We start from the raw sequence: 72,089 nt of genomic DNA, 5'->3' as shown, positions 1-72,089 counted from the left end.
CATTTCAAGCAAAGGGCTGGTGCCTTGTCAAACTAACTGTACAACTGATTCAATCATGGTCTTATCAATACTAAACTATTAAGATCATATTTATCGGTCGACAGTTCAATAATTCATGGAACGTGCAGTTTTGCTTTAGGCCACATTATCCTTCAATCACGCAGACAGTGATGATACAGTATATTCATCATAAGAACATATTCTGTTCATAAACTACAACACAGTGCTTTATTATTATTGGCTAGCACAAGTCAGGCATTCATAGAGCAACGTATGTTCCAAGTAGGATATAAGATAGTTTTGTGTCTGGCATTCGAGACATAACTGCTGCCCGTGTCCTGCTGACACCAGGCTGGCCAGTCTGGTGTCAGCAGGACACCAGACTGGCCAGCCTGGTGTCCTGACGACACCAGACTGGCCAGTCTGGTAAATGTCTGAATTTGTCTTTGAAGAGTCTAATGATAATGAGGAGCAGGGAGGGACACAAGGAGGTGTCCTCAGCTCCTTATCAGCCAGCCGCAGAGACACTGTCCCATTGAAATACCCCTGAAACTAGACAGCTGACCTATGGGGGGGAAATGTCTATATTATGCTGAACTTTTGAAATCAGACACTTTCAGATCAAGAAGACACCTTTCCAAATGGATAATTTTAGTTTGTATAATTAAGAGGGATGAAGCTCCCTGTGAAAAGTCAAAGAATTTCATAAAATGCGTGATAGGCAGAGCCTGGCCATACCATCTGATAGGCCGAGCCTGGCCGTACCATCTGATAGGCCGAGCCTGGCCGTACCATCTGATAGGCCGAGCCTCAGCCTGGCCGTACCATCTGACAGGCCGAGCCTCAGCCTGGCTGTACCATCTGCTGCAGGGAAGCATCAATTATGTAGTGGGTTTACTGAAATAACAAAAATTAAAGGATCCTATTACGATCTCTTATTTGACAATGTGGGGCTGCGGTGAATTACTGTGATGTATGGATGCAGTTTGTTATTCTTCAACTTATAGATTGGGGAAGTGGAGTTGTTGACATAATACAATCATTCACATTGCAGTCGAATGACGATAGTACAGATAGGCGTGTTCTAGGTGTCCGTCTGAATCACTGTTATGTTTCAAAAAAGGCAAAAACCTATTTCTAAACCAGACCTGAGCATTATGATGGTTCTGCCTGGCCCGGGAGGTCTAACACAGGCCACGCCCCTCATGATGGTTCTGCTGGCTCAGGAGGTCTAACACAAGCCACGCCCCTCATGATGGTTCTGCCTGGCCCGAGAGGTCTAACACAAGCCACGCCCCTCATGATGGTTCTGCCTGGCCCGGGAGGTCTGACACAAGCCACGCCCCTCATGATGGAAGGTCTAACACAAGCCACGCCCCTCATGATGGTTCTGCCTGGCCCGAGAGGTCTAACACAAGCCACGCCCCTCATGATGGTTCTGCCTGGCCCGAGAGGTCTAACACAAGCCACGCCCCTCATGATGGTTCTGCCTGGCCCGGGAGGTCTGACACAAGCCACGCCCCTCATGATGGAAGGTCTAACACAAGCCACGCCCCTCATGATGGTTCTGCCTGGCCCGAGAGGTCTAACACAAGCCACGCCCCTCATGATGGTTCTGCCTGGCCCGAGAGGTCTAACACAAGCCACGCCCCTCATGATGGTTCTGCCTGGCCCGGGAGGTCTAACACAAGCCACGCCCCTCATGATGGTTCTGCCTGGCCCGAGAGGTCTAACACAAGCCACGCCCCTCATGATGGTTCTGCCCGGCCCGAGAGGTCTAACACAAGCCACGCCCCTCATGATGGGAGGTCTAACACAAGCCACACCCCTCATGATGGTTCTGCCTGGCCCGGGAGGTCTAACACAAGCCACACCCCTCATGATGGGAGGTCTAACACAAGCCACACCCCTCATGATGGGAGGTCTAACACAAGCCACGCCCATCATGATGGGAGGTCTAACACAAGCCACGCCCCTCATGATGGTTCTGCCTGGCCCGAGAGGTCTAACACAAGCCACGCCCCTCATGATGGTTCTGCCTGGCTCGAGAGGTCTAACACAAGCCACGCCCCTCATGATGGTTCTGCTGGCTCAGGAGATCTAACACAAGCCACGCCCCTCATGATGGTTCTGCCTGGCCCGGGAGGTCTAACACAAGCCACGCCCCTCATGATGGGAGGTCTAACACAAGCCACACCCCTCATGATGGTTCTGCCTGGCCCGAGAGGTCTAACACAAGCCACACCCCTCATGATAGGAGGTCTAACACAAGCCACATCCCTCATGATGGGAGGTCTAACACAAGCCACGCCCCTCATGATGGTTCTGCCTGGCCTGGGAGGTCTAACACAAGCCACACCCCTCATGATAGGAGGTCTAACACAAGCCACGCCCCTCATGATGGTTCTGCCTGGCCCGGGAGGTCTAACACAAGCCACACCCCTCAGGATGGGAGGTCTAACACAAGCCACACCCCTCATGATAGGAGGTCTAACACAAGCCACACCCCTCATGATGGGAGGTCCAACACAAGCCACACCCCTCATGATGGGAGGTCTAACACAAGCCACACCCCTCATGATGGGAGGTCCAACACAAGCCACACCCCTCATGATGGGAGGTCTAACACAAGCCACACCCCTCATGATGGGAGGTCTAACACAAGCCACACCCCTCATGATGGGAGGTCTAACACAAGCCACACCCCTCATGATGGGAGGTCCAACACAAGCCACACCCCTCATGATGGAGGTCTAACACAAGCCACACCCCTCATGATGGGAGGTCTAACACAAGCCACACCCCTCATGATGGGAGGTCTAACACAAGCCACGCTATATTACTTGAAGCAAAAGTAGAAGCATTTTAATAGATGAGCTAAATTGGCTGTTTGGAGTGATTTTCAATATACTAAGTGCTGAAGAAGAAGTGCACAGTAGTATGTTTTATATAATTTCATCTAGTAATAAAAAGATTAGAGGGCACAGCATGAGAATACCCCAACCCCCCGGCAACAACCTGGGTTTCTCACGTGGCCCCCCAGGAAAAATAACTGCCCACCCCTGTTCTAAACTATGATTCTGACCACCAACAGACGATGGATACAGTTCTATAGATCTGAAAGAGAACATCAAGTATCTTACCTGCAGCAATGGTTCCCTCCACCTGACCACTACCACTGCTCACTGTCCTCTTCCGTTTCTGCACCAACAGCCTATAAAACAAATCAAGAGAAGACTAATTCATTCATTTAGGCCTTTATAATTTTGTCACAATAGGTGTCTCTTCATTCATAAAATCAAGTAAAGTGCTACTGGAAATTCATTCCATATTGTTTTACACAAGACATAGCTGTAAGTCTAGGTGACTGAAGGTGTGACGGCCATCTTACTCCAGAATGACTGGCAGGGTTGACAGAGCTCTCCCAGATAAACGCTGGTGCTTCTGATCACCTTTTTCTCTAGACAGGCCAGAAAAGGGGGGGGGGGGGGCTTGGAGAGAAAGGGGACGGCTCGGAGAGAAAGGGGAGGGCTCGGAGAGAAAGGGGAGGGCTCAGAGAGAAAGGGGAGGGCTCGGAGAGGACTCAGCAGCACATGACACTGGAACACAAACAAGGGCAAAGATCAGTTTCTGCCTTGTTATCCATTTGGAAAAAGCATAGCAGCAATTGATGGGACATGAGAGTAGAAAGTCAGATTCCTTGGAAATTGCAGTTCGCAGCAGATTACAAGTCTTTTCTTCTCTTCCAAACTTACAGAAAAACACAGCTATGCTGCAGCGTGGCTTAAAGGATCTTCTCTCTACAGTAGTCTCAGAACGTCTGCCCCTCATGGTAATTAGCAGTGACGTGTAACAATTATCAATAACCCGACCCCACTACATCCCCGGAACATATGTTCCGCCCTGGAAAATACTAGACAGGTCGTTTGTATTGATTTTAATGGACAAAATTATACTTTAATTGAAACGTAAATTATTCTTGTTTTTAACCCAACTTTATATATGAATTAAATTATTTATTTATTTAACTTAAACTATATGATTGTCAGCTTGCCTCTGATGGCAGCTACACACATACTCCATTGTATATATAGATAGATAGATGAAACTAGAAGACCTAAATTGTCAATAAAATAATATAATTTAATGTAATTTACATAACATCATTTATTTTTGGCCCACGGCCATCCATCCAGATTAATTGTGGCCCTTCATAGGAAAGAATTTGGCCACCTCTGATTTAGACTCATTAAAAAAAGATATACTAAAGTTCTCCCATGTGACTATTTTATTATGTGGATATTTTCTGGTTTCTTTAGTCTTCTTTCTTTGACAGTAAACGGATTATCTTCGGCTTGTGGACTGTTAGTCAGGACAATAGAAGACATTTGAGGACGTCATCTTGGGCTTTGGGAGGAAAGTGAACAATCAATAAATGTTATCCCACTGATCACCGAGCACGCACAGAGCACTGTATGCGAAAACCACCAGTAGGGCTGCTCGATTATGACAAAATCATAATCAAGGTTATTTTGACTGATATTGAGATCACGATTATTCAACGCAATTCATTGACTTTGGCAAAATCGTGCATTTATTGAACTTGAAAAAACTTGTCTTTTTAATACCGAATTTCTTTTAAATTTAAATACAATTTAACTGAAAAACAAATAAAAAAGATAAATAGCCTTAATAAAATAAATAATATAGGACGAATCAGCGTGATGTCACAATGACCCAGAAATGCGGAACCCCGCGGCAATTAACTAGTATGAGTTGTGCCAAACAAACGTTATTATCTCAAAAACTATATAATACATCACATCGCTTATATTTTGACATTCTGAGTGAGAGCAGAATTAGCTCAAGAGTTTGATGTATAATATAGCCTATGCATGTCGTTGTTAAAGTTGTGTGAACTGTTGCACTTTTTAAATTGTAAACAGGGTCAGCCGGCTAGAGTCAGACACTCAAGCTCATGCTCCATAGGGTCCCATTGCCATTTCCACCCAGTGATGCGGTTTGTTTACCAAAATGCTGCTCGGCTGATCCCTCGTATATAAAACATAATAATTGTTTTATCTCAATTATGATGTTTTCATAATTGTGGGAAGCCAAAATTGGATTAATTGCACAGCACTAGCCACCAGATATAAAAACAGTTTGTACCCACAGGCCCTCTGATAAACACTTAAACCAGCTACTTGAACACAGTTTATGCTTCAACCTACTGTGGAATAACTGTGGAATTAGCATGTAGCCACATGTAGACGCATGTACACACACACACACACACACACACACACACACACACACACACACACACACACACACACACACACACACACACACACACACACACGATTTGGGAAACTGCTGCACAATACCTAACCCAAAGCCTTGATTACATTGAACAGCATATAATTATATACTTTTTCACCATGCAATATCTGGAGACATATCTGTATAAGCCATTGTTTACAATCCTGTGTGGCTTATTTATACATTTACTGTAAGCTACATGTACATTATTTCATATTGAAAACAGACATTTATTGTAGGCTAGTTAGTGCTACATTTTGCTCATGTCTAAATGGACCCTTTTGCCCTGCCTGTTTTTAACTTGTGCATACCTTTCTTTCTTTCGTTTATTATGTGAGTAGGCTACTATGAGAGCAAAGCAAACCGAATGTCTTGTATGTGTACATAGGCTACATAGGCTATACTTGGCCAATAAAGCTGATTTCTGATCCTAAGTGCTGATTGATTGATTGATGACATTTATTGACTCATTTACACAGTACAAGTACAGGTAGGCTACATTAGTACAAGATTCAGTAATAGAATCAAAAGGATAAAAACACAAAAAAGCCCGAGGGCTTTATATTTCCAGCTCTTATTTCCATTGTGATCCTAAGTGCTGCATTGTGTATTGGATGTATGCCGATCTGAAGAGTGGCTCCTATGATTGGTAAAAACGCCTTGAATCATGTTCTAACTGCAATGTTCCTTGTGCTATAAGATCGGCAGCATTAAACTGACAGATTTTTGAATGGCATAGGCTACTTGTCTCGCCATACGGCTAATCGTAGTAGGCGACGTTATATTCCATAATACTCTCTCTTTCACGCCCTTGTAGCTGTAGCGGGGCGAAACTAGGCTAAAGCTGTGATGATATAATGTGTGAAGTGCATGTTGTTGACAAAGCGCACAGCAAACACTGGCCCAGTCCACAATATCAGCATCAGCATCACTGAGTCTGACCCCCAGCAGATCGATGTAACAGATGGATTACTAACGGGATGACAACACTACATGGTGCACTTTGAATAGTCGCTAATAACAGCATTATGCTGAAGGGAGAGAGATCTCAAAAATAGAGCAAGAAGCGAGCCTACCTTTAATCCGTGTAGGCTACTTTGGATTTCCCTTGTTGTTGATGAAAACAGCTGTTATTTTGCTCTCGCCTCCATCGCGGAAGTGACGTCGCTTTGCTTGCTATAAAACGGGATTTTCTACTTTTAACATCTGGATTCGCGCGAGACCGTCAGGGAGCGTTATTTCGAAACTAACCTCGCGTCACCAGGCTCTTTCAGAGCCTGGCCTCCGTTCACAAGTGATTAGTCACCCTGCCTGTTTCCGGCCTAGACCCCGCCCTAGACAGGAAACAACAGCGGAAATAGCTCGTTAACTTGACAATTAGACACAACGAATCAGAAAATAAAACGGCAAACAACAAAACAAAAGATGGACATACCGAACGAAGTTTTTGAAGTTCTTGTAGAAACATTGCGGATTCACAATCTCACATATTTTAAGCCAATACAGAAGCTTTACTTTTCAAACAAATGGCCAGTTGATGGAGTAGTTATAACGCTAGTTGTCTGTCCGCTGTTATTGATAATGGAGGATCAAGTACAACAGTTGAAGCATCTCTGCTGCCTGTGCTGGGAAAGACATGGACATTGATCATAAGATTTCACATGGCGAGTAGCCTACTCCATTGTATTTGGCTCTCCAGAAACCAACCTTCCTCGGCAGTTAGAATACTAGAAATGTGCTAACGCTACTTAGCTTGACGCGGCGAGTAACGTAACCTCGCCGCGTCAACTAACGGCAACAAAGACGTTTTTTGGCGCACTTATTTCCGGTGTTGTTTCCTGTTTCCTTGGTTTACGCCCCCATGACAAAAGCGGAGGACAAAAAGCGGTGGAAGGTGCCCAGACTATTTCGAAACCGACATAAATTAAGCCAAAACCACGCCCTGTGCCCGCCTACGCAGCACTCAAGCGCCGGGATTGGCCAGGAGCAAGTCTTTTGTCTTCTTTTGACACCTCGAAATCTCCCACACCACAAACACTGCACAGCACGCAGCCCAGCGATTTCATGAACCAACTGAATTGCTCTTGAGAGCGGACATTGAAATAAATTATGGTCACATACCTTCCTTAGTGTAATTGACGCTAATGAAAACGTAATACAAACTTTTAACACATTTCCCACACCACAAACACTGCGCCCAGCCCAGCGATTTTATGTTCTGGAGTCGGCCGCTAGACGGCGCTGCGGAGATAGCAGGAGAGTTGGAGAGTAGTGTTGTGAGGAGAGAAGAAGAAGGAGGGCGAGGTGATGGCAAAGAGCGTGGAAGGAAAGAGAGACACTCCGGCCATTTTTGGAAACAGAATGCGCCTCGCAGTGGTCAGCTGCGGTAGCGCTGGCCCCTATAATCAGCCTCTCTAAACAGTAACTCAACGGGAGTTGAACCTCGGGTCCTTTTCATTAGGTATTTATCTTGAAAAAACTAAACAAAGAAAACGAAAAATTTTGCTTAGTTTCCACAATATTGTAACGTATCGCTCATACGCCAAGGAACGGAGAGTTGTAGTTGGTACAGGGTCTTTATTCACAGGCTCCTTTAGCTCCTAGCAGCTAGCTTCACACCGCTAGCTCTACACACAACAACCGTCTCAGCTCGCTCCATAGCTAGACTGACATCCAGCCCCCGGCCGCTGGTCCTATATACCCCCTTCCCCCTAGGAACACACCCACACACATTAGTTCCTAGGTGCAATCTAGACACTTGTATTGCACATCACATTACAGGTAATACCTGGATTACCTGAAACGCTACATACTCCTCACCCAACATTAGTCAACGCCCACGTTGACACCCACAACCCACACATATCCCCCTGTACCAAAACACAACACCCCACAACATTTTCCATTACCGCATCAATTTCCCCACATAGTCTCTTATCTTTTTAGCACACTTCTCAATTTCCGTTCCACCACCACCATTTGCATTTCTTTTCATTTCTTCCCTCTTTTCCCATTCCTTTAAATTCAACCCACATTTCAATTATCTTTTTACACACATTTCAATTTAACTCAAACCCATTTACGTTTTCCCCTTCTTTTCTTTACACTCATTTTCAATTCAACCCACATATCATTTCAGTTCGACAATAACCCCAACATTTACCTTATTTCTCTTTTCTTCTTTACACATTCATTTAAACCACCATCATTTCCATCCCCCCTTTCAAAGCTTCTGTCCCACCTGAAGCACGCTAGTCCCGCTCAACCCCCAGTGGGGTTAGTCCTCTGCAGTGTAACTCTTTTCTGCCCCCCCTCTGTGCCCCACAGACCTCACACTCCCTGCAGTATCTCCGCACGTCCTCCTTTTTTTTGCCCCAGTAGAAATGTCCACGGATGAGGCTGAGTGTCTCTTCGGGCCCACGATCACCGTATGGGCCCTCGTGCATCCACTTCAGTGCCAATTCTCGCAGGCAACCGGGTACAACCCACTGGGTCCCGCTTTTCCCGTGCCCCTTTCTCTCCAAAACCCCATCTCCACCCAGTTGCAGGTCCGAAAACATGTTCCACAGTCCCTTCGTGGCACCGGAACACAGGTGAATCTCCTCCACAGGGGGCCGGCGTCCGGCCGCCACCCACGCATACACCGGACCGATATCCGCATCCTCCCTCTGTCTGCGTCTCCGCTCATGCCCGTCGACCTCCCAGATGGCCCTGTCCTCGTCTCTCGGCTCCACCTCTTGCACTCGCTCGTCCTCCCGTCCCGCTCCCCCAGGGGGCGGCGTGTTGAGGACAGCAGGGCGAACACCATCGGCGTCGATCTCCACCTCGGCTTTCTGCAGTGCAGCCGTGGGGGCTGTGTAGCGGCTTGGTTGGGCCGTCTCCTCCGGCCTTGACCCCTCTCGCTCCCCCGGGGACACGAGTGCCGCTCCCCCGACTGTAACAGCTCTGCAGATGATGTCGCTCACTTCCCTCTGGCTGTTCCAAACGATCCCCGCTCTCCTGATGGTCTCGTCGCTGATGATGATGTCCCCCTCTACCGGCTGGTATGCAGAGCAGCTAGCCTGGGCCGGCTCAACAGTCACTCTCCTGCCCAGAACAATCGGCTCTGTACTGCCCCGTTGCTCCGCTGCTTGTAGCTCAGGCTGCTCCACTGCTCCGCTACTCCGCTGCTCCTCTGCCTGTTGCTCCGGCTGCTCCCCCGGCTGTGTGTCTCTTCCAGCGTTCACACTCTTAGTGCAGTCTCTGGCTAAATGCTGAGGCGAACTGCACGTCCAACAAAGTCTCACCTGTCCACCGCCTGCACGTCTCTCCTCTCCCGCTGTTCTCCAGTCCCCGACAGCTTCTTGACACTCTCTGGCTATGTGTCCCGATCCACCGCATGCCCAGCAGGCTCCCTGCTGTCCCCAGTACCTTTGCTCCGCATGCCCGGTCCTTCTCCCCGAACCGTCTCGGCACCACCTCGCCACGTGGCCCGGTTCTCCACAGGTCCAACACAGTCTTTGCGGCTCCTCCGTCCGCTTCTCTCCGTGCTGCGCGACCTCTCGTAGCAGCTCCATAAGCCCCTCTGCCCAGGCTGGTGTCGCCTCCAACAGCCGTCTGATCTCCTGCATCAAGCAGGCTTCCATGCCCGCCAGCACCGAGCTGATCCCCGTCGTCAGCTCTTCTTTTCTCCCGTTCGCCAACAGGCATTCTTCTAAGCGCACCATCACACGTGGCGCTCGTAGCAGCTAGCTCACACAGCTAGCTTGCTACCGCTAGGTCGCTCGAGCCTTTGATCTCCAACTTTTCCTCCGCCGTTCCTCCTCACTCTCTCCCCTCTCGACCGAATCAGAGGCGCTACCGCTTCACTTGCTGACACCAATGTAACGTATCGCTCATACGCCAAGGAACGGAGAGTTGTAGTTGGTACAGGGTCTTTATTCACAGGCTCTTTTAGCTCCTAGCAGCTAGCTTCACACCGCTAGCTCTACACACAACAACCGTCTCAGTTCGCTCCATAGCTAGACTGACATCCAGCCCCCGGCCGCTGGTCCTATATACCCCCTTCCCACTAGGAACACACCCACACACATTAGTTCCTAGGTGCAATCTAGACACTTCTATTGCACATCACATTACAGGTAATACCTGGATTACCTGAAACGCTACAATATGGTTGTTGTTGTACATCCCTGCACTACACCACTTCAATCAAGATTTGCAGTACGCCCGGAAAAGATGTGAATCCCCAAAGTTTAGAGTGTTCTCCCGTTAAGTTACTGTTTAGAGAGGCTGATTATAGGGGCCAGCGCTACCGCAGCTGACCACTGCGAGCCTGTGCGAGGTTCTTTTGGCGCTGTCACGCTTCCAAAAATAAAAAATGGCGGAGGCTGCTGGTCGCTGATGTTGCAATGCGGCAATATGGAGCTGTCATTTCTTTCCATAAAAGTTCTTTGGTGATGGTGAAAAAGATAACCTCTTGGACTGTTTAATTGACACAGACACCTCGCTGACTGAGTAGCCTATTTCGTCGTCTTCATCAAATTAGTAGCTATAATTGAGTAATTGGGAGTGATGAGGTGCGGCTACTCCTGGAATTACACGGTAACAATCTGGCCCTCTGGTAAAAAAAATTTTTGGTGACCCTCCCTGACTGTCATACATAATCTCAATTGCTGTCTGATACGGTCTGCGATAAGTATTTATTTATTGTCAACGGTTAAATTTTATTACTGAACAAATGACAGTTGATGATATCTATACAGGCAATGCTGCAAAGTGTATGCACAAGCAAATACCCTGTTAGCAAAGTTGAGCATGTAGGCTATACGGATGGAGAGTGAAGGTGTAGGCCCTACTCTAGAGCATACTGCACAGTGTGCACTGCAGGTGCAGTATGCAAGTGGGCAGTATACCACTCTATAGCCTACTGCCCACTATGTGGTCAGATTACAGGAGGGCGAGCATGCATAGACTTCAGTTGGCATAATGATGCCATGAGGATATTGTTCAGGAGTCCTAGATGGAGCTCTGCAAGCGAGATTGACAAACATCTCACTTGCAGAGCTCCATCTAGAGCAGGTGTTACAGTTTTTCACAATTGTTATTACACGTTTCTCAAAACAATAATGGCTTTCTCAAAACTGCACACACAAAACTGAAAACCTCACACACAAAATGCTAAACCTGACACTCACTTTGCAAGATGACTCTTTGCCATCAAATCTCTTACAGTTTTTCCACGATTGTTAACACACAAAAAGCGAAAATTCTGCACAATTTGCACAGCCTTCACTTCATGTACCAATCGCTCAACCCAATTTGGCACTACTTCACACTCCCTTATCTGCAGACTTTCCTTCTTTACACTCTGATGTCAAATCACCTTGGCTTGTTGTCAAAACACTACACACAATGTTCAGTTGTTGCACACACTTCTCAAGTAAAATCTCAAAGCATCAACCTACAACACACAAATATTCAAATCTCTAAACATTCAGATCTGTTGAGCAATTTGCAATCAGGACTGCAGCATAAAAGTGCCTTGAGCCTCTGTTTTGTTTGGTGTTTGGTGTTTGGTGGTCTGTGTGTACCGAAATAAAACTTTTTTTGCTGCATATTTGTGTGCTGTTTTATGTTTGACTATGAAAAAGGTAGGCCTACATGAGACATTTTACAAAAGGAGAAATGGCTCATTCTCCAGAGTCATTGTCATTCATATGGTGTGTTCCTTTTCTATGATTGTGTTTTCAATTTTGCACTTCAGTGTGCTGTAAATGCTTGGTAGTGTGCAGCAAATGCTTAGTTGTGTGTACTCAATGAATGGTATGTGTGTGTCATTTGAAAATATGGCTGTGTGTACCAAATGAAAACACAAGTTCCATTTTGTGAACAGTTACTGCAACACCTTCCAGGCACTGTTGAGGAACCTGATGTATACATTTATCTGTCGACTACAGTTTTTCCTGGTTGTTTAAACAGATTTTTGGGAACATCAGACACAATGTGCACAATCTCTAACTCATTTACCAACTGCTAAACCAATTCTGCTAAACTCCAAGCACATTTTCCTGCTTTAGACTCATCTTCCCATTCCATACCACACATTTTCCTGCTTTAGACACATCTTCCCATTCCATACCACACATCTTTCAGCTCACTAAACACAATTCTCCATATCTTGCACACTCTTCCTGATTTTCCACTCCTGATGTTCACTCAGAACACACTGCCAATCACATTCCTAAACTCCAAAGGCTGTTGTGCAATTTGCAATCAGCAATACAACAATATATGTCGATATTTCAAGTCAAGTCAAGTCAAGTTTATTTATATAGCCCTAATTCACAAGCATGTCTCAGAGGGCTTCACAGAAAGTATGTCTAGCTGATTCTAGCTAACACACAATAACAAGAATATACAGAATAAAGATAACATTTGAACATTTGAAGAAAACAGGAGAGTGGAGGAGGGAGGGAGAGGGAGGAGGGAGGAGAGGGGGGAGGTGAGGAGAAAATAGGAAATGTGGGGAGGTGGGAGGGCGCAGGGGAAGGAGAGCAGTGGGAATGTGAGAGAGGGGAGAGGACAGAGAGGAGGAGAGAACAGAGAAGGAGAGGTGGAAGGGTACAGGGGAGGTAGAGTAGAGGTAGGGTCTAGGGTGGAGGGAGGGAGGGAGGAGAGGGGGGAGGTGGGGAGAAAATAGGAAATGTGGAGGAGGAGAGAACAGGGGAGGAGAGATGAGGGTGCAGGGGAGGGAGAGCCAGGGTAGGGATAGGGTCTAGGGTTGAGGGAGGGGAGGGAGTAGGATACGGGCCCGGATTAGGGCGAGGGTGGGGAGAAATGGGAAATGTGGAGGAGGAGAGAACAGAGAAGGAGAGGGTGCAGGGGAGGGAGAGCAGGGGGAATGTGAGAGGGAGGAGAGGGCAGAGAGGAGGAGAGAACAGAGAAGGAGAGGTGGGAGGGCGCAGGGGAAGGAGAGCAGTGGGAATGTGAGGGTACAGGGGAGGTAGAGTAGAGGTAGGGTCTAGGGTGGAGGGAGGGAGTAGGATACGGGCCCGGATTAGGGCGAGGGTGGGGAGAAAATGGGAAATGTGGAGGAGAAAAGAACAGAGAAGGAGAGGTGGGAGGGTGCAGGGGAAGGAGAGCAGGGGGAATGTGAGAGAGGGGGGAGGACAGAGAGTAGAGGTGCAGGGGAAGGAGAGCAGGGGAAGAAGAGCAGGGGGAATGTGAGAGAGGGGGGAGGACAGAGAGTAGAGGTAGGGTCTAGGGTGGAGGGAGGGAGTAGGATACGGGCCCGGATTAGGGCGAGGGTGGGGGGAAAATGGGAAATGTGGAGGAGGAGAGGACAGAGAAGGAGAGGTGGGAGGGTGCAGGGGAAGGAGAGCAGGGGGAATGTGAGAGAGGGGGGAGGACAGAGAGGCAGAGAAGGAGAGGTGGGAGGGTGCAGGGGAAGGAGAGCAGGGGGAATGTGAGAGGAGGGAGAGCAGGAAGTGGCAGGGATTCAGGAAAATAGGGGAGAAGAGGAGGAAGAGGAAGGAGCAGAGGGGGGGAGAATGAGGAGAGAGCAGGAGAAGGGAGGGGGGGGCGGTGGGATGTGGGGGAGGAAAGAGCATGGAAAGAGAGGAGAACAAGAAGGGGGAAGAAGGGAAGAAGCGGGGAAAGGGGGAAAGAGAGGGGGGGGGAGAAGATCAGACAACTGACTACTCTAAGCATTAACCAGAGCTAACTGGGACATAGTATCTAGCTAACCTATTTCACATCCAACAGGTGAAACACTGAACATGCAAAGTCCTGATTCCACTGCTAAGGCATTCCTACAGTGTTTTCCATTCATATATAGTGTTTTCCATTTTGCACATCAGTGTTCAATGATGTCTGTTTCCCCAAAATTCTAAGCACAAAACACTTGTGTTTTGTGTTTTAGCAATTGGGGAAGAATGTATTTGTATTGCATTCCATTCAGTTTGCTGTTGGGTCTGAGATACAGTATAATATTTTCTTTTTTACTACATTTCTGTAGCTTTATATTTGGGTATTTTACGAAAGGAGAAAATGCTAGCCTACAACATGAACATGCAAAGGTATCATTCTCCTGATCATTCATAAAGTGTTTTCCATTCATACTATAGTGTTTTCCATTTTGCACATCAGTGTTCAATGAGTGCTTGGAATGTCTACTCGTATGATGTATGTGTTTGAGTTTTGAGAGCAAAGTGTGCTTGTGCAAAGGAAGTGTAGGATTTAGCATTTTGTGCTTGAGTTTTAAGGGCAAAGTGTGCTTGTGCAAAGGAAGTGTAGGATTTAGCATTTTGTGCTTGAGTCCTGAGATTTGTGTTTAGGATTTTGAGGGAGTGAGGTAGTGAATCAGGGAATATGTTTAAACAACCAGGAAAAACTGTAATGTATCACAGAATGCCATTGTCATGCTGCTGGCTAATCCCTGCTGTAGTGATATCAGATAGGCTATCCTATCAGTCACCTGACCTCTGTGGAAGCACTGGTAGAAGAAGTATGAATTGTTGAGCTCATCCAGACAGAAACAGAGGAACTGCTATCCAGCAGCTGGTGGATGCTGCCCTCTGGCGGCCACATTGGAGGTCATCAGCTCATGGCAACAATGCTGAGAACAGCTGATTCGGCATGCAGACAATGTTCTCTGTTCTGTTTCAGTTTTTGCGATGTTGTGACATCATCAGTGATGTCATTCATCAGTGATGTCTTAAGGGCAAGTGAGCCCGTACAGCGGTCGAGCTCCAGGGCGGGTGAAGCCGCGCAGGGGCTGAGCTGCGTATGCAAGCTGCAGGGCCAGCTCGACGAGCTGCAGGGCAGGCGAGGCCGCGCAGTGGCTGAGCTAGGAATAGAAGGCGCGTATCGCGCGGGATGCCTAGTACATGTCAGCAGTGATGTCACTTAAGCCAATTGTGATGTCATCAGCGATTTATGACAGACGCTGATAGGCTGATGATGTCAGCACCGCTGACTTCTCACCTGCGTGTGATTTTTAGTTACTAGAAGTATTGCACGCTTTGCATGCTCATTTCTAGGGTGGAGACTCTGGAGACGATGCGCCGTGGGCGCAATTTCATCTGGTGTGTCCAAACTCATGCCAACTCATGAGCTTAGCGCGCCGTGCGCAGTCCCGGTTTAATGCACGGGCTTACCGGGGCTAAGCTCCGGGGCCCGTCGTCTAGGGGGGCCCGAGGCTCAGAGGTATAAAAATATATATATTATTATTATTTTTTTAGAGTGCACCTGAACACAACATGCAAAATACCCACTGAATAAGTGTGCAAATGTTCATGTCATTCTGGCCAATACTCCACTTCTGTTATAACATTTCAAATATAACAAATGTAAATGAGCATTAGCGCTTACAAATAGCGCTCACATCACCCCACGAGTGAAGTGAAGTTGACATGGCCTGTATCTAGTAGCCTGTATGTTTTCCCAACCTTTTCTGGCTCATGACTACTTTGACGTTGCAAACGTCTAGGGACCCGAGACATTCAAATTCCGGTACACCATCGATAATATCATCAGTGACATCATCAGTGATGTCACATGGTATGCTTCTTTTTCCCTGCAGAATTCTGACTTTAATCTGAGAATTCTAACTTTAATCTCAAAACTCTAACTTTTTCTCAAAAGTCTGACAGTAATTTGGAATTCTGACTTTAATCTCATAATTCTGATTTTATTCTCAGAATCCTGATTTAAAGTTATAATCTCAAAGATTTTCATGTAAATAAAAAAAATCAAATTAAGAGTCACAATGTTGATTGAGGCTATGGTCCATTGATGGAACCCTTTGCAGTATGTGACATTGCTTGGATGTCACCTGTAATTACCACTCATCACCATAGGTGTCCCCCAAGAGAACAAAGATGAAATCTAGAGATTATCTCAGAACAAAAAAAGATAAAAAAAAAAAGATTGCAAGTGACCCTAATCATCTCCGGTAGTATTAAAGTGTGTGGTGTAAAAAAAAGAAAAAAGAATCAAATTAATTTCAGGCGACCCCACTTAGGGTGGCGGCTCTAAGTTTGGGAACCACTGATCTAACGTTAGGTTAATGTTATATCTAATTTATCTGACGTTCGTGTTCTCGAATTAATGTAATGTTATTCATCTTACTTGGGGTAGAAAATAACCTGAATTGTGGGAACTTTAGCATTATTGATTGTATTGATTTGACCGTTTATTTATTTATTTTTTAATGTTTTATTTTCTATTTTTATAGAACAATATACAAACAAGATAAACAGGCTCAGACACAGGAAAAGAAAGGAAATAAAAGGGAAAAAAACATACATCAACCTTCGACATTGCAACGTGGTGCTATCAGCCACATAAGGTGCTATGTATTTGTAAAAGACAATATGCATGGGATCCCACGCAAGGGGTCCATGAGATACCATTATTTTTTTTATTTTTTTTATCTTTTGGTCCTATCGAGGACCATTGACTCTTTTTGTCATTGCAATGTCCATTGCTTTTTTCTTTGAAGTAAAAAAAACAAAACAATTGATAACAAATTGGATTCTCATCTAAAATCATCAGTTAGTGGACTGCTAGAATGAGAACCTGTCACTCGAGGTACTATATCACAGCATCAGCAATACATGTTTGAGGACCTTCACCTCAGCACAGCAGCTTTACTTAGAATAGCCCTGGTTGTCCTATTGACCCAGGGCTCCAACAGTAGCCTCAGCATTGAGCTGTTTGTCCACACTGATTAAACACACAACAGAGGCTAACAGGGGCGGACTGGGATCATAATTCAGGCCGGGCATTAGATACCAAGCAGGCCAGGCTGATACGGGCCGACACGCGTGCCAGCGTCCGAAGGCGAAAAATTTCGGCCGTTTGAAGCCCAATTTGGGCCGTTTGAAGCCCAATTTGGGCCGAGTCCAATTTCACAATGAGTTGCACCCACTTTAACCCTGAATAAAGTAATAAAACCACTAGTAAACCAGTAGGCGGCGCCTGGCCTGCTGTTCAGTGAGTGGCCTGACTGCAGGCCAGGCCAGGCCAGGCCACCGGGCATTTGCCCGACGTGCCCGATTATGCAGTCTGCGCCTGGAGGCTAAAGACCAGACTGCTGTAGGTTTACCAGTAGCCTGATTGTGTAATCTAATGTATGTACAATTCAATCACCACTGGCCTGTGTAGTTCAGCAAGGCAGCATTTAAAGGCACAGCTTGACCCAAACACATCCAGCTCAGGCACCGCTTGACCCATACACAAAAAGCCTCCATGTCCACATCTGAATCCCAGGAAGAGCCATGACTGACTGGGGTGTACTTCTGGGTTGGTCTAGGCTCTGCTACAGCCCTACACCCATGCAAAGCCCACCTCCACCCACCCAAAAGCCCACCTCCACCCACCCACCCACTCATCATGTAACTACTCCCCAACACCACAGATATAACAGCCTCGGTTCCAGAACAAAGTTACTCAGGGTGCATCTGACTGCACTATAGCAACAGTGCAGGCTGGCAACAACAATGAAAGATACTGTCAATTGCAACTGAGGGTGCAACGTTACTGCTAACTTAACAGTAATGTTATAGCTACAAAAACAAATCAGATAGCTTATGATGCAGGCATGCAGCTGCACTATTTGACAATAGAGAGGCAAAGTGAACGTCACTTCCTGCTTCAGCACTGTACCAGAGATTTTTCTTCCGCAAATTATTTTCCCATAGACATTTCGTAAAATGCTTATAAAAATAGTTTCACTTCCTCAAACCAAATGGTTCAGCTATATTTAGAATCGGGAGAACATTTCACACGGACCAAAACTTAGCGCCAAAACTCAGACTCAAATAAAGCTTCCTATATAGACTCATGCAGTATTACATACAGAGGATGATCTATTGACTGTTCCAACTAAGACAAGGCTTTACAACAAGCATTTTGCAACCAGGGTCCCTAAACTTTGGAACATGCCTTTGATGTAGAAACTACTCACTATCTACTATTGCGTTACATGATGAGTGGGTGGATGGAGGTGGGGTTTGCATGGGTGTAGGGCTTACTGTAACAGAGCCTATTTAACAGAGACCGACCCAGAGGTACACCCCAGTCAGTCATGGCTCTTCCTGGGATTCAGATGTGGACATGGAGGCTTTTTGCGTGCCTGAGCTGGATGTGTTTGGGTCAAGGCCAGGACAGGCCAGGACCGTAAGTCTACCAGTAATTCTTCAATAACCCAGGAATAGCATGTGGTGTGTTGTGAAGTTTAGTTGTGAGCTTTACAGAGGATAGGTGTACAAGTTTGGATGATGTTTTGCTGATGGATTCTCGCCTATGACACAGCATCTTGTGTATGTTTCTGTGTTTGTAGACAATACATGGTAGCCATTCCTGCAGTTCTTGAAGCTGGAGCTGAGACCCAATTCTGCGTCAATCTCCTGCAGCCCAATGAGACTCTGGTTCTGACCATGACTCTGATCTCCCCTGTGAAAAACACAGTCCTCGCACAGGAGACGTCCAACACAGAGTTGCACAGCTGCATTAAATTCAAGGTCCTCTCCAGATAGCCTCTGTTTTGTTTGATTGAGTGGAAATCAACAGTGTATCTATGGTTTTTACAGTAGGGAATGGTTGTATCTTGATTGTAGGGCTGGGTGATATGGACCAAAAGGCATAATCTCAATATGTTAAGGCTGAATGGCGATATACAATATCTCTGTATCTTCTATGAAGTGGGCTAAATATTCACTTGTAACTTGGTGCTTTCACAAAATATTTACTCAGTGATATTTTTGATAAATAATGATCAGTAATGGAGATATAATGACTAAGTGGGTAAAGGGAATAATAAGACAGAACAGTCTTTACTGTAATGCAGCCTTTTAAACCAGGAAGACAACACTTATGCAAAATCACAATATTACCGAGAATAATAATAATAACAATAACAATAATAATAATAATAATAATAATAATAATAATAATAATAATAATAATAATAATAATAATAAAGGTAATAATAATAATAATAATAATAATAATATAGATAATAATAATATTGGTATATTGCCCAGCCCTACTTCATTGTTGTCTGTAATAATATTTCCTTCACAGGCTCCTATAGTGCAGGATCAGGGGGTTCTGAATTTCGAGGTGGACGTTAAAGGCGACACATTTCATTCAAAAGAGATCAGGAAAGTCATGATCAAAGCCTATCAACCAATGACATTCGTCCAGACAGATAAACCAATCTACCTCCCAGGACAAACAGGTAATTGAGTGGATGACTTCAGTCTCTGCTATAATGTCTGTTGAATATTATAGTACCATATATGGTATAGTCGCTTCCTGTCCAGTGCATGCTGGCCTGGGATACAGTAGGTTCCAGCCCCCCTGTGACTCTCAACTGGAGAAAGTAAAGAAAATTAATAAATTAAATGAATGGATGCATGAGAACATCATTATATGTTGGCATCTTATCTTTGATTGACTATGTATTCATCTCAGATAAAAAGAGATCACCAGAGTAGATCATGAAGGATCATTTAGTATAGTTTCATCAGCCCTTTTTCATTATTTCCATTATATTATTATTTTTCATTATTGTGGAGTCGTTGTAAAAGCCATTATAATTTCTTTGCAGTGCATTTCAGAGTAATTACACTGGACACCAAGTTCAGACCCGTCAATGAGTTGGTGAGTGTTGGAACCATTGACAGTACAACAGTCCTCTCTCTCTCTCTCTCTCTCTCTCCCCCTCTCTCTCTCTCTCTCTCTCCCCCCCCCCCTCTCTCTCTCTCTCTCTTTCAGACCTTATTTAGAGACCATGTTAGAGACCTTATTTAGACACTGCATGATAATGGTGCACATTTTAAATGCTGCCTTGCTGAACTACACAGGCCAGTCGTGAAGTGTACATACATTACACAATCAGGCTACTGGTAAACCTACAGCGGTCTGGTCTTTAGCCTCTGTTGTGTGTTTAATCAGTGTGGACAAACAGCTCAATGCTGAGGCTACTGTTGGAGCCCTGGGTCAATAGGACAACCAGGGCTACTCTTAAGTAAACCTGCTGTGCTGAGGTGAAGGTCCTCAAACATGTATTGCTGATGCTGTGATTCCTCGAGTGACACTAGGTTCTCATTCTAGCAGTCCACTAACTCATGATTTAGCTGAGAATCCAATTTGAAGGAAAATGCCTAGGCTGTGACTGCAATACTTAAAACTTCTTATTTTACGGAAGAATCCTCTTCCGCACAGGAAGTGATGCATTTGAAAGTTTCCATGATAAATATGAGAAGGTAGTGGAAATAGAAGACGTTGCAGTCTACAGTGAGTGTCTTCATGTTGGACATGTACAGTAACTACAGTGAGTGTCTTCATGTTGGACATGTACAGTAACTACAGTGAGTGTCTTCATGTTGGACATGTACAGTAACTACAGTGAGTGTCTTCATGTTGGACATGTACAGTAACTACAGTGAGTGTCTTCATGTTGGACATGTACAGTAACTACAGTGAGTGTCTTCATGTTGGACATGTACAGTAACTACAGTGAGTGTCTTCATGTTGGACATGTACAGTAACTACAGTGAGTGTCTTCATGTTGGACATGTACAGTAACTACAGTGAGTGTCTTCATGTTGGACATGTACAGTAACTACAGTGAGTGTCTTCATGTTGGACATGTACAGTAACTACAGTGAGTGTCTTCATGTTGGACATGTACAGTAACTACATTGAGTGCAAAACTCCAAAGGAATGCTGTTATTATGGAATCTGTTATTATGAGAAATCACACCCAGTATAAGCGGTGCAAGTCCCCCCCACCCCCCTCTCTCTGTCACGTGTTTTCAAGGCGCTGTCTCCATAGGGTGCCAAAGCATGAGGAAGTGAATTCTCCATACATTTGCAGACGTTTCTTAAACTGCTTACATATGTGCGCACGCGTGTATGTGTGCATTTGTGCCTGCGTGTTTCACTGGCTTTGAACTATCAACCTCAAGCCTGTGTCTCTGTGCCAACTGGGAGCTGGGGGAGGGGCTTATAGGCTGCAGATCTCATGCGCATATCGACATCCCGTGCTACATCCCGTGTGAGGGACGGACACACGTGTCACTTAAAGAAGCTGCTGCACTGCTTAAATACTGCATCCTTCAAGGTTACTTATTGAAAAGCCAAAGGAACTCATGTAACCCGCGCTGTGTCGTCCCCCGCAGCTGGGAATCGAACATGGAACCTCCAGCATGCGAGGCGGACGTTCTAGCAACGAGGCTAAAAAGAATGGACTCTAATGTCTATCACTCAAGCATCACTTGCTGTGAAAGCAGCATGCTTAAAGTTTAGAACACCCCTTAGCTGTTGTAAAATCACTCTAAACCACGGCTTCTTGTGCTTATTGCTTAATTACATGCTGTTATGTAGGTTTGTATGCACAGAACCATACTAATATTAATGCAAATTATTAATATTAATATTAACTCATTGAGTGCCAGCCACTTTTGGAGAACGGACGCTCCCAGTGCCAGAGTTTTCAGAGCGTTTTCAGTGATTTCTCGAGGCCCACAGAATATTGTGTGATATTACTATGTAAACACCGAACACGCAAAAAGAACAAGGAGACTCTATTGTATCATCAGCAAAAAAAAGTTTATTGATACCATTTTCCGTTCTTTAGTTATGAGCCGGAGAAGATAGGTTGTTTTCAGCGTTTTCAGGCATTTCAAATTATAAGCTGAGATATTCAGCCTTTTGTGAAATGCAGCATTTCAAGCACATTCACTGACTCTAGATACGGTAATATTTTCTGATGTAGTGATGTGGTGTAGTTGTGTCCTGCCCTGCGTGCCCCACCCCCCCCCCCCCCCCCCCCCCCCCCCCCCAGCTGAAAACTCCTCCCCACACTAGTAACACACAGCCTCGCACCAAGCGTCTCTAGGAAGCCTGGGAAGCGCCGCCTCCCAGGCAGCGCAACATGGAGAAGCCACACGCGGACTGCAGTGAAAGGTTTGGCTTTTCAGTGTCGCGCTGCTGCTTTTCTAGCGGCTAATCATGTGGAGAAACTATGCTGACAGACAGACAGAGGCAGAAGGACTCAGTTGTGTGCGCGGATTGACTGTGTTCGCACGCACCGTCAGTTGCAGCCAGAACAATCTACATGGCTCTGGATTGCAGCATGAGCGGGTTCTCTTTCATCAAGGCTAATTCAGGCTGTGTATTCCTGACATTTCTGTAATCTGGAGAGCACTGTCGCCACCTAAGGCTTCTGTAAAATAGGTTATAGACCTCCAATAGCTACTATAGTTGTACAGGAGCTGCGGAAGGCTTTGATCGACGTCCCACCGTCAAAAAACGCATTGGACGTCGAAGGACGTCCGTGGCATTCTACGTCACTATTTAATTGGACGTCGAAGGACGTCCATGGCATTCAATGAGTTAATATTAATATTAATATTAATATTGACATTAATATTAATATTAATGTCAATATTAATATTAATGTCAATATTAATATTAATATACAGAACCATACTAATATTATTTAAGACCAGGATGGACTGATGATATAAACAACTTCTCTTTTTTTATATGACTTTTTTGTTTTTGTTCTTGCAGTACAACATCATGGAAATTGAGGTATGAATCCTGTGGTAAATATGAAAATGTCCTCAGCACAATGACACTGCAGTGACAGTTGTTAGGTTCCATTTACATCAGAATAGTTTTAAAACAATCTTGGATGAGTCATAATCTGAAAAAGATGTAGTATTACAAGCATTCTTGACTGTTTTAAAACAAAAAATAAAATCGTTTCACATTCAGGGTTCATCAGTAGATTTGTAGATGATGTGAATGTTACATTACTCTTTTAACCAGCCGAGACCAAATCTCTATGTTACAATCGCTGTACTCTGCGATGTTGCTATAGACATCTTTTGTTGGTTGTTTGCCAAAGATTCCCGTCTTCAACATCACTGCATGTTCTGCCCATCTATTTCTAACAGGATACTAACAACAACCGGATTGGACAGTGGCTGAACACCACAGCCGATGGTAAAATAGTGCAGCAGTCTTACGATTTGAACTCCGAGGCCCCCGAGGGAACCTACCAAGTCATCGTGGAGATTGGGGAAAAGAAAATATATCACAGCTTCAAGGTGGAGAAATATGGTAAGTTATGTTGCTTTGTTTACTTTCCATGACATGTAATGAATATATTCAAGAATGCTACCAATTATGTTTTGTCCACAGTTTTGCCCAAATTTGAAGTAAAGGTAAAAGCACTTGATGAAATAAGCATTGAGCAGGAAGAAATCGGAGCTGAAGTATGTGCAAAGTAAGTCATGGGACTTCTCATATTCAGACATATATAAAAAATATATATAATAATTTGGAGAGTAGAGACGCCCTTTACAAAATTATATTGATTTGTATTTATTTATTTTCTTTTAAACAGGTATACATTTGGACAGCCTGTGTCAGCCAATGTTCATATTGAGGTGTGCAGACCTCTTCGGCGTGGTTATCTGGTTGGCTTGGTTGGCACCCCTGAACATCCAGAGGGCGTCCCTGAGTTTACTGCCCCTTGTTACACAGAGACAAAACAGGTACTGTAGCCTAGTGGACAAAACAGGTACTGTAGCCTAGTGGTCTTCTCTCTGTGGCCTGATCTGTAAGCACATATCTAATGTATACATACTGTTTCACTTTAAAACACCACTGTGGAGACAGGTTACACAATAGAACACAGCAGGAATGAGTCCGGAAGTAGCATGTTGTATCCTCAGGGGGAAAGTGAAGTAGCAGGTTGTATCCTCAGGGGGAAAGTGAAGTAGCAGGTTGTATCCTCAGGGGGAAAGTGAAGTAGCATGTTGTATCCTCAGGGGGAAAGTGAAGTAGCAGGTTGTATCCTCAGGGGGAAAGTGAAGTAGCATGTTGTATCCTCAGGGGGAAAGTGAAGTAGCATGTTGTATCCTCATGGGGAAAGTGAAGTAGCAGGTTGTATCCTCAGGGGGAAAGTGAAGTAGCATGTTGTATCCTCAGGGGGAAAGTGAAGTAGCAGGTTGTATCCTCAGGGTAAAAGTGAAGTAGCAGGTTGTATCCTCAGGGGGAAAGTGAAGTAGCATGTTGTATCCTCAGGGGGAAAGTGAAGTAGCAGGTTGTATCCTCAGGGGGAAAGTGAAGTAGCAGGTTGTATCCTCAGGGGGAAAGTGAAGTAGCATGTTGTATCCTCAGGGGGAAAGTGAAGTAGCATGTTGTATCCTCAGGGGGAAAGTGAAGTAGCAGGTTGTATCCGCAGGGGGAAAGTGAAGTAGCAGGTTGTATCCTCAGGGGGAAAGTGAAGTAGCAGGTTGTATCCGCAGGGGGAAAGTGAAGTAGCAGGTTGTGTCCTCAGGGGGAAAGTGAAGTAGCAGGTTATGTCCTCAGGGGGAAAGTGAAGTAGCAGGTTGTATCCTCAGGGGGAAAGTGAAGTAGCAGGTTGTATCCGCAGGGGGAAAGTGAAGTAGCAGGTTGTATCCGCAGGGGGAAAGTGAAGTAGCAGGTTGTATCCTCAGGGGGAAAGTGAAGTAGCAGGTTGTATCCGCAGGGGGAAAGTGAAGTAGCATGTTGTATCCTCAGGGGGGAAGTGTCCTCAGGGGGAAAGTGAAGTAGCAGGTTGTGTCCTCAGGGGGAAAGTGAAGTAGCAGGTTGTATCCTCAGGGGCAAAGTGAAGTAGCAGGTTGTATCCTCAGGGGGAAAGTGAAGTAGCAGGTTGTGTCCTCAGGGGGAAAGTGAAGTAGCAGGTTGTATCCTCAGGGGGAAAGTGAAGTAGCATGTTGTATCCTCAGGGGGGAAGTGAAGTAGCAGGTTGTATCCTCAGGGGGAAAGTGAATGGACTTTTAGAATGGGGATTTCACTTAAATACATGAAATAAGGTTTGTGGTTAACAAAAATTAGCAGCTGCAGGGCCAGCTCGGCAAGCTGCAGGACGGAATCACTAAGAATCAAGTGATGCTTAGTTTTCAGGAAAGGCTTCAAAACACGTTCATACACGTATACATTGTATGTCAACCATTGATTTGATTTGATTGATTTATTTTACTTTTTAGACAGACAAGAATGGCTGTGCCACTTTTACCTTCGGCATCTCAACTTTCACAAAAGTCGCCCAAAAGATGCTGACAGATAAACTGTATCTCAGTGCCAAAGTGGAAGAGGAGGGGACAGGCAAGTCTTGACATGCATCATATTTTCAAAAAGACAACTGACTTGAACGATATGAGTCATGACCCATTCACTGTTGTCAATGATTGATCTTCTCACAGGCATCATACATCCACAAGGGAAAACCATATCGCTTTCTTATGTTGTTGGAAAACTATCTTTTGTTGATACCCCCAAGGTGTATGAACATGGATCAGTTGTGGAAGGAAAAGTAAGTGTAAAATACCTTCACTCTGCATGTCTATACTAGATCCAAATGTCACTGATATAGTCATCTTGATTTTCTGTGATACAACTCTCTGTTTCCATCAGGTTAAAGCAGTTTACTTCAATGACACACCAATTCCCAACAAGTTGGTGCACCTGTTTCTGGGAGCAAGGTGGTCAGGACATCTCATACAGAACCTCACAACTGACAGTGATGGTCTCGCCACTTTCTCATTGAACACAGCTGACCTCCATGGAGACATCAATCTCAGAGTAAGTAGACATGGGATCAAAAGCAGCTGTGCCCATACGGAAGAGGCATATATACACATATATGGACATACATCCGACACAAGGTCCACATATATGTCACATACATGTACATGTATGCACTTTGCATACAAACCCACCTGAGATATATGCATATATATGTGAGGATCATATATGTGATCCAAATATAAATTGACATATATGATCATATAGGCAATTAACATATATGAGTACTCCCATACATGTGATCATATATGCTCATGTAAGTAATGGACATATAGGATTATTCTAGCATATGTTTAGATATATGTACATATAAGCAATTAACATATAAGAATATTTCTACATATTTCCGCATATATGCAAATACAAGCAACACACATATATGTTATTCTCTTGCATATCAATATATGTGTGCATATGAGCATTAAACATATATGATTATTATTACGTATGTCAACATATATGCTCATATAATCAATTAACATATGCGGATGTTCGCATACATGTAATCATATATGTTTGTGTAAGCATTGAACATATAGGGTTAAACTTACATATGTCTACACATATGTGCATATCAGCAATTAACATATAAGAATGTACTTACATATGTAAGCATGTATGCTCATATAAGCAATTAACATATATGAGTATTCTCATACATGTGATCATATATGTTAATGCAAGTAATGGACATACAGGGTTATTCTTGCATATGTTTAGATATATGTACATATAAGCAATTAACATATAAGAATATTTCTACATATTTCCGCATATATGCAAATGCAAGCAACACACATATATGTTATTCTCTTGCATATCAAAATATGTGTGCATATGAGCATTAAACATATATGATTATTATTACGTATGTCAACATATATGCTCATATAATCAATTCACATATGCGGATGTTCGCATACATGTAATCATATATGTTTGTGTAAGCATTGAACATATAGGGTTAAACTTACATATGCCTACATATATGTGCATATCAGCAATTACCATATAAGAATTTACTTACATATGTAAGCATGTATGCTCATATAAGCAATTAACATATATGAGTACTCCCATACATGTGATCATATATGCTCATGTAAGTAATGGACATATAGGGTTATTCTTGCATATGTTTAGATATATGTACATATAAGCAATTAACATATAAGAATATTTCTACATATTTCCGCATATATGCAAATACAAGCAAAACACATATATGTTATTCTCTTGCATATCAAAATATGTGTGCATATAAGCATTACACATATATGATTATTATTACATATGTCAACATATATGCTCATATAATCAATTAACATATGCGGATGTTCGCATACATGTAATCATATATGTTTGTGTAAGCATTGAACATATAGGGTTAAACTTACATATGTCTACACATATGTGCATATCAGCAATTAACATATAAGAATGTACTTACATATGTAAGCATGTATGCTCATATAAGCAATTAACATATATGAGTATTCTCATACATGTGATCATATATGCGCATGCAAGTAATGGGCATACAGGGTTATTCTTGCATATGTTTAGATATATGTACATATAAGCAATTAACATATACGAATATTTCTACATATTTCCACATATATGCAAATACAAGCAACACACATATATGTTATTCTCTTGCATATCAACATATGTGTGCATATAAGCATTAAACATATATGATTATTATTACGTATGTCAACATATATGCTCATATAATCAATTAACATATGCGGATGTTCGCATACATGTAATCATATATGTTTGTGTAAGCATTGAACATATAGGGTTAAACTTACATATGTCTACACATATGTGCATATCAGCAATTAACATATAAGAATTTACTTACATATGTAAGCATGCATGCTCATATAAGCAATTAACATATATGAGTATTGTCATACATGTGATCATATATGTTCATGCAAGTAATGGACATACAGGGTTATTCTATTATGTTTAGATATATGTACATATAAGCAATTAACATATTAAGAATGTTTCTACATATTTCTGCGTATATGCAAATACAAGCAACACACATATATGTTATTCTCTTGCATATCAAAATATGTGTGCATTTAAGCATTAAACATATATGATTATTATTACGTATGTCAACATATATGCTCATATAATCAATTAACATATGCGGATGTTCGCATACATGTAATCATATATGTTTGTGTAAGCATTGAACATATAGGGTTAAACTTACATATGTCTACACATATGTGCATATCAGCAATTAACATATAAGAATTTACTTACATATGTAAGCATGTATGCTCATATAAGCAATTAACATATATGAGTATTCTCATACATGTGATCATATATGTGCATGCAAGTAATGGACATACAGGGTTATTATTGCATATGTTTAGATATATGTACATATAAGCAATTAACATATAATATTTCTACATATTTCTGCATATATGCAAATGCAAGCAACACACATATATGTTATTCTCTTGCATATCAAAATATGTGTGCATATAAGCATTAAACATATATGATTATTATTATGTATGTCAACATATATGCTCATATAATCAATTAACATATGCGGATGTTCGCATACATGTAATCATATATGTTTGTGTAAGCATTGAACATATAGGGTTAAACTTACATATGTCTACATATATGTGCATATCAGCAATTACCATATAAGAATTTACTTACATATGTAAGCATGTATGCTCATATAAGCAATTAACATATATGAGTATTGTCATACTTGTGATCATATATGTTCATGCAAGTAATGGACATACAAGGTTATTCTATTATGTTTAGATATATGTACATATAAGCAATTAACATATAAGAATGTTTCTACATATGTCTGCGTATATGCAAATACAAGCAACACACATATATGTTATTCTCTTGCATATCAAAATATGTGTGCATTTAAGCATTAAACATATATGATTATTATTACGTATGTCAACATATATGCTCATATAATCAATTAACATATGCGGATGTTCGCATACATGTAATCATATATGTTTGTGTAAGCATTGAACATATAGGGTTAAACTTACATATGTCTACATATATGTGCATATCAGCAATTAACATATAAGAATTTACTTACATATGCAAGCATGTTTGCTCATATAAGCAATTAACATATGAGTATTCTCATACATGTGATCATATATGTTCATACAAGTAATGGACATACAGGGTTATTCTCGCATATGTTTAGATATATGTACATATAAGCAATTAACATATAATAATATTTCTACATATTTCCGCATATATGCAAATACAAGCAACACACATATATGTTATTCTCTTCCATATCAAAATATGTGTTCGTATAAGCATTAAACATATATGATTACTATTATGTATGTCAACATATATGCTCATATAATCAGTTAACATATGCGGATATTCTCATACATGTAATCATATATGTTTGTGTACGCATTGAACATATAGGGTTAAACTTACATATGTCTACATATATGTGTATATCAGCAATTAACATAGAAGACTTTACTTACATATGTCTACATATATGTGTATATCAGCAATTAACATGACTTTACTGACATATGTCAGCAGGTATGCTCATATAAGCAATTAACATATATGAGTATTCTCATACATGTGATCATCTATGTTCATGTAAGTAATCCAGGGTGCAGCAGAGAGACTGGTTGGAGGGGGCGTGAACATTTCTCCAGAATTTGCATGGAAGTCCCATGATGCATTTGGGGCAGAGATTAGGGATCTAATATGGTTAATAACTCCACAGGATTTAATTTATGAAGCTTTTAAATTATATATTTGGAATCAGCTTTACGATGAGCTTCTAAATCATATATAATATATAATGTTTACACTAAAACCATAATATAGACTGTGGGGCATTTTAATGACTCCACTGTCAAAAAACCCTTATTTTTAAATCTCATGCACACTGGACAAACCTTGAAAATATCCAGTAGTGCTGGAAGTCTTGCACAAAACTAACCATTTTCATGGTGGGTTTCACTTCTGAGATGTTGTTCAATCAAAAATAATTTGGAAAATTACATCTCTTTTAATTAAGAGATATGTGTTTTGATTCCATACATGTTCATATATTGTGATATCTATGCACATATATCCTGGATATATAGGTGGATATATGTCGAATAGAGATAAATACATACAGTTATACACAGGTAATAGTCATATATGTTCATATAAAATAAAACATATATGTATGTATAGTTATTATTCATATATAGTTTTATATGTATTAACCATATATGCCCGTATAGTGTCAATACATACAAATGTACATATAATTAATTGCCATATGTGTCCATATACAATCTATACATGTATGCACATATATAATTATACAGGACAAACATATATGGACCATATATGAAACGTTCCAATTCCATACATGTTCATATATTGTGATATATATGCACATATATGCACATCTATCCTGGATATATAGGTGGATATATGTCGAATACAGATAAATACATACAGTTATACACAGGTAATAGTATTATATGTTCATATAAAATAAAACATATGTATGTATAGTTATTATTCATATATAGTTATATATGTATTAACCATATATGCCCGTATACTGTCAATGCATACAAATGTACATATAATTAATTGCCATATGTGTCCATATACAATCTATACATGTATGCACATATATAATTATAAAGGACAAACATATATGGACCATATATGAAACGTTCCAATTCCATACATGTTCATCTATTGTGATATATATGCACATATATGCACGCATATCCTGGATATATAGGTGGATATATGTCGAATACAGGTAAATACATACAGTTATACACAGGTAATAGTCATATATGTTCATATAAAATAAAACATATATGTATGTATAGTTATTATTCATATATAGTTTTATATGTATTAAGCATATATGTCCGTATAGTGTCAATGCATACAAATGTACATATAATTAATTACCATATGTGTCCATATACAATCTATACATGTATGCACATATATAATTATATAGGACTAACATATATGGACCATATATGAAACGTTCCAATTCCATACATGTTCATATATTGTGATACATATGCACATATATGCACATATATCCTGGATATATATGTGGATATATGTCGAATACTTATATGAACATATACTACATGTATGTTTACTACATATATGTGTATATATGCCTCTTCCGTATGGGTGACCTGACCTCTGACCTGTCACCACTCTCAAAGCAGGGTTTCTAAACACACTGTTGGAAGCGTGCCGACGTAAGAGGTTGGGTCTGACCACGTGAGACCAGGAAGTGGCTGGTTAACATGAACATTGGTTGCTTTGCTGAATGAATCTGCTGATAGTTATGACTTCAGACAAAGCTCTGTTGACTCTGTCCTAAGGTCTAGATGATCTGAAATCCTCCATTGATATAATAGCTGATTGTTCAGAGTTTTGTACCTTTTAAGAGTAGTGCTATTTTTTATTTGTATTCCCATCAAGACTGATCAGACCTTTTGCCTTTTTCTCTCGTCTTTGTTCTGCCATCCAGGTTAGCGTCACACCAAAGCGTGAGTACCATGGTTACAGGACTCCATACTATGAGACTGGGGAACACTCCCTGTCTTTGGTGGAACTCTCTACACCCGACACTAAATCAGTCAGCTCCCTGGAGGTGAAGACACAGGGGGAAACATTTCCCTGTGGTGGACAGCAGAAGATCTCCATTCAGTACACTATAGTTGGAGAGAGGCAGGGCTCTGTGGATGTGATGTATCTGGTGAGTGGTGTGATGTATCTATCTATCTATCTATCTATCTATCTATCTATCTATCTATCTATCTATCTATCTATCTATCTATCTATCTATAGTATCTATCTATCTATCTATCTATCTATAGTATCTATCTATCTATCTATCTATAGTATCTATCTATCTATCTATCTATCTATCTATAGTATCTATCTATCTATCATCTATCTATCTATAGTATCTATCTATCTATCTATCTATAGTATCTATATATCTATCTATCTATCTACAGTATCTATCTATCTATCTATCTATCTATCTATCTATAGTATATATCTATCTATCTATCTATCTACAGTATCTATCTATCTATCTATCTATTTTTATATCTATAAAAGGGAGCAAGTGGGCAATCTCTGTCTGTCTGTTCTGTTTCAATGTTTGTCCTATTGATGATGTCATAGGCATTGTGACATTACTGATAATGTCATAGGCATTGTGACATCATCAGTGATCATAGACATTGTGACATCATTATGATGTCATCAGTGAGTGATGTCATCAGTGATGCAAAGTTGGGCAAATGTGCGCTGCGCATGCCAATAGAGCAGGCGAGGTCACGCAGCAGCATGCCTTGTGGTCAGAAAATTTCACTTGTTTTAAGGAGTAACTAGCCCACAAACCCAAATCTTGACACTGAACAGGTCATCTGCTACTGGCTGGCCTTTGTGCTAGGTGATGTCACCCTCTATAGTCTATAGTACAACAGCGTTCCATTGCTCACTGTAAATGAGCAATTTACAGTGAGCGCCATGACTTTACTGCTCAAAAGTAACGACACCACGCAGGGCGGCTGGAAGTCACTTTAAGCAGGGGGTGCTGGGAGGAAGGGACTCTCGGTGGGGCCCGCAAGGGCCAAATAGCATGTCAAGTTCACATTTCTTTATTGCCAGATAAAACAATTCGTATTGGTTGTTGGTTGGTTCAACACAACATGTGCGTGCATGCGTGCTTCTTCTTCTTCTCTACCCTACAAGCAACTTCCTTGATTGTTATTGTTGATAATTCTATTTAAATATGCTACATTTTCAGTATATCAATAATGCAATAATTTCCCGAAACATTCCAAAACAAGAAAGAAACATAGTGCACTGCAAAATATTTTTAATTACATTTGTAAAAGAAAAATGGGAAAAAATCTCGCCACTAGGGGGTGCTGCAGCACCTGCAGCTCCCGTACTTCCCGCGGCCCTGACACCACAAGGAACAATGGTAATGTTATGACTCTGAATGCATTTGGTTATAAGACTCATTCTTTCATTTATTCATTTGTCGCTCCAGATCTTATCCAGAGGAGCCATCGTCAAGCAAGGATTGATGCAGGCTGAAGTGACAGGTGGTCCAGGTAAAGAGCATGATTTTGACAGGTGGTCCAGGTAAAGAGCATGGTTTTGACAGGTGGTCCAGGTAAAGAGCGTGGTTTTGACAGGTGGTCCAGGTAAAGAGCGTTGTTTTGATGATCAGTTCAGGGATCAACTTATTTCCATAAAGGCCCACTGTTAGCTTGGAGCGTGCTTTGACTCATCACATTTAATTATTTTGTTTTATTTGAGTCACAGTAGAGAGTGTATTGAGATGGTATTAAAGTATTGAGATGGTATTAAAGTATTGAGATGGTATTAAAGTATTGAGATGGTATTAAAGTATTATTATAGCTGCTACTTCTACCAGAACTTCCTACTCCATTAGATTACTCTTAACTACCACACCGCTTGGACTGTAAATTCCTATTTAATGCCTATTCAACTTGTACTGTAAATTCATATTTAATGCCTATTTAACACTCCTATTCGTGTACATATTGTATATACAGCATTGGACTGCACTTGCAATGTTGTGATTTTGTCTTTTAGATATTTTTCCTTTTATCTCTGAATATTGATATGAGCGCTATACGCTGCATAGCCTCCTTACACTAGAACAAATCTAATCTTGCATATTGTGGCAATCAAAGTGATTGTGATTCTGAGAGAGACAGGAAAGAGACGCCCCAGCCCAGAAATATTTCACTTTCAAATGATGCTCTGAGCTTTTGATTCAGTAACTGACAGTTTGTGACAGCTAGACATGGATTTACATGTACTTTGGGTCTGTAAAAAAGTTAGTGTATATTGGTAATATTTGTACAAATCAGAGTAGATCTACATACAGTAAGTGTACCTGGAATACTTTATGAAAGTTCCACAAATCTTGGTTTCCATTTACAGGTCAAACTCAATGTGAATCTACAGCTATAATTTATATTATAATTGATCATGTGAATAAGGATTAGTATCAGATCAGAATTGATGACACGGGTTGGTTTGCTGTTTCAGTGACTGAGGGAGAGGTGTCCTTCATGTTGGAAGTGTCTCCAGAGATGGCTCCCCTGGTCCAGGTTCTGGCTTACACAATCCTCCCCAGTGAGACTGTGATCGCCCACAGCGCTGACTTCTCCACCGAGAAATGCTTCAGTCACAAGGTCAGTGTGGGAAGAGACAAGTCTGACCTCGCTAGATTTAGGCTTAGCCGGATAAGTCGTTTGCTAATCAGGTGGCGAGCATCTGATTGGCTGGGCTGTAATGGAAGTCCATCAGTCCATCAGTGCATTGGTGCACTGTTCAAAATGTACTGCCTCACGAGTTGCCTCACGCAACTTGGTCAATTCATGTTTGTCACGCATTTTGTTTTGGCCTTACGGGGCAGAAGAGTTGTGCCCCAGGCTACTACGACACTAAGGTCAAGGTGGTGTGTGTGTGTGTGTGTGTGTGTGTGTGTGTGTGTGTGTGTGTGTGTGTGTGTGTGTGTGTGTGTGTGTGTGTGTGTGTGTGTGTGTTGTGTGTGTGTGTGTGTGTGTGTGTGTGTGTGTGTGTGTGTGTGTGTGTGTGTGTGTGTGTGTGTGTGTGTGTGTGTGTGTGTGTGTGTGTGTGTGTGTGTTTCAGGTGTCACTGGAGTTTTCTCCATCCTCAGCCGTCCCAGGAGAGGAGAACACCCTGCACCTGTCGGCCCAGCCAGGCTCCCTGTGTGGCCTCAGCGCTGTTGACCAGAGTGTCCTCATCAAGGAGCCAGACAGCAAGCTGGATGCAGACAAGGTGACGGCTGGAATCAACCACAAGACTTTCTATACATCATTTACTTTGTTTTACTCTCATCATCGACATCCTCTGCATTACATCAGTCGCCTAGAGCAGTGTTTCTGCCCATGACCCGTGTGTAGGCTGTGAGGTGTGTAGGCTGCGAGGTGTGTAGGCTGCGAGGTGTGTAGGCTGCAGGGTGGGTGGTGGGGGGGTTCACTCCCTGCTCTCATTGGCTAGCTCGCTGCACGCTCTTAGGGAGTGACAGGATCAGAGTCTAGACGCCTACTGATAGAGAATAAAATCTATTCTTTCCGCTAAAATGTATATGTAAATGTATATCACAGCTTATCTAATACCAAATGAATTGAGCCTTGAGTCCAGGAAGATTTACCATAAAAGTATATTTAATAGCTTACATTCTCTGCAATACATGTATATTGACAGAGGGCTGAACCTCAATGTACACATTCTGATATGTCATACAGAGTCAATTGTTCAGCAATATGGCCGACAGTGTAACATAGATTTATAGGCAGAGGAGGAAAAGGCAGAGAGGGGGGGTGTGTGCCGTGCAGGCTCCTGTCTGTATCAATTGTTATGGTACACGATGCACTGGACAAGGTCTCAGCAAGCAAAAGGAGAAGTCCTCTCTATGGGGCTGGGGGAGAAGTCAGTGTGCTATGGGTCAGAGCAGTCATGTCATAATGTGTATGCAATTATAGCTTATAGCTTATTGATTAGGAAATATTGATTAGGAAATGGCATGGAACTTATATTTTTCTCCAACAATCCACCCAATTGTTATGTTCATCAACTATAACAATAAATAACAAAATTTAAGTTCACTATTCAATATAATGCTTGTATCTGTACTTAATTGTGGGCCAGGGCTGGGCAGGGGGGGTTTTGAAAACATAGGAAACATTAAACACTTGAAAGAACACAGAATTTTTGATCAATATGCAGTCCAGCGCAGTCTCAGTTCATATCACAGCATCTCCATTATCTATTGGAAAGAGAAAGCAGATTTTAGTGATATAATGACAAAATTACATCACCACTGCGGCTATAATATATATAGGAGTGGGCCTACTAATCTTAACTCTATATGGTTCAATGCAAATAGTCTAATATCATTATAATGCATTGAACTTAATATTCAGTGTGTTCCAAATCACACTTAAATCTTTTCCAGCTTCACTTTATTCAACGCTCGAGTCCTTCGGACCTTCCTCTAAAAGGAATCATGTTAAGTATTCACAACAGGAACAATATTTTCAAAGTAATCACAACAACAACAATATTTCTCATCTTATGTGATGACTCTAGTTCATTCATTTATTTGTTTGTTCCTGGTGCTGTTGTTGTAATTGTTGTTATTAAAAACTATTTAATAGCCCAACTCCATGCAGTGGTTTAATTTCTTTTTAGAACTATTTTATTCTATTTCTAGTTTTAATATTGGTTTGTTTTGGAATAGGAACTGAAACTTTCTAAAATGCAAAACATTCATAACATTGATTAATCATATTCATTAAAACATAATCACAGTATCATATAACTGATTATTCTTAAAATGATACTTTAAAACACTTAATTTTATTTAATATTGAAAATAGAAAGAATTTTCTTTACTCTAGTGAGCACAGTTAAACGTACTCTCTCTAGTAGTTTACTAGGGAGCACAGTACTCAAAGTACAGACTTTAGTGCTGGTGTGAAGGTTTTCTGTGACGTACAACCTGTAACTATAAACATTAGATTTCACAATGTGCCTGTATTTTAGACAAAATAACTTCATTACAAGTTATTAGTACAACAAGTACGTACATACGGCAGATAATGTTTTGAGATACTCTGTGAGTACATATTCAATTGTTTATTTTATAATTTGTTTGCAATGAACCTCATAAACAAGATGGCTCCTTGAGTCTGCCTTTCAAGTTTACAGATTTCGTGGACTTGTCTTGAGTGGGCTGGATGAATTCCCAAAAAAAACTGCTTTAAGAGCTAGCTTATTGGGGTGGGTCAGTCCCCAGACTGAGGCAAAACAACAATACTCTAAACGCAAACTCAAGTGTAATCTCGTCCTCAGAGGCCATTGGCTTATCTATAGATACTTTTGAAAACATCTCACCGTATTTAAGTGTAAATTTTGCTTATGTGTATATCAAACCAAAAGTTAAATGTTGGTTTGCCCACTTAATTTGATTTCTCATCCACCCAATTGGTGGTTGATAAATGTGCATTTTTCTGTTTAAGAAAATACTTCAGATTCAGATTATCGTACACAGGAAGTCTTCAAACTTCACACACAATCTATTATGATTTATTTTCAAAATAATAATAATCAACAGTCTATATATTACTAATTGGTTGATTCAAATTTGCTTACTGCACTTTAAATAATGCAGAGCTTACTCCACTCTATTGATTCATAACAAACAAACATTTCATTCAATCACATACTGTGGGGTTTGAACCTGGGGCTTGTTTCGACATTCAATTTCATAATGTGTAATACTGTGGGGTTTGAACCTGTGACAGGGCTTATCTCTCCGACCTAGAAAGGCGGTGGCTGGCTCACTGTTTGCTCAAAGGTTTTGGGGATCCAATTGTTTCTGGCTAAGTTTAACCTTGTTGGAAGACTGACTGTTCCAAGGAAACATAAACAAATTATTTCAGCCTGCTATGTTCCATCACATTGGGCCAGCTATAGGGGAAGATTGACCATCGCTACTTGGGCCAATTGAATCAACAAGATGGCTGTTTGTCCACTCGCTGCTCCCGTTTTTTATATCGGCATTTGTTCGCGTAATGTCCTCTTTTTCTGCAGTAGTTGCATTTATCGTAGCCTTTATAACGAGTGTGGTTTCGAGGCACATGCATGGTGTACTTGTATGGGGAACTTCCTGAATTGTCAATGCGTACTGGCATGTGGTCAGCTGATATAGAATGCTGAACCATCTGATCTGGCAAATGATTTGGGTCTGTTTGTATGTTCACAGGTATCTGCTTGGCCATATTTAAAACACTTTGTTCGCCTTTTGTGTCAAATATCCCGTCCCTACATAAGTCCGACAGAGCTGCTATAGTCTGATCAAAATCTGCTGTGTGCCAATCTTTTTCAGATATCTTGTAGGCAGTTGCAATCTCGGGACGTAAACAATTCATGAGTATTTGTACAGCTAACAAATTTTGCTGATCCACTCCAACAGAATTGTCCCACGTCATTTGAAACCGCTGTATGAAATGAAAAGTGTCTTCCTTCAGACCTTGTGTACAGGAAATGACTTTACTATAATCTACTGAGTCTCTGGCTGACCTTTTGATCGATTCCAGACATATTTCTCTTATCCAATCTTCCCTGGAATAATTTCCTCCTGTTGTTGCTGCTATCCAATTTTCATTCCCATCTCCCACTGGAAACGAGAAATTTTTGTGTACACTTTTCCACTCCAGATTGTAAGCCAGTGACAACAATTGTCTCACATCCGGAATCAAGCAGTCATACAAACTTATCATTTGAGCTAGCCAGCTATGGAAAGCAATGGGTCTTTTTAAAGGATCTGGACTGTCCTTAAGCATGCTTCGTGCTTCCTGGGGGGTCCATGGTTTGAGAATGGCTGTATTATCACACATTATCTTGGGGGCAATTAGATGAGGATGGTCAGGTTTATCAGTGAGTGACTCTGTGCTGCTAGTGTGAATTTGTTCTTCATCAAGGTTAGACTGTATCGCATGTTTAGGGTCAATTTGGTCTGAATCCCTTTTCTCTGAGTCAGTTTTTTTCATATCTGGCATGGGAGCCTTATTTTTGTCCATGTCAGAGCAAGGCACTCTCGTTGCGTTGCCTTGGGAAAGCTGATGATGCCTATCAGCAACATGCTTCCAACCTCTTATGCATTCTGTCACATAAGACTCTGACCATTGGAGATTGGGTGATTGTCTGGCTGCAATTTGCATGTATCCAATCTTATCTTTATCAAAAGATCCTCCTACAGGCCAGAGGCCTCTGGTACCTGTATTAAGATCATACATGAAAGGTATAACATAATTTTCTCCTAATTTTAAACGTACTATGTCAGCACATGAGCCAGGTGGTATGGGGGGCATGTTTTTCTTTTCATGCTGTCTAAGAATGTCTCTCGCCCGCAGACGTTCCGCTTTTCGTAGTTTCCAAGGTTCTGGCTGCCCACTCTCCGACCTATTATCACTCATTTTTTACAGGTCTCAGAGAGGGAATCAAACCATTTTTACAGTATGAGACAGGAAAAGAGGGAGAGAGCTGCTTATCTCAATTGTCTTTTTGGGGCTGTGCTCTATGAAAATTGTCAACACTGCTGGTGTACGCATTTGTCTCTCTCTCTCGTAAAACACTCCACTTTGTTGCTTAAGCAAAGCACTGATTTAACTAGTTTACTGTGAATGTCCCATTTTATATAAATGTCTCATTTATTCACATTCAAAACACTTTATATTTCAGTCTTGCATTACGCACCAAGGGTATTAAAATAGCTTACTTCATTGAGAGAGAGAGAGACAGCTACTGTTTTTGTTTATCACTTACTTGTGATCTTGAGGTGTCCGTGTGTGTGTAAAGTAATTTACAACACCTTACCTTTTAGTCGATGTGGGGTGGTGACAGAGGGACGGTTGTTCTCCTGTTGACCAGTTCCGTCCGTGTGTGGGGTATCTGGAATTTACAAATTTGGTGACAGATCAATTTGTTCGATGGACAATTGATTCTGTATTTTGGGATTGGCTAAAATACACTTTTTGCAAACTTCCTTCAATTTTTGCTCCTTTAAAATAGGCTTCTTAAGAAATTGTGTTGTTTTACAATGAAACAGCTGCTTATTTTTGGTTGTTTGTTTGTTACATGCTTGTTACACATTGTGGGAATCTCAAAAAACTTATCAACCATATTGCTATACAACTATGATTGATTACAAAAGCATCAACTTGGTCCTGCGTTTGGACCTGTTGCTGGACTTGTTATGTCCTCTTAATAGCCTCAACTAAGTCCTGCTATCGGACCTGTTGCTGGACCTGTTTCACAAAAGCCTCAACTAGGTCCTGTTTGCTTGGACCTGTTGCTGGACCTCATTTAAAAGGAGATCCATAATGAAAAGACCCATTTGTTCAAAAGCATCAACTTGGTCCTGCTTCCTTGGACCTGTTGCTGGACCTACAGTATTTATAGATCCATATCACAAAAGCCTTTTGATAAACCCACAACATGCAAATATTTCAGATTCTTTTAAATATCAGATGACAGCTCAGTAATGAATTATGAAATTAATTCAGACTTACCCGCTCTGTCATAGATATCCTGTTCGTGACACGCCAATTGATAGAGAATAAAATCTATTCTTTCCGCTAAAATGTATATGTAAATGTATATCACAGCTTATCTAATACCAAATGAATTGAGCCTTGAGTCCAGGAAGATTTACCATAAAAGTATATTTAATAGCTTACATTCTCTGCAATACATGTATATTGACAGAGGGCTGAACCTCAATGTACACATTCTGATATGTCATACAGAGTCAATTGTTCAGCAATATGGCCGACAGTGTAACATAGATTTATAGGCAGAGGAGGAAAAGGCAGAGAGGGGGGGTGTGTGCCGTGCAGGCTCCTGTCTGTATCAATTGTTATGGTACACGATGCACTGGACAAGGTCTCAGCAAGCAAAAGGAGAAGTCCTCTCTATGGGGCTGGGGGAGAAGTCAGTGTGCTATGGGTCAGAGCAGTCATGTCATAATGTGTATGCAATTATAGCTTATAGCTTATTGATTAGGAAATATTGATTAGGAAATGGCATGGAACTTATATTTTTCTCCAACACCTACTAAAAAGTAATAATCTGGTTATGTGAGTTGGCAGACTGAAATATATATTTTATCATGTTAATCCATAATGATGCCATTTTTCACACAAGTCAGGAATTTCAGTTTATTTCAAGTGAAAGTATTTCAGAATGTAAGAAAGATGAATCCCAGAGGGACTGTTTGCATTTTGATCGCTATACGATCATCCTCATCTCATGATATAAGAGGAGCCCATAGCTCAAGTGAAAACGTCACCATTTATATATTTGTCTCTTTTCAGATATTTGAGTTGTTGCCTGTGAAGCAAACATCCTTTATTCCATATGAGGTGGAAGATGCTCAATCATGTTTGCACGTGAGACCAAAAAGATATGTTTTACCTGGAGGTGGTGAGAGAGACGATGCTTATACAGTTTTCCAGGTACTTTTTATGCCACATTTTCCAGTTGAAAGTATAATTTCTAAAGAGAACTATCAAAATGACTAACTTTATGGACACAACTTGGCAGTGACATCTCAAATGTTCTTGGTTTATCTAGAATTTGGGACTGAAGATGGTGACAAATTTGTTCATCAGAATACCTTCGTGTCTCAAGTTTAAGGGAAGAGAATACCATTATGGACAAGGTTTCTATCTCTTGTTCTGTCCTGTGAAGTGTGGTGAATCTTATCCAGCACAAATCTGTTCACTGTATTATTGTTGCCTTGTTCTCATTGAATACTGTCTTCTGTTTCTTTTTCAGTTAATTATAGAAATCCCATATACTTTGACGCCCCAATAGCAGTTGAGATGCAAAGAATGGGTGTGGGTGGGGCCGGTCCCATGGGGGAAGCTGGACCTGAAGCTTCTCCACCGATAGAGACAGTGCGCACTTTCTTCCCTGAGACTTGGATATGGGACCTTGTGGAAGTCGGGTGAGCTCCTGTCACAAGCCTCACTACATGATGTGATTTGTACCATGAAGAACCCTTTCAGAAATGTTCATGATAACATGCTGATGATTCTGTATAGACCCGTACATAAAGATTAGAACATGCTCGATGATGATGAAATAAGAGAGAGAGTCAAATGTGCACACAGAAGAGTCTAGTGTCAACTAGTGGATTGCTTAAAGCAGGGATACTCAACTTGCTTTGCCCGGGGGCCACTTTCGTGAAATGATAGAAGGCCAGGGGCCAGTTAATAAACAATCAATATACATTTTTCTGTAGCAGATTGTAGGTTTTTGGGGTGTCAGCCGAAGTTTAGTCTGACAATGTTGTGCACACCGGATAGTTAGTTAGGTTAAGTACATACATAAGTGCCTGGGGTAGCGAGCAGACGGTGGTATTTGACAATTTAGCAGCTAAATCATAGATTATTGAAAGATATTCCATATTCCAGACTGAAATGCTATAACAGAAGTGGAGTATTGGCCAGAATGACATGAACATTTGGACACTTATTCAGCGGGTATCTTGCATGTTGCGTTCATGTGCACTGTAAAACATTTTTTTTTTTTTTTTTTTTTTTTTTGCAATTCCATCGCGGGCCACACAGGGAGCGCCTGCGGGCCGCATGTGGCCCGCGGGCCACATGCGGCTGTTGAGTATCACTGGCTTAAAGGGACACCTCACCCTAAAATCCAAAATACATACTTTTCCTCTCTCCTGTTGTGCTATTTATCCATCTAGATTTGTGTTAGTTGCCTGAGTTTTGGAGATATCGGGCATAGAGATGTCTGCCTTCTCTCCAATACAGTTTAATGTAGGAACTATTTTCTTTCGAGCGAACTACATTACACCCTCTAGCTGCTAGCTAGTTCCTACATGAAACTTCAGCTAGCAGCTAGTGGGAGTAGTTTGGTCAAAAAAGAAAATAGTTCCTAGATTATCCTGCTCACAACAAGGTATGTGTATTATCTTGAGTAACCAGGTCATGATTTCTGGAAAGCGACATTGCTGTTGATTTTTTTAAATGTATTTTTTTGGTGCTTTGACCACCACACGCCGAGTGCCATCCAGTTCCATTGTATTGGAGAGAAGGCAGAAATGGGTACAGCCGATATCTCCAAAACTCAGCAACTCACACCAAAACCATCTAGAGGATAAATAGCACTACAGGTGAGAGGAAAAATATGTATTTTAGATTTTAGGGTGAGCTGTCCCTTTAACATGATACCAACTGAAAGACGCATGGAAGTATGTGGTCAGTGACCGTTACATTGTTTGAAACAGACTTTTTTTTCATACGAAAATGGAACATAGATGAGCCATACAGACGGAATTAATGGATAAACACGTTAAGAAATAATGTACTGACTGTTACAAAGCTTTCATAATGTACTGACTGTTACAAAGCTTTCATAATGTACTGACTGTTACAAGGCCCGGCCCCCGGTGCAGATTCTGCCCTTCTGAGTCCAGCTCCCTCGAAACTACCCCTGGATGACACATCATGTGATGACATCATCACTGTGAAGATTACATCACAATGCAATCAATGACATCAGACATCATGTGACGTCCCGTCTAATGATGTCATAGTCAGCTGAACAAATGCTAGACTGTGGATAAGTATGACATCATCATCGACAGCATCGCAATTGGATCTATGACATCAGACATCACTGATGATATCATAACTTAATGAGTATAAGAACCACGGTGCCATAACATGAACCAGTCCAATGTTCTTATTCCATAGGATCTTATTCCATATGCCATGAGTACCAACTCCCACGGACTCCCACGGACTGCCACGGATGTCGAGGAATACGATGGCCTTCGGGTGCATCCCTCTGCTTTAGGACCAGACCGTTTGGTTCGAGAGCGAGTGAACCCTGACTACATCCTGACAGACGTACCTGAGACAGTGCAAACTATAGACATGATGAGCCAGCCTCATTTCAATCATATCCACGAAGGGGAGATGGGCACCACTATGGACTCTGTGAGTCTGATCGGACCTCTCCAACGTTGTTGGCTCCCCTGGAACCCATGGCATCCGCCATTCCTCAGGGGAAACCGCGAGCACGGCGAGCGAATCTCTAGGATAAATGCGCATCAAACACTTGAGAGAGGCTGCGAGCTGCAGCCAACCCTAACGAGCTGCAGCCAACCCTAACAGGGTCTAACGAATGAGGACTTTTGGTGGGACGCGATTATCCCTAGTTGCCTTACAACTAACCAGGTCCTGCCGAACCTCTACTATACTGACAGTCTATGATCTGATTATAGATTACTCTAAGATTGTGTAATTGTGCAATTAATCAAAGGAGGAAGTGCTTTTCGTTCATCTACCTGCACTGTTTTTCTCTGACAAATTGCATAACGAATGCAAATATGCATATCAACAGCCCAGTTAACCTACATCTGTGTGTCTCTCTGTACCTGTGAATCCAGAGATTCTGGATTGAAGGATGTGGCCCTTACTGTCCCAGACACCATCACCACCTGGGAGACGGAGGCTTTCTGCTTGTCTTCTCAGGGTTTTGGTCTGGCTCCTCGTAAAGAGCTCACTGTCTTCCAGCCCTTCTTCCTGGAGCTCAGCCTGCCCTACTCCATCATCCGGGGGGAGGAGTTTGAGCTGAAGGCAACCGTCTTCAACTACCTGCCCAGATGCATCATGGTAATGAATCTGATGGTTTTACACTTACAGTACAACTTAGAGTTAAGTCAATCTTCCATGACAGGTTGACCACAGTTTACCTCCAGTATGCAGGGCCGCTGGAAGTCAGGGGTGCTGCAGCATCTGCAGCACCCCTACTTCCCGCGGCACTGCCAGTATGTCAACATTTTTCTTAAGCATAGACATTTTCAGATATCACCCAGTCAGTGTACACAACACATCTGATATGATGCACTTTGTTTTGATTGATTACATAATAATAACTGATCAATACTATTACTGTTTGCCAGCAGTGTTGGGAGTAACTGGAATTACTTTTTGCAGTAACTAGTAATCTAACTAATTACTTTTTCACATTTTAGTGACTCAATTACAATTACTGAAATGTAAATGGACTAGTTAGTGACTTTATGTGGACATGAAAATAGCAGACAACTTCAAAGGATTATCAGATTTATGATCATCAGACCGTCTGGGGAGAGACCTAACCTGACAATGGCAGATGGTTTGTTTTCACATAACCATCTGGGAACGAGTCGCTCAGGAACCCATTTCAACGGGCAGGCAGGCACAGGCAGTTACGGATGGGCTTTGGTGTGACGCCAGCGAGAGCAAGCCCATGATAGATGTGATACGACCATCTATCATAGTGATAGACAGATGGTTCATCCAATCATCTGCCAGCTTTTTGTTTTTTAAAGCGCCCGCCCTTTGAAACGGGTTTCCGAGCAACTTGTTCCCAGATGGTTATGTGAAAACAAACCATCTGGCTCCGTCAGGGTTTTTATGGAGAGTTCCAGAGTCCCATGTGCTAAATCAGGGGTGTCAAAAATGTGGCCCAGGGACCAGATCTGGCCCCCCAAAGGGTCCAATCCGGCGCACAGGATGACTTTGCAAAGTGTAAAAATTGCACTGAGGAGTCCTTCAGTCCAATGTGATGCACTTGCGAAAGCATTCTTAAAATGTAATTATTTACACTAAAAGAAATGGGAAAATATTTGTTTTGTAATTTATAGGTTATTATTATAATCTTCCAAAAATAATAAGTGAAGCAAGCAATTTAACTAAATGGTACTCAGTACAAAGTGTGCCTCCACCACCGCTATGTCAATATATTCCAGTTCCACATGTAACATTTTATCCTAAAGTTAATCATTTCTACCATGCCACGTTGCCAACTTGTCACACATCAGGAGATGCACACATTTTCATGACGACCTCAAATGAGACATGAGGTTATTGGTTGTTTCATAGTTTTCCAGTTTCACGTTAACTGGTGTCTCCCTTGGACAGATCACTTTAAAGTTAACTACATGTATGTCTCTCCTGGACAGATCACTTTAAAGTTAACTATGTCTCTCTTGGACAGATCACTTTAAAGTTAACTATGTCTCTCTTGGACAGATCACTTTAAAGTTAACTGGTGTCTCCCTTACCAAAAAGAAGTATACTTCAAGTTTATTTTATTAAGTAAACTTAAGTAAAGACCAAGTGTACTTTTATGCAAGTATACTTATATACTCAAGTATACTTTATGCACCAAGTATACTAACATCAATATACTAGTAGTATACTCCAAGTGTACTTGCCTAATACTTCTTGACACTAAATTGACGCAATTCAGTATACTAGTAGTATACTAAGTAAGTATACTACTAGTATACTTTATAGTTTAAGGAAAAAGTATGACCACGTGAGATTCGAACTCAGGGCCCCTTCCTTTCAGCACAATGTCCTGTGTCTTATCCACTCGGCTATCCGTTCAGCTGAGTGAAGTAGTGAATGTTGACCATACCACTATATGTGCATCTGTCTCTATTCTAACACTATAGGTCGGATTGGGCTGAGAATTTGCATGGAGGTGGGTTATGATCTGGGGAAGGTCATGAGCAGATTGGAAAGTCCTGGAATCACCTGGAAAGTCCTGGGAAATCCTGGAAACGACCTGGAAAACACCTCATGCCCACAGCCCAGTTCGGATTGGGCTGAAATTTTGCATGGAGGGGGGTAGTGATCTGGGGAAGGTCATGGGCATGTCATCAAGTACTGGGACCACCTGGAAAGACCTGGAAAATCCTGGAAAACACCTGGAAAACACCTTACGCCCACACCCCAGGATGGATTGGGCTGAAATTTTGCATGGCGGGGTGTTAGGATCTGGGGAAGGTCATGGGTCCATCACCAAGTCCTTGAACCACCTGGAAAGTCATGGAAAATCCTGGAAACCACCTGGAAAATACTTCACATCCACACCCCAGGTCAGATTGGGCTGAAATCTTGCATGGCAGGGGGTTATGATCCGGAGAAGGTCATGGGCACTTCATCAAGTCCTGGAACCACTTGGAAAGTCCTAGAAAACACCTGACACCCACACCCCAGGTGGCATTGTACTGAATACTTGCATAGCGGTGGGTTGTGATCAGGGGATGGTCATAGGCAGGTTGTGTACTTCTGGAAACCATGTCTGGACACCACCATAATTTCCAGCGAAGCAAAAGTCACAGTTGTATTGCTTTAATTGTGCCTATAAAAGGGAGCATGGGCTCTGTTTGTCTGTTTGTTTCTCTGTTTCAATTGTCCCTCTGATGATTTCATTCATGAATTAATGTCGATGACATCATCACTGATGATGTCACAATTTCTATGACATCATCACATCTATGACATCATCAGTGGTGGTCATCAGTGAGTGATGTCATCAGTGATGTGAAGTTGAGCAATTGTGTGCTGAGTGACATCACTCAAGCACTCCATATATTCTGGTAGCCTTAGCAGCCAGTATACATCAAGTCTGCTACTCTCATATATGGAAGAATTGTCAATAAAATCAGCCAAATGTGTATGGTGTATACTACCTCAAAGAAACCGATATGTCTGAAAAAGTATTTAATCGGCTATAATCTATCGACTATAAGGGACCACATGGAAATAAGCCTCTGGGATTTATTGTGATATCCTGATTTTTCCATTTTATATGCAGAACTGCTGTAGCCTACTTCAAATAAAACAAATCAACTACAAGCCAAGTATACTTATACTTTCTGTATAAGGCAAGAATACTTATTTATACTTTTCTTGTGTGTATCTCAATCACAAGTTTAAGTACAAGTACAAGCCAAGTATACTTAGACTTTTCTGTATACTGTGTAAGTACACTTAAGTATAAGTATACTTAAGTGTAAGTATACTGTAAACTGTGTAAGTACACTTAAGTATAAGTATACTTAAGTGTAAGTATACTGTATACTGTGTAAGTACACTTAAGTATAAGTATACTTAAGTGCAAGTATACTTAAGTAGAAGTATACTTAAATGTAAGTATACTGGATACTGTGTAAGTACACTTAAGTATAAGTATACTCAAGTGTAAGTATACTTAAGTAACATTTTTATAAGTATATATTTGATAAGTATATAAAAAGTAAACTGAAAGTATACTCTCTCATTTTAAGTTTAAAAGAAGTATACTAAAGTATACTAATTGTACACTTGTATAAACTTCTTTTTGCTATTGGGCTCTCTTGGACAGATCACTTTAAAGTTAACTGGTGTCTCTCTTGGACAGATCACTTTAAAGTTAACTGGTGTCTCTCCTGGACAGATCACTTTAAAGTTAACTGGTGTCTCTCTTGGACAGATCAGTTTAAAGTTAACTAGTGTCTCTCCTGGACAGATCACTTTAAAGTTAACTATGTCTCTCCTGGACAGATCACTTTAAAGTTAATTATGTCTCTCCTGGACAGATCACTTTAAAGTTAATTATGTCTCTCCTGGACAGATCACTTTAAAGTTAACTATGTCTCTCCTGGACAGATCACTTTAAAGTTAACTATGTCTCTCCTGGACAGATCACTTTAAAGTTAATTATGTCTCTCCTGGACAGATCACTTTAAAGTTAATTATGTCTCTCCTGGACAGATCACTTTAAAGTTAACTATGTCTCTCCTGGACAGATCAGTTTAAAGTTAACTAGTGTCTCTCCTGGACAGATCACTTTAAAGTTAACTGGTGTCTCTCCTGTACAGATCACTTTAAGGTTAACTGGTGTCTCTCCTGGACAGATCACTTCAAAGTTAACTGGTGTCTCTCTTGGACAGATCATTGTGACCCCAGCCGCATGCACGGATTACACCCTCACACCCCTCTCTGGTGACCAGTACACATCCTGTCTGTGTGCCAATGAACGCAAGACCCTCAGCTGGACGATGGCCCCCTCCACCTTAGGTGAGGGCCAAACCTTCATCTACTCAAATTCAGTTAATTTATGCATTTAGCTAACACTTCCTGTGTGCATCTACCTAACACTTCCTGTGTGCATCTACCTAACACTTCCTGTGTGCATCTACCTAACACTTCCTGTGTGCATCTACCTAACACTTCCTGTGTGCATTTAGCTAATACTTCCTGTGTGCATTTAGCTAACACTTCCTGTGTGCATCTACCTAACACTTCCTGTGTGCATTTAGCTAACACTTCCTGTGTGCATCTACCTAACACTTCCTGTGTGCATCTACCTAACACTTCCTGTGTGCATCTACCTAACACTTCCTGTGTGCATTTAGCTAATACTTCCTGTGTGCATTTAGCTAACACTTCCTGTGTGCATCTACCTAACACTTCCTGTGTGCATCTACCTAACACTTCCTGTGTGCATTTAGCTAACACTTCCTGTGTGCATTTAGCTAACACTTCCTGTGTGCATTTAGCTAACACTTCCTGTGTGCATCTACCTAACACTTCCTGTGTGCATTTAGCTAACACTTCCTGTGTGCATTTAGCTAACACTTCCTGTGTGCATTTAGCTAACACTTCCTGTGTGCATCTACCTAACACTTCCTGTGTGCATTTAGCTAACACTTCCTGTGTGCATTTAGCTAACACTTCCTGTGTGCATCTACCTAACACTTCCTGTGTGCATTTAGCTAACACTTCCTGTGTGCATTTAGCTAACACTTCCTGTGTGCATTTAGCTAACACTTCCTGTGTGCATCTACCTAACACTTCCTGTGCGCATTTAGCTAACACTTCCTGTGTGCATTTAGCTAACACTTCCTGTGTGCATCTACCTAACACTTCCTGTGTGCATCTACCTAACACTTCCTGTGTGCATCTACCTAACACTTCCTGTGTGCATTTAGCTAACACTTCCTGTGTAAAGAGACAGCAAGTGAGGCGAAGTTGGGCTTTGTTCCAGGTTTGAACACTTGATAACTTGACACATCAGCCAGCTGGGGTCCAGCTATTATGATTTGTATTTGTGGTTCCGTTTACATCTTTTTATAGTCCAGCCAGTCACATTGGTGAGGAGCTGGATTCACCTTATACAACACATTAGCTATACTGTGTTTGTAACATAGACTTCACCTTATACAACACATTAGCTATTCTGTGTTTGGAACATAGACTGTTATTGGAACGTGCTCGGTAAGTACGTCATGATACGGAAGTTAGATACTCTCGCAATGCTGGACTTTCACCATGGAAGTGAAGAGAATGTATAACAACGGGCCAACTATTCCCCCGCATCTCCATTGCATCCAACAACAGCGTGGAAGCCACACCGTTATTAGACTCTCTGTCTTGTTTGCATCTTTGTACAATCCAGCACGGACGTAATTTTGGAGTTAACTAGACACACACACACACACACACACACACACACACACACACACACACACACACACACACACACACACACACACACACACACACACACACACACACACACACACACTTTTTAAGAAGGCAGTATTGGACCCCTGCACTTTTTGAAGTCCAAAAACTAAAGTTATACATTTATTTTAAAAAAAAAACAGATATGGCAGGCACTAGGACCAAGCTTCCAGCGACCGGCCCAGCAGCTGGGAAAGTATAGAGAGCCAAAGTGAAACGTCACTTCCTGCTTTCTCTCTGTACCAGCGCTGTGAAAAATATGAATGGCGGTGGACAGAGAATAAAGTTACTTTTTTGATCCCGTTTGAATTGGGCCACGGGGTGCCAACGCCAATTATGTCAATTTAAAACATAACTTTGCATGTAAAGAAAGTCGCAGTTTGTCGTCAAACTGAAACGTAGGGGTTAGTTTCGTATAAAAACTACATAGCTCGTGGAAGCTCGTGGCATCTCGCCGGTCTTCAGCTTTGCCGGTAGAGAAAGTGACGTCACTTAGGCGACAGTGTATGTAGTCTTTCTGATTTATAACTTCTAGTGCAACAGTTTGCATGCTTTAAAATCATCACACGTGATGTTACTCAGCCAATCAAATAGCGATAGCGATTCAATGTTGTGTCTGCCGCTGCCACCGGCAGACACAACACACGGAGCGGAGGAGAGAGGTGAAGAGACTCCAGTCCAGTAGCGGCTGCTGCATTTTTGTCCAGGGAGGGCTATACCAAATATAGGCCTGGACAATGGGGTTGAAATCAATATGATAATCATAAGGATTATTCTCAATATCAATATCATATGTTTCACGTATGCAAAATCAGTGTTCATCTCATTGAACTGAATGGTGATGTCAAACAAACCTTATATTTTCAAATAATATTCCTGCCATAACTCATTTGATCAGTTTTTAAGTAACATTTGCTTGTCATCATCAATTTAGACAGCAGAAATGTCACTATTAAAATAAATTCATATCATCACGATGATTCTACTGAAAGACAACAAACAATAATAGGCTATTGAATTATCATCCACTCCAGCCCTATATCAAGCAAGTAGTAACGGACGTTAGCCTACTAGTAGCCTACCTTCTGAATCATATGGGCAACAGATTAGTAGGCATATCAATCACGGAGCAGATTACAGAAATAGACAGTAACCTGGTCAGCAGCAGCCCTCTGATCTCTACATCAAACTTCCCTTTAGCATCCATATTTACTTGAAAAGCACATGGCATAGGCTAAACACTTTGGAAGAAGGACTTGCCACAGCATGTGAATGAGTTACATTACATTACCTATGAGGAAAGCACGTTCGTGCATGCAAATAGAGAGTCCGTCAAGAATGCATTGCCGTCGCTCTACCTGGCCCCACCTCCACCTGGTCGCTAGATACCAGCGCCCCGAATCCCTTTGTTTTGAGAGTGAACAGCGCATGTGCAATTTACACAGATCCTGGCTTAGCACTGGTGGAAGCCGGAAGTCCCCGGATGGCGTCCGTGGCAGAAAGTAGTTGACCCAAAACAGTAGGCTACATATGTAGATCATTATGAATCTACATATTTATTGCAGATTATATAGGCTACTCACTATCTAATATTCACCTCGCTCATAAAAAAAAAATATATATATATACACGTTTTATTTCCCCCTTCTTCATGTGCGTAAGTGGGGCGGCGCCCTGGCGCCCTCTAGTGGCCGGCCGCCAATGTTCCAGCCAAGTCGGAGGAATGAGAAGTCATTTCACATGGCGTGCTCTAAAAAGAGGAAAATAGACAGTGAAAACAACACTTTTAACCCACTGATACATCATTTGTGTGTGTATCCCTTTAAGACCGTGAACTGCGTTAACGAGAAGTCTTAAAGGGATACACACACAAATGAGGGATATACACGCAAATGCTGCATCAGGTATCAATGGGTTAATCCAGAGTGGACAGACTGTTAGATGTTGATTGTTAGAGTATCCAGAATCTGTGAGCTAGACTAATTATCAGAAGGAAATTATTAAACATCGTATTTTCTCTGTTGATCTTTCACAGGAGCTGTGGATGTGTCAGTTAGTGCTGAGGCGACCACATCATCCGTCACTTTATGTGACAATGAGGTTGTGAAAGTACCAGACAGAGGTCGCATCGACAGGGTCACACGCTCTCTCATTGTAAAGGTAGGTGCCTTGAAAACAAGATGATAAGAAACATATTCAATGGATGTACTGCAGAGTTATATTATATTAGTCTTGTTTCCATTTGAGATCAAATTAAAAGGATTTTCGACTGACACTGCAGATTTGGCAATGAAAGGATTGTCCACCTCGTTTTCAGGCTGAAGGAACTGAGATGACGCAGACCTACAGCTGGTTGCTCTGTCCAAAAGGTCAGTATAGTTTAGACGAGAGAGACGGCCAACACTTTACACTTGGAGGGTCAAGGGCTAAAATGTAAGATGGGTGGTAGATTGCAGGCCAAAACTGTAATTTAGACATTCACTATAGTTTGAAAACAAAGCTGTAGGAATTAGCTTCCAGGTTTTCATGGATGCTATCATGTCAAGTTAAAGTACTGTAACGGATCGGGTATTCGTTACAAGGAACCGGAGACTTGAAGTTGGTACAGGCTTTTATTCTTTGGCTTCACAACAGCTCCTAGCTGCTAGCTTCGCTGCTAGCTCTTCATGCAACCACTCCAACCCCCTCTCATGGTTAGACTGCCTTCCGCCCCGGCCGCTGGTCACATATATCCACTTCCCCCTAGGAACACACCCACACATATCAGTTCCTAGCTACACACGGAAACCCCACAATACACGTCAAACCCCGAATCGCTACATTTCCCCCACTCAACTTTAATGTCGCTTCCACACGACATGCACAACCCACACACATATCCCCCTGTACCAAAACACACCCAACACAACATTTTTCCCATCACCACATCAAATTCTCCAACAACAGTCCCTTCTTATTCCACCCCCCATAATGTCTAGTTTGCATCAGGTACTCTGTAATGTCTAGTTTTCCATTAGGTACCCCCATAATGTCTAGTTTCCCATTAGTTACTCCATAATGTCTAGTTTTGCATTATTTCCTTTCTTTTTCACACATTTAAATTCAACCCACATTTCCCATTCAACAATAACCCCCACATTTCAATTAAACACAAGCCCCCACATTTTCCTTAACTTTTCTTTTCCCAGCAACTTCTTAATTTTTCATTTAAACCCCATTTCCATCCCCCCTTTTACAGCTTCTGTCCCACCTGAAGCACGCTAGTCCCGCTCAACCCCCAGTGGGGTTAGTCTTCTGCAGTGTAACTCAGCACGGTCCACAGCCCTCACACTCCCTGCAGTATCGCCGCACGTCCTCCTTTTGTTTTCCCCAGTAGTAAACTCTACGGATGCGGCTTATTGTCTCTTCAGGCCCAAAATGACTGGATTCAGGGCCCACATGCACCGCCCTCAGTGCCAATTTTCGCAGGCAACTAGGTACAAGCCACTGGAACCCTGCGCTTCCGTGCCCCTTTCTCTTCAAAATCCCCTCATCTAGACGCAGGTCCGAAAACATGTTCCACAGTCCCTTCGTGGCACCGGAACACTTGTGGATCTCCTCCACAGGGGGCCGGCGTCCGTTCGCCACCCACGTGAGCACCGGACCGATGTCAGCGTCCTCCGCCTGCTTGCGTTTCCACTCATACACGTCGACATCCCAGATGACCCTGTCGTCGTCCAGCTCTTGCACTCGCTCGTCCTCCCTCCCGCTCCCCCAGGGGGCGGCGTGTTGAGGACAGCAGGGCGAACACCATCGGCGTCGATCTCCACCTCGGCTCTCTGCAGTGCAACCGTGGGGGGTATGTAGCGGTTAGGCTGGGCCGGTTCCCCCGGCGGTAACCCCCCAGGCTCACCTGGAGACTCGAGTGTTGCTTCCCCGACTGCCACAGCATTGCAGGTGATGTCTCTCGCTTCCCTCTGGCTGTTCAAAACAATCCCCATTATCCTGATTGTCTCGTCACTGATGGTGATCTCCGCCACTACTGGCTGGTATGCAGAGCAGCTAGCCTGGGCCGGCTCAAACGTCACTCTCCTGCCCAGAACAACCGGCTCTGCACTGCCCCGTTGCTCCGCTGCTTGTAGCTCAGGCTGCTCCACTGCTCCGCTACTCCGCTGCTCCTCTGCCTGTTGCTCCGGCTGCTCCCCCGGCTGTGTGTCTCTTCCAGCGTCCGCACTCTTAGTGCAGTCTCTAGCTAAATGTTCAGGCGACTGGCAAGTCCAACAAAGCCTCACCTGTCCGCCGCCTGCACGTCTCTCCTCTCTCGCTGTCTTCCAGTCCCCGACAGCTTCTTGACATTCTCTAGCCAGATGTCCGATTGCGCCGCATGCCCAGCAGGCTCCCTGCTGTCCATGTCGTTGTCCCGCATACCCGGTCCGTCTCCCGGGGCCGCTTCGGCACCACCTCGCCACGTGGCCCGGCTCTCCGCAGGTCCAACACAGTCTCTTCCGTGGCTCCTCCGGCCGCTCTCCCCGCTGCATTACCTCCGTGCTCATCAAATCCACCCGCTGCATGGCTTCCCGCAGCGCCCGCATCACCTCTACTGCCCAGGCAGGAGTCTCTTCCACCAGCCGTCTGACTTCTTTCAACACACGGGCTTCCATGCCCGCCAGCATCGAGCTGATCCCCGTCGTCAGCTCCTCTTTTCTCCCGTTCACCGATGGCCATTCTTCCTCGCGCACCATCACACGTGGTCTTAGCAGCTAGCAGTTAGCAGTTAGCACCCCTGGTAGCTAACTTACTAGCGCTAGGTCTTGAGCCCAAAAGCCGCACCGCACACAGTCTCTTTTGCCGTTCCTCCTCTCACCCTCTCCCTTCTCGGCCGTCGCAGAGGGTTATCGATCCCACTCCTAGACACCAATGTAACGGATCGGGTATTCGTTACAAGGGAGACTTGAAGTTGGTACAGGCTTTTATTCGTTGGCTTCACAACAGCTCCTAGCTGCTAGCTTCGCTACTAGCTTTTCATACAACCACTCCAACCCCCTCTCATGGTTAGACTGCCTTCCGCCCCGGCCGCTGGTCACATACTGTATATCCCCTTCCCCCTAGGAACACACCCACACATATCAGTTCCTAGCTACACACGGAAACCCCACAATACACGTCAAACCCCGAATCGCTACAGTACGTTATCTCAAAACCACAAAATTGTATTTGACAAATATAAGAAATGATTACTTTCCAGAACATTTTTGGAAGTCATCAACAACTTCATGGCAGGCTGAATATGGGTCATGGACCTATTTTGGATCATGCCAATGAATCTTCAATGCACACATGAATCTAAATGACATTGTGCAGTACTGACCTCCACTTGAATTCCTCTCTAGAAGGTTACTGTTGTATCTCCCTGTGGTCATGTTCATGTTTCCTCTCTAGAAGGTTACTGTTGTATCTCCCTGTGGTCACGTTTTTGTTTCTGTACATAGGAGCGGCTTTGACAGAGGAAATAGAGCTCCAACTCCCTGCGGACATGATTGATGGATCTGCCCGTGCTTCACTATCAGTCCTGGGTAAACTGATGACTTGATCCATTTAGTGTTGCTGTGATGAAGCTAAATACTGGCAGGTTAACATGCTCACTTCATATGCACCACATAGGGCTGGGTGATATGTTTGAAATCAATATCACAATAACCACAAAGTCCCCCCCCCGATATATGTCACAATATGCCTCACGAAAGCAAAATCTCCTTAAATCCATTTGAACCGAATGGTAATGTTAGGTGTGATGTCAAACAAAATGAACTATTATTCATTTTAAAAAATCATACTTCATTTTGTGTAAAAAATATATATATATATATATAGAATTTTTAGTCAAATTTGCTTATAAGTTTTGACAGCAGAATATCCCACAATCACCATATTCATCACGATATGATTCCACTGATCAAGAATGAACAATAAAATTTAATTATTGCCCAGCCCTAGCATGACAAGTGATAACGGTGAGTTTAACTGGATTAGTACATTTTGAGATGTCAAAATATTTAGCTGCTATAACTAGTCATTTCTACAAGGTTTTTTCAACACAACTTGTTGATATAGCCCCTAAATATTCTGCTTCTCAACAAAAATAGCAATTGGTAATTAGGGGTTAAAGGTTAGGTTACTTACTAAAGAGTCATGTTCCCCACAGCATCACAAGGCAAATTCAGGTCAAGCAGGCACTCAGACATTTTGTCGCAGAATCAGGAGAGGCCATATAACATTTCACTCGGACCAAAACTAAAAACAATAAGCATTTATAAATAAACATTTTACAAAATGTCTATAGAAAAATAAATGGCGAATGAAATCCCTTGTTGCTTGTATCTAAATCAGTCTCTCGCATCGCATCACATTTGTCATTTGAAGATGCACAGAGCAACAACATTGTGCACACAGGCCAGTCTCGGTGTGAAAACAAAAGTGAAAGTGAAAGCCTGTGTTACTAACAGGATTTATGTGTTACTAACAGGATTTGTAAACAGTAACACGTCTTCTGTTGTCCTAGAAACTTTAATGGTAGGTAACTTTATTACATGCTGATGTTTAGTTAGTAGAAGTAGTTCATTTAACCGTGTCGTGTATAGAATTGAACTTGTGTCATGGCTCTATACAGGATCTGTGCTTGTTTTCTGCAGGTGACATCCTGGGCCGGGCCCTGAAGAACCTGGATGGGATGCTGAGGATGCCATATGGATGTGGGGAGCAGAACATGGCGCTCCTGGCCCCCAATATCTACATCCTCCAATACCTGAGCAACACACAGCAGCTGACCTCAGCCATCAAGGAGAAAGCTACCAACTTCCTGACCAGTGGTGAGCAGTGTTGGGAGTAACTAGTTACTAAGTAACTAGTTACTGTAACTTAACTACCTTTTTCAGTAACTAGTAATCTAACTAATTACTTTTTCAAATTCAGTAACTCAGTTACAGTTACTAAAATAGTAACTGGGCCAGTTACTAGTTACTTTAGGACATGAAAATAACGGACAACTTCAGAGAATTACCCAGTTTCTGATCCTCAGACCTAGTCCGGGGAGAGAGCTGCAGCCAGAGCCCCAGAGGCTAAGGACCTTGATAGGCTATAAGCCTCCCCAATAAGCGAATGTTCAATGCCACACTGTGGCACAGCAACACTAACATAATGTGTGCATTAATAACAATCGAAGCAGACTTTTAAAAGTAACGCAAAAGTTACTTTCCCTAGTAACTAATTACTTTGAAGTAACTGGTAACTTTAAAGTAATTAAATTACCTTTTGAGAGAAGTAACTAGTAACTGTAACTAATTACCAATTTTCAGTAACTTTCCCAACACTGGTGGTGAGCCTCTATTACTCTGAGATTGCAGCCAAAAAGGAACATTTTTCAAACCCCTGGGTTATTATCAAGGTAGGATACAAAGTCATGTGTAAAAATGATTAAAATTACATTTGGCAAAACATTAATTTTTTATGGTGAGTTTTCCACGCCACCACACCTTTCTGGACATTTTCTCATTCATACTTGCAAATAGACAAATCGGCATATTGAAAATGTGCAGTGGAAATACTTAATATTATTTTGGTCATTTTAGTTTGTATATGTGTTAGAAGTATGATTCTCAGATACCAGGAAAAGTGACTTCACCCCCACTGTAGTTACCAGCACAGTTGGTGTTGATAGTTGACTGCAGCGGAAGTGCTATTAGGATAAAGCTAGTCTCGCTGGCCAGCCTCCCCTGCCTTCCGTGAGAGGAGTCTGGCTGCATGGAAACAGGCTGCTGGCATAAACCCTCCCCTGCTCACTCTGCTCTCCCATTGGAGGCGTCGATTTCAGACGCTGCCAATGACAGACAAGCTCTGTCATTGGCTCCGACCATGTCAATCAGAGCGGCTTCTGCTCCCTCCTCCCTGTGTGTCGCTGGAAATAGTCCCCTGCCGCCACAGTGAAAACAACAACGCTAACTAGCTAGCAAGCTAACAACAGAAACCTACATGCTAGCTCATTGCTACAGGCTGAAAATAGCAAGTTGGATTGTTGGAAACTATTTTCCAAGGGCACTGTCGCCAAGTGCCGCCCATCGCAATTCCAGAATGGTGACCAGCGCCATTCTGGGATAAAGAATGGATAAAGCTGACAACAGTAAACTTTATATATAGACCATTTCAACTTGACAACATAAACATTCTAAATTGGCCCTGCTTATTTCCTGTTGCAGTGTTTGTCAATCATAGAAAGGAATTGACCCAGGACAGCACTCCAACAACTTTTTCCATTTGTATTTGCCTTTGCACAGACGTTTCAGTGTCAGTGTGCATCAGTGGCAAGTTAGCTGAATCAGTCAGACACATGGTGATGGTTATCAGCAATCAGGCCGACACAGCAGCTCCCCCAAAACACACACATCAACAACCAACACTAATAATAAGCATTTCAAATGAGCCTATTTTCTTCTTCATATATACATGCATACATCATCACATCATACAGTTTTATCCAGGACTCAGAAAACAAGTATAAGATTTAGAGTGTTTGGGAATATAATACTGTAGCTGAAAGGAAATAAACTAGAGTGTAAACTGTTCCCTAGCGACAGAATTCCAATGAAACAGTCTGAAGCACTATTCTAAAATCAGTGGCAGAGTTTATAGAAAACCATGATATAATATAATTTGAACAAAATATTTGAGAAAGTATTTTACTGAATGTATAGAGTAGAATCTCATTATTTCACTGAATCCATTTATTGGTCTTGACTTTATGATAATCATGTTTTCAACCTTGAACAGGCTACCAAAGGCAGCTGAACTACAAGCACAGGGACGGTGCTTATAGCACATTTGGATCAGGAACAGGGAACACTTGGTGAGAAAGTTACTGAATCACATCCACACTTCATCTGTCTGTCTGTCTGTCTGTCTGTCTGTCTGTCTGTCTGTCTGTCTGTCTCTCTGTCTGTCTGTCTGTCTGTCTGTCTGTCTGTCTGTCTGTCTGTCTGTCTGTCTGTCTGTCTGTATGTCTCTCTGTCTGTCTATCTGTCTGTCTGTCTGTATGTATGTCTGTCTGTCTGTCTGTATGTCTCTGTCTGTCTGTCTGTCTGTCTGTATGTCTGTCTGTATGTCTCTCTGTCTGTCTGTCTGTCTGTCTGTCTGTCTGTCTGTCTGTCTGTCTGTCTGTCTGTCTGTATGTCTCTCTGTCTGTCTGTCTGTCTGTCTGTCTGTCTTTGTCTGTCTGTCTGTCTGTCTGTCTGTCTGTCTGTCTGTCTGTATGTCTCTCTGTCTGTCTGTCTGTCTGTCTGTCTGTCTGTCTGTCTGTCTGTCTGTATGTCTCTCTGTCTGTCTGTCTGTCTGTCTGTCTGTCTGTCTGTCTGTCTGTCTGTATGTCTGTATGTATGTCTGTCTGTCTGCCTGTCTGTCTGTCTGTCTGTCTGTCTGTCTGTATGTATCTCTGTCTGTATGTGTCTGTCTGTATGTCTCTCTGTCTGTCTGTCTGTCTGTCTGTCTGTCTGTATGTCTCTCTGTCTGTCTGATTGTCTGTCTGTCTGTCTGTCTGTCTGTCTGTCTGTATGTCTGTCTGTCTGTCTGTCTGTCTGTCTGTCTGTCTGTCTGTCTGTCTGTCTGTCTGTCTGTCTGTATGTCTCTCTGTCTGTCTGTCTGTCTGTCTGTCTGTCTGTCTGTCTGTCTGTCTGTCTGTCTGCATGACTGACATCACTGATCCACAAGGAAAATAGCCATAGCTAGGGATAGGGAGGTGGTAGAGGGTATTTGACGGGTGGGTAGGGGGAGTGGCTAGGGGGAGCTGGGTGGGGGGCATGCTGTGGGCTTAAAGGTTCGGGCTTGTTCTGTGGGTAGACTCATTCTTCTGAACACATCTCAGAACAATACATGATATAAACTTCAGATGACAGTAGATGCTGGGGGATAAAGGGGTTTTCTTGAAACTACTATAATAATGTTTAAGATACAGCGTGCATATAAATATTACCCATGTGTTATGTGAAGACAGGTATGATACCAAAGAAAAAATGCTAACCAATGCATCTGTTAGCTTAATTAAGGACCTCATTAGTATAACGGGTTACATGTATGTAAAACAGGCAGTTCAAATCTTTCTTTTTTTTGTCACTGAATGTCTCATCATGTTTTGCCTGTCTGTCCTCAGGTTAACTGCTTTTGTGCTGAGATCCTTTGCCAAAGCAAAGTCTTTCGTCTACATTGATCCAACAATCATTGATCAGTCAAAGACTTGGCTGCAGAGAAAACAACAAAAAAACGGCTGTTTCCAACAGTCTGGAAACCTCTTTAACAACAGGATGAAGGTAGGGGGGAAACATCTCCATTGAGTTTGTATGAACATGACTGATGCTGACTGAAAGTCACCAACACACACTGACTCTTCATTGAGTGAGCTTCTTTCTAATAGATACTGTAAATGCATGAGGCAGCAGCAGTCCTAGTTTCACCCACAGTCAGCAAAGTTCCCTGTTAGCTGACTAGTAGCTTTCTACAGTCTAATTCCATCCTGGATGTTGGAGGTCAAATACAATGAACGCATGATGTTTGCTCTCCACAGGGTGGCGTGTCAGATGAGGTGACTCTCAGCGCTTACATCACTGCTGCCATGTTGGAGATGAATATGTCCGCATCTGTGAGTATCTCTTTCCAGTAAAACTGTTTTCACACCCAGTAAAGTCGGTGTGAGTTGTGACATCACACACTCTAGGCTGGCTCTATAGGCTGCCATTATACAGGACGGAAAAAGGTCAAACGTAAACTGTGATTTCTCAAAAAGTACACGAGATGTCTAAACGCTGAGACAAACAAAAACACAGATAGAGATCAAGGAAGAAATCCAAAAGAGGAACAACAATAAACAACTGAGATTGCTTTACTTGAGGTACAAGTGGCAAAGAAAAGTACAAAATGGAAAAAAGTGCACAAACAGAAAACATTCTAATGATGTTATGACATTTTTCTCTTTTTCTTTTTAATTTATTGCTTTTGTAGGTCAGTCCATTTTTCCATCAATTTGGATTTCAGCAAGTTTGACCAGTGTGTGTGATGTCTTGTTGGTTTCTTTTTACACCAGACAACATTTTGTCACTTGCTCTGTTAAAGTATATGGAATCATTTCACCTCTTGAAAGTAGAATTACTACAAGGGTTCATTGACTGATCCAAACATGGTTTATCTGTTGAAGCATCCTGTGGTGACCAGCAGCTTGTCTTGCCTGAGGGAGTCCATCAATGATCTGAGCAACACCTACACAACAGCTCTGCTGGCGTACGTCTTCACCCTGGCAGGAGACATGAACACCAGGGCTCAGCTTCTGCAGCACCTAGACAAGGTTGCATCACAACAAGGTGAGACATCTTCCTAAAGCAAATTGTTGCTTCATTCCTGCCCAGGTAGCTTTACTTACACTGTGCCTCTTTTATGTCTGGATGTTTTCAGGAGGTTTCCTCCACTGGTCTCAGAAAGCCTCCGAAACTTCAGCCTCTCTGTCTGTGGAGATCAGCTCCTATGTGCTGCTGGCCAAACTCAGTGCCTCCCCTACTGCTGAAGACCTGGGCTACGCCTCCCGCATCGTCAGGTGGCTGGCCAGCCAGCAGAACCCCTACGGAGGCTTCTCCTCTACGCAGGTACAAATCAAACAATCGATTGAATTATGTTATTCAAGAAATATGTTTTATTTCTGAGACACAACTCTTTTGTAAACCAAAAATGTCTCAATGTGCAAATAGTAAAAGTTCAGTGTAATGGGAGAGGTTGTGAAATAGTGATGGTCAAGCCGTCTTATTTGTGATTACAGCACAATAAAATGTCGTTAAATACTGCAATTCATTTTTCATATTGTGATATATTGAATATTATTATCCCACAAATGAATACATTTGTCAAGTATGTATAAATGAATGAGTTGTTGACATGTGACTGGGTTTGTGTGCTGTAGGATACAGTGGTGGCTCTTGAGGCCCTGGCTCTCTACTCCACTCTGGTGTTCAGTCCAGATGGTGCAAGCACAGTGACAGTCCAGTCTCCCAGCGGCCAGCTGACGTTTGATGTGAACCAGAGCAACAAACTGCTCTACCAGGAGAGGGCGCTGCAGGATGTGACAGGAAAGTACAGCCTGGAGGTGAAGGGTACTGCTTGTGCCTCAATGCAGGTCAGTGGACGAGCTCGTAATTCTAACATTGATTCATTGTTCTTCCTTATATCAGTGACTGCTTCTCATTGGCCATAGAGACACTGCGGAGCGCATCATCATTCAGAAACCACGCCCAAAACGGGGGAAAACACAAACTCCTGTCCAATCCTGGCGTTCTTCTATGTCGGCGTCACATGCATGTGCGTGTTGCACAAAAAGATCGTATATACGGAAGATGAACACTCCAACTTACTTCATTGACAGCAACATCCACATTTTTCTTCTCGCCAATTCTCAATGGCTTCCTTGTTTTCCTCAGGAGTACAAAAAAACTTTAACTGGCAATTTTTTACATTTGTTGTCTGCACAGCCCACCACACAACAGCTTTTAGCTATGTTTAATTAAAGGAAAATGACGCTGGTGTATGGAAATGAATGGAGCTTTTCCCCCGTGATGGGCGGGGCCTATTTCATGCAGTGTCTCTATAGAGGGTATGCATGTGATGTCACAGAGGCAGAAGTCACTGTGGGGTCACGCCCACTGAGTCACAGCAAGACTGAGCTTGAATGCAGTAATCAGCCTAGATAAGTGACACCTGCTGCTCAGGGAGGAACTTGACACTCATTTTGACACTCATTCCCGATTGAGGGGGCGTGTTCCAGTGGGTGTGCATACCCTCTATACTGTGTTTAACCCATTGATACCTGATGCAGCATTTGTGTGTATCCCTTTAAGACTGCGAACCGCGTAGGGATATACACGCAAAATGCTGCATCAGGTATCAATGGGTTAAGGTCTTACTCAGCTTATGCTTGACACCCTGTGATGAACAGCATTGATATCCTGAGTATATGAAAGCAAAATGATGGGACCTTAACAGAATATTGCTGTCTACCTGAGCTGTCCCTCCACATTTAGAACAGCATGGTAGCTACCTCCTCCCTTTTTGACTGACATTGACTGAGATGAATCAGTCAAAAAGGGAAGCAGGTTTCTCATCATCAGAGTATATAATAAGCTTAGCAGGTTATTCTAACTCAGTTATGATGTTTGTGTGGATCAACCCAAAACACGGTTAGTGTAATAATTGGGTTAAGATGGGAATTATCTGTGTATCTGAACATAACCAATGTCAACTTAATATAACTTCCTCAAGAACATATTTACTTACTTTTGATGTGTATCAATTTCCCAGATGGCTGTTCACTACAATGTCCCAACTCCTACTGATGACACCAGTTTCAGCATCCAGGCCAACGTCGAGGCCGACTGCACCAGCAACTCTCTGAGACCTAAACTCAACCTGAAAATAACATTCCAGTAAGGATCACCCATAAGGCCTAGACTACTTCAACCATAGATAGATATACTGCCAGTCCTCTGCATCCAGCATGCTACTCTTTTAGTTAGTGCTAAGTGACTGGTGATGAGAAAGGCTAAATGCCCTTGCTGGGTGTGAAAAGGTTGGTTGTTTGCACACACACACACACACACACACACACACACACACACACACACACGTGTGTGTGTGTGTGTGTGTGTGTGTGTGTGTGTGTGTGTGTGTGTGTGTGTGTGTGTGTGTGTGTGTGTGTGTGTGTGTGTGTGTGTGTGAGAGAGAGAGAGAGAGAGAGATTTTTTAACATCAGGGGAAAGTAAAATAGTGATGTTTACAATAATGAAACTTGTATGATTCTACTTCAGATATACTGGAAAAGAGGCCAACACAAACATGGTGATCCTGGATGTGAAGATGCTGTCTGGATTTGTCCCAGACCCAGAGTCTTATAAGAAGGTGAGTTATTGGAGTGTCTGATCTAACTTCTAACTTCTAACTTCTAACTTCTAACTTCGTTCTCTCTCTCTCTTTCTGAAAAAAAAGAAAAAAAAGAAAAAAAAATTATACTAACCTAAACTTGTACCACTAACCTAAACTTGTACCACTGTTCCTTCAGAAGTTGTAGTTGTCATAGACTGTACTCCATAGTTGATTGCTCTGTTGCTGACAAAAATGTGTTATTGTAAGTCGCTTTGGATAAAAGCGTCTGCCAAATGACGTAATGTAATGTAATGTAATGTAATGTAATGTCTTTCAGCTGAATGGCAAAGTTTGGTCACTGCATCATTTGTAGTTGTCATGGTGACAGGAGACACCGATGACCCAGCTGAATATGACTTTATTTACAGCTCAAGGGCGCCATGCTGGTGGATCGCATCGACCAGAAAGGAGATCATGTCCTGCTTTACATACAGGAGGTGAGAAGTCAAGTCAAGTCAAATCAAGTTTATTTATATAGCACTAATTCACAAGCATGTCTCAGAGGGCTTCACAGAAAATATGTCTAGCTAACAGTAGCAAATTACAGAATAAAGATAACACATTGAACAATTGATAGAGAAATATAGAAAATATAGAAATATAGGATAGAGCAGAGGAGAAGCAGAGCAGGAGAAGGGAGGAGAGCAGGGGGAATGTGAGAGAGTGATGGGGTGGGGAGGGAATGGGAAATGTTGGAGAGTATAGGAGGTGGGGAAGGAGCATGAGAAGAATTCACATCCATCAATATCAAATGATGACGATATACAGTAGCCTACAACAGCACTCCCTCTTGTCTGATATTGCTTAAATGTCCTCCAAATCGGTCGCTGGTCCTTCATCTATGTTTCTGCCAACAGGTACCATCTGGAAGACCCATCAACTACTACTTAGAGCTTGTGCAGGAACTCCCAGTGCAGAACCTGAAGGCAGCGGTGGTCAAGATCTATGACTACTACCAGACAAGTAAATAGATGCACAAACACATGTATACAGTCCACACTGGCATACTATGCTCCAAGTTAAACATGAAATGTAAAACCATCAAAACAGTCATGTAAATTCCTACCATGTTTACACTCTGATCTAATGTGCTAGGATTTACTCTAGCCGCCCTTTACAAGGAAAATGAATGAATGATTGACTAAATCAGAAAAAATAAATATATTATTTATTCAACCAGAGCAAATCCAATGCATTTTAAGTCACAATTCATAAAAAACATATATATCATTTTTTTCAATCATTTTTGTTTATGAATCGTGTCATTTTTTACAACCACAAACAGGCAGCATATTCAAATTTGTTGGACTTCAAGGAGCTTTTGCCTATTCAGCCTGTGTGTGTGTGTGTGTGTGTGTGTGTGTGTCCCTGCCTCCAGTTTAATAATTATCCTTCTTCCTCTCAGGTGACCAGGCTGAGACAGAATACATCTACCCTTGTGCTGCAGCTAACAAATAAATATGGTACCGACATTAATTAAAGAACAAATACCATATAGTACTGATATTATTAAAGAAATGCGTTACAAAACTCAGTAGCATTTTAGATTACAGCTTGGTAACAGAAGTATATATATATATATATATATATATATATATACACACATATATATAGGTTATAATGCAAACAAAATAAGCCTAGTAAATTTAGCCTGTAAGACGATATTCACAATATGTTTTCTTTCATTTGCAGGAGCTTGAAGAGAAATGCGTGGTCACCACTCAGACTGCAAGTTTTCGCTGATTCCAATAAAAGTGTAAATTGACCTGCGTATTATTAAATATTTGTGTACCTTGTACCTCCATGCCAGTTTTTGTACATGTACGTGTTGACCGCATGTTATCCGGTTATCAAAATAATAATTAGATCTACGATTGAGGTCATAACATTGATTTCAAAATGTAATAAATAAATAAAAGATGTAACCAAGTGTTTCAAGCTTTTTAATGACATGTTTAAAGTCCCTGGAAACCAAATTCAGAGATTTGTTTCTAAACACATTACACATGTTAGAAATGAGTTGCTAAAAACATGTGAAAAGTCTTAGTACCATCTAGTAATGAATTGTAAACTGAGACAGTTTTTCACATTTCTGTCATTAGGATTTTTGGGGTGGGCCTAAAGAGGTCTCTCTCTGACATCATGGAGAGACTTAGCATGGCCCCTCCCCTCACACTATTAATGGCTGAAGGGTCTCTACCCTCCAAATAAAAAAAATGCATCAGAATTATTAAAGGGATAGTTCGGTTTGTTTGAAGTGGGGTCGTATCAGCTAGTTCGATACACTAACTTAATTAGGTACAGTGGTCTGCAGGCTGGGCGCATTGTGGAACGAGACCCGGCACTCAGAGCAGCACCCAAACCAGCCTTTTCTCTGTAAGTATGGGGGGTCAACGACTAAAACGTAATTTAGCCACCTAAAACAACGCCCACCTAAACAAATCGATATCCATGTACATGCACGCTCTATTTTGACAATTTTCAGCGCTTTACTTTTCCGCTAGTCTCGCTAGCCAGCCTCTCTTCCTTTCCGTCAGAGTCTGGCATCGCAGGTTTCCATTGTGGGATTGCGAAAAAAATGCTCTGGGTTAACCAGGCTGGTTCCATACAGCTGAGTCACATGGGCTGTTGCAGGAGGGTTTACGTGGATGGAGAGTGTAAAGCGCCGATGGTAAACTTCTGATCAGAGAAACAAGTTTGTGTTTATGTTGTAGTCTAGGTCTCCTTACAATTGTTCAATAGGGACTTTATATGATCAATTTATTTTGAAAATTCTGAATTTTAGCAAACCGACTGGGGGTAATAGTCTAGAATGATATTTTTCCATGCTCCATTTCTTTTAACCATACTTTACAGACCTGGAAATTAATATTTACTCAAATCAAAATACTTTTCCATCCATACTGCAGAGGACCCTTGGTTGTATCTATGGTGGATAATTGATCTTTAAAAAATAAAATAAGTGTCTGTCAACTCGTTGACAATCCCATGTAGAAAATGTCACTCAAAAATGTCCAGCTGCTCTTAAACATGCAGTTTCAAAAAACAACAAGCATGAGACTCTTGATGAAGTTAAATTTTATTATATTTTGGAATCATTTTGTTTTCCATGCAGAGTTGCTATATCCAGTTGCATTACTGCACTAACAATCAAACCCAGGTAACTACTAAAGTATGCATACTCCACATGTGAACATACAGGACATGGAGGTACACATCCTATTCAGATCCACACGTGTAGGTGTATTCTGTCTCAGCCTGGTCACCTGAGGGAAAGAAGGAGAATAGTTATGTTTATACAGTAATTGTTAAAAAATAAAAGCGAGCAAGAGAGCAAAAATAGAATACGCTGCCCCTTTGTGGTTGTTGTGAAAAGTGACATATGGATCACAGCATTTGTGAAGGTTGTTAAGAGTTAGGATTTGTTCCTTTTGAATAAATAAAATATTTTCTGATTTGCAGCTTGATTTGTGGAATACTTAATCCGAAACACTTCCCTTAAAAACAATGCAGCCTCTTAAGCATTTGAAAATTCTATCGCAGCATCCATTATGTCAATTTCTAAATTGTAGGAATAGACTTTACTATTTTGATGATTCTTCATTTTGCTATTCAGCAAGGGAGCATAGTATGCCAGTGTGACCTGCACTGGCTTTGTGTATCCATTTACTTGTTGTCTGGTAGTAGTCATAGATCTTTGTGTAGGAGCATTGTGTATCCATTTACTTGTCTGGTAGTAGTCATAGATCTTTGTGTAGGCGCATTGTGTATCCATTTACTTGTCTGGTAGTAGTCATAGATCTTTGTGTAGGCGCATTGTGTATCCATTTACTTGTCTGGTAGTAGTCATAGATCTTTGTGTAGGAGCATTGTGTATCTATTTACTTTTCTGGTAGTAGTCATAGATCTTGATCCCTGCTGCCTTCTGGTTCTTCACTTCGAACTCCTGCACAAGCTCCAAGTCGTAGATCATTCGTATTGTAGGCAGTACCTGTTGGCAGAAGCATATGATGAACGACCAGCAGTGACAGATTGAGGACAGGACATCTGATATTCACAATTCCTCTCACCTCCTGTATGTAAACGAGGACATGATCATCTTTCTGGTCGACACGATTCACCAGCTCGTTACTCTCGAGCTGTAAACAAGTCATATTCTGTTATCTGTGTAACTGTCACTGACAACACTTTACCATTCAGCTGAAAGACACCAATATCTCACCTGCTCATAAGACTCTGGGTCTGGGGCAAATCCAGATGGCATTTTGATATCAAGGATCGCCATGTTTGTGGGCTCTTCTCCAGCATATCTGTAGTAGAATGATATACAGTATAAAGTTTGATATCGTACACCATACTATTTTCCTTCCAGTTATAAATACAACAGTTGTAAATGTCAGCAATTTTGCATACATGAAACAGCACATGTAAGAGGAGGGTGGATGTGGTGGGTGTGTACAGTAGTTAACTAGCTTATCCCCGATGAAATGGTGCCGTTACAACTAACCTGACGTTACAATCATCCCCAGTCTCCCCTAATAATCTAACATTGCTGTAGTCCATTAGACCTTGACTTTTCACAGCAGCCATTTTGTGTCTAAAAGGCAGGAAGTAACACAGGTGCAAGCAAATCATTAATGAGGGTTTCCCCAACTTCGAATCCATTTAGGTGTTCCAGTGCCGGGGCCCTCGTTAATGTTTTGGTTGCACCCGTGTTGCTTCCTGCCTTTAAACACAAAATGGCTGCTGTGAGAAAGGCGAATGGTTGATCCTTACATGATTAAAATGTTCAGTCCTAGTGTAGGTCTCACAGAGCTGTTGGCACAGTCGGCCTCCGTTGTGACCAGGATCATGAAACTGACAATGGTGTCGTCAGTAGGAGTTGGGACGTTGTAGTGAAGAGCCATCTGGGAAATTGGAAGGATGCTTGTCATGCAAAGTAAGAAAATACATTTTCTTCTTGTGGATTTTTTTTAACGTTATATTAACTTGACATTGGCTACGTTTATATGCACAAATTCCAATCTTGACCTATTATTCCAGTAACCTTGTTTTGGGTTGATTCACAAACATAACTGTTAAAATAACCTGATAAGTTTATCCTCTAGTCTATGTAGTCTCTTAAAACAGATGTACTTCAAGCAGGGGAAAACTTGGTCAAAGTGGAAAGGGAAACTGGGGGGGGATGTCGTGTGGAGAAATATTTCTCCAATCACCTGCATCAAACCTCCTGGCTTAATCCCATATGAGCCATGGAAGCAGCATACTTTCACAGCAGGGAATGGGTTTATGTTGATGTTAAGAAAATCTGTTCGCTATCAAGCACTTATGGTAATATGGTTACTATTGCGATGACATTTATTTTCATTATTGGAGAAGTAATCTTATGCAAAAGTGGTTTTGTTGGTGGTACTCTGTACAATGTTCTGTTAAGGTCCCACACCATTTCATTTTCATGATTTCTGCATTATACACATGTAGGATATGAATACTGTTCATCACAGGGTACAAAGCATAAACCGAGTAAGACCTTAACCCATTGATACATGATGCAGCATTTGTGTGTATATCCCTCATTTGTGTGTGGGGATACACACAAATGCTGCATCAGGTATCAATGAGTTAAACACAGTATGGCCAATGAGAAGCAGTCACCGATATAAGGAGGAACAATGAACCAATGTTAGAATTACGAGCTCGTCCACTGACCTGTATTGAGGCACAAGCAGTACCATTCACCGCCAGGCTGTAATTTCCTTCATCCTGCAGCGCCCTCTCCTGGTAGAGCAGTTTGTTGCTCTGGTTCACATCAAACGTCAGCTGGCCGCTGGGAGACTGGACTGTCACTGTGCTTGCACCATCTGGACTGAACACCAGAGTGGAGTAGAGAGCCAGGGCCTCCAGAGCCACCACTGTGTCCTACAGCACACAAACCCAGTCACATGTCAACAACAACTAATTCATTTATACATACTTCAAGCAAACATTTTATATATACACAGCAAGGTTCATATTTTATAATCTATAAAAAACGCTTCTGCTAGCCAACTTGCTCTGTGGTTCTCCGCTCATTAAGATTTACAGGCAACTCAACGAATGAGATTATTACTGCCTCCAGAACTGCTCTCTACCTTGGAATGTTTGATTTGTACCTGCGTAGAGGAGAAGCCTCCGTAGGGGTTCTGCTGGCTGGCCAGCCACCTGACGATGCGGGAGGCGTAGCCCAGGTCTTCAGCAGTAGGGGAGGCACTGAGTGTGGCCAGCAGCACATAGGAGCTGATCTCCACAGACAGAGAGGCTGAAGTTTCAGAGGCTTTCTGAGACCAGTGGAGGAAACCTCCTGAAAACATCCAGACATAAGAGGCACAGTGTAAGTAAAGCTACCTGGGCAGGAATGAAGCAACAATTTGCTTTAGGATGTCTCACCTTGAAATAATGCAACCTTGTCTAGGTGCTGCAGAAGCTGAGCCCTGGTGTTCATGTCTCCTGCCAGGGTGAAGACGTACGCCAGCAGAGCTGTTGTGTAGGTGTTGCTCAGATCACTGATGGACTCCCTCAGGCAAGACAAGCTGCTGTTCACCACAGGATGCTTTAACAGATAAACCATGTTTGGATCAGTACATGAACCCTTTCAAGATAGGTTCAAGGTTCAAAAAACGTTAATGTCCCCGAGGGGCAATTTGGTTTGCAGACAGCAGTCCAACACATTACAGTACACAGGTGAAATAATTCTATATGTTATCAACACTTTCTCACTCTGAACTTGTCTCACAGAACAGTTTGTCACACGCCTTTTCCATTTGACATAATGCTCAACCACGGAGCCTAGAGCGTTTTATGGAACCCAGCACTCCACACCTGTGGGTTCAGGCACTCCACACCTGTGGACCTGTGGGTTCAGGCAAAGGTCAAGGGCTCGTCATCCAGAATGAGTTGAGGCTCGTCGTGCAGAATGAGTTGGGCAGTACAGTACGGTATACATCACCCAGGGGACGGTAGTACCACCCGGGGGTCTTGGCATTGGGTAGGTGGTCTTTAGATTTAGGCATTGGGGTGGGTGTGGTTAAGGTTAGGCCTTAGGGGATTCATGTTTTGGATTCAAAACATGAATCCAAACCAATGGGTGATGTCACACGCTCTGTCCATCTCTTTTACCATCAATGTCCCATTGGCACAAGGTGTTTTTTCCCCTCCAGGCCAAAATGGCAGCAGTGCTGCCAAAAGCACCAGAGTTTAGTCTCTTGCCTTCAATACTCTTTGTTGTACTGGAAAGAGTAATACATTTTATTTGGAGGCGCCTTTCAGGACACCCAAGGTCACCTTACAGTGCATGTAAAACAGTTCATTTAAAAGCATACAATGTATATAAAAACAATCCGCATAAAACCAGCGAAAAGCAAAAGACTAGTATGGGAGGGGGTTAGTGATTACAGTGAAGAGTATACTCACAGACGCTGACATATTCATCTCCAACATGGCAGCAGTGATGTAAGCGCTGAGAGTCACCTCATCTGACACGCCACCCTGTGGAGAGGAAACATCATGCGTTCATTGTAATCAGGGGTGTAGTGATAAAAACAGAGGTGGGTAAGCTATCCCAGGTGAATAGTTTACCCACCTTGTTTCTCCTCATTGATTGATAAAGTTGATCTGAAAATAGGTGAGTAAACCATCTGCCTCATTTAAAGAGGTATACGCCCCTGATTGGCTGTTGAGGTACCTCAACATCCAGAGTGCAATTATAGATAACAATCTTCAGTATCTAATTACAACAGTAATTAAATAAATTCTCAGAATGGATCAAAACTAAAACAACTCACATATTGTACTGATTTATCCTTACATTACTGTAACATCATTTGGGCCATTTGGTGACTTTCAGTCAGCATCAGTCATGTTCATACAAACTCAATGGAGATGTTTCCCCCCTACCTTCATCCTGTTGTTAAAGAGTTTTCCAGACTGTTGGAAACAGCCGTTTTTTTGTTGTTTGCTCTCCAGCCAAGTCTTTGCCTGATCAATGATTGTTGGATCAATGTAGACGAAAGACTTTGCTTTGACAAAGGATTTCAGCACAAAAGCAGTTAACCTGAGGACAGCAGGCAAAAC

At 42.2% G+C, this 72,089-nt stretch overlaps 3 protein-coding genes across 3 annotated transcripts in view; 1 reads left to right on the top strand and 2 right to left on the bottom strand.

Moving 5' to 3' along the window:
* The window catches only part of tbcela (tubulin folding cofactor E-like a), a gene marked incomplete at its 3' end in the record, with an annotated part of 20,102 nt that extends 16,655 nt beyond the window's left edge, over nucleotides 1–3,447 (bottom strand). Inside the window, exons 1-2 of the mRNA XM_083637411.1 lie at nucleotides 3,392–3,447; nucleotides 3,144–3,214 (exon numbers count right to left, since the gene is read on the bottom strand). The remainder of the gene's footprint in view (nucleotides 1–3,143; nucleotides 3,215–3,391) is intronic.
* Nucleotides 3,448–18,394: 14,947 nt separating this feature from the next.
* Nucleotides 18,395–65,438, top strand: LOC310776707 (alpha-2-macroglobulin-like; the record flags this gene model as incomplete). The annotated part of the gene is made up of 35 exons (XM_083636863.1): nucleotides 18,395–18,486; nucleotides 18,650–18,830; nucleotides 19,393–19,549; nucleotides 19,922–19,974; nucleotides 22,894–22,914; nucleotides 23,283–23,448; nucleotides 23,530–23,614; nucleotides 23,735–23,885; nucleotides 25,368–25,485; nucleotides 25,584–25,693; nucleotides 25,795–25,962; nucleotides 31,568–31,795; nucleotides 33,110–33,173; nucleotides 34,144–34,289; nucleotides 34,750–34,899; nucleotides 41,004–41,144; nucleotides 41,263–41,380; nucleotides 41,506–41,638; nucleotides 44,108–44,333; nucleotides 48,431–48,557; nucleotides 52,042–52,166; nucleotides 52,324–52,375; nucleotides 55,475–55,558; nucleotides 56,675–56,851; nucleotides 58,806–58,881; nucleotides 60,178–60,334; nucleotides 60,589–60,663; nucleotides 61,216–61,378; nucleotides 61,470–61,657; nucleotides 61,969–62,181; nucleotides 63,360–63,484; nucleotides 63,866–63,956; nucleotides 64,349–64,417; nucleotides 64,838–64,943; nucleotides 65,386–65,438. The coding sequence occupies 35 exons, from the start codon at nucleotides 18,395–18,397 to the stop codon at nucleotides 65,436–65,438; spliced, it is 4,389 nt and encodes a 1,462-aa protein (XP_083492989.1).
* Nucleotides 65,439–67,199: 1,761 nt separating this feature from the next.
* Nucleotides 67,200–72,089, bottom strand: part of LOC310776706 (alpha-2-macroglobulin-like) — a gene marked incomplete at both ends in the record, with an annotated part of 21,162 nt that continues 16,272 nt past the window's right edge. The window contains 9 exons of the mRNA XM_083636862.1: nucleotides 67,200–67,246; nucleotides 67,866–67,971; nucleotides 68,203–68,290; nucleotides 68,757–68,887; nucleotides 69,690–69,899; nucleotides 70,133–70,320; nucleotides 70,407–70,569; nucleotides 71,430–71,504; nucleotides 71,913–72,069. Coding sequence (XP_083492988.1) covers nucleotides 67,200–67,246; nucleotides 67,866–67,971; nucleotides 68,203–68,290; nucleotides 68,757–68,887; nucleotides 69,690–69,899; nucleotides 70,133–70,320; nucleotides 70,407–70,569; nucleotides 71,430–71,504; nucleotides 71,913–72,069 — 1,165 coding nt within the window. The remainder of the gene's footprint in view (nucleotides 67,247–67,865; nucleotides 67,972–68,202; nucleotides 68,291–68,756; nucleotides 68,888–69,689; nucleotides 69,900–70,132; nucleotides 70,321–70,406; nucleotides 70,570–71,429; nucleotides 71,505–71,912; nucleotides 72,070–72,089) is intronic.

Source organism: Poromitra crassiceps (genome assembly GCF_964638095.1).
Source record: "Poromitra crassiceps genome assembly, chromosome: 5".
Classification (NCBI taxonomy): domain Eukaryota; kingdom Metazoa; phylum Chordata; class Actinopteri; order Beryciformes; family Melamphaidae; genus Poromitra; species Poromitra crassiceps.
Note: the sequence above shows the minus strand (reverse complement) of the source record. Positions and strands in the feature narration are given on the sequence as shown.